This window comes from Arachis stenosperma, chromosome 6 (genome assembly GCF_014773155.1).
Source record: "Arachis stenosperma cultivar V10309 chromosome 6, arast.V10309.gnm1.PFL2, whole genome shotgun sequence".
NCBI classification, from domain to species: domain Eukaryota; kingdom Viridiplantae; phylum Streptophyta; class Magnoliopsida; order Fabales; family Fabaceae; genus Arachis; species Arachis stenosperma.
In genome coordinates, this window is record NC_080382.1 from 135,777,417 (window position 1) to 135,848,171 (window position 70,755).

Consider the following 70,755-nt stretch of genomic DNA (forward strand, 5'->3'; position numbering starts at 1 on the left):
AAGAAGATAAGGATTCAAAAAGAATAAAAGAAGATACATTGAAATTGAAATAGAAACAAAAAGGATAAATTGAACTTGAGTACAGAAAGAATTACTCTACTCTCTACCCAATTTTTTAACGCAACAAGAAAGGGACTCCTCAACCTAACTTGTCAATGTCATAGTTTGAAAACTGAATCGAAGGGACTCCTCAACCTTCTACTCAATTCCCTGATGCAACAAGAGAGGGACTCCTCAACTTCAATTGTCCATATCATGGTTTTATCACGAAACCAAAAAGGAATTTTTAAACCTCTAAATCATTCTCTATTACGACTACCCTAATTTATGAGGTATTTATAACCGCTTATCAGGTTAAAATATAGAAAATTCTAAGCCCACAAACATAAGACAATCTAGTCATTAAATAAATAAAATCAAAATACATCAAATTAAATTAAAACATTCTAAAAATGTAAATTAATATCTTCTAAATAACACTTGAACTCTTTATATCACGAACATTTGAAGCACGTATCACAACTCCTCCAAGTAGTTCCAAAGCCTCCTTCTATTAGCTAGGTGCGGACTTCTATATACAGCTGTAAATCCCCAAGCATTGTTATCTGAATTTATGATCCTCATGTGTATAAGCTGATCTTGAATAGAGATAGGTTCAACATTTCAAAAAGCTTTATTCCAAAGACACCAAATGCTGCCAGCAAAATCGACTGCTTCACTGATACACTAAGAGTCAAAGTCTAGTCTTTTAATAATATTTTCAGCCTTGTTTCCTGATACATGAGTTTCCAAAAGCACAAAAAAATTAGCATTGTATCTATAAGTCATATCTTTAATAATAATGAAAAATCTTCTAGAGGCAGTTTCTCTACTATTTCAAATAATAAAATTCATTAAAACAAACAAAGAGAAAGAGTTCAGAGTTCTCCTGATGATGCAGGTAATCAAGCCTCCATAAGCTTTGGACTTGAAGGAGATTCATCCATATCCTGATACCGATCATTGATGACCATATCTTCTGACCCAGAGCTCTGCTGTTTGTCTCCTGGATCGATTGGGTTATTGGCTGCACTGCTGCCTCCGGGAGTTCGTGTTTTGTATCCTGTCCTCCTATGAATCTCGATATAATTGACATTGTGGCATGGTCCGTGATACCAGAAGAAGAGATGTGTCTTCTATTGTTGTATTTTTTGGCTAATTTCTTTTGGAGTAAACTAAAGCTTCTCCAGTAATTCTGGTGGCTGTTTTTCTGTTTCTCTTTATTATGTGTATGCTCCATGATATCTACTTGGTTTTGATTATTTGGCTTCTCATGGTTTTGAGTGATGCTTGATTTGTTCTGGTGTTGATTTTGGTTGGGATTTTTTTCTTTCCTACGTCCTGGGCTTTTGCCTTCAAGTTTGAGGTGGCTGTCTTATTTTTTGGATGACTCTTTTGGACTTGCAGTTTATGGTTATGCTTGTAAGTATTGTTGCCATGTTTTTCTTGATCTTGCACGTTTGCCTTGATTGGATTCTGATTGTTTTCATTTCTGTCTGCAATATTTTCTTGCATGCTCTCATTATTGTCATTAAGAGTTTCCTCTGATAAGACTTGGAATTTGGAACTATAAAAATTTTTCTTTTTTGCTCTCGCAGATTTCCCCATTTTGATTTTACTCCTTCTAGGATTTCGTTTGACCAGCATCCACGATCCAAAAGGATTCTCATTAATGGTGAGTTTATTATTTTTTTCTTTCCTCATTAATAGTAGGATTATTACTTTATTCTACTGCTGATTCTTGTGCCTCAACCTGTAATCCCTGATTTTGCGCCATAATATCCTCCCTCCCATTAAGGGTTTCCATTTCTGGTGATCCCATCAAATTACCGTTATTTTCGTCTTCTCCCCCGTGTTTTGGCATCTGGCCACCGTTCATGGCTGTCTGAAACCTTTGTTTGAGCATTTTTCCCACAAATTTTGGGCATTTTTCATCCTATGTCCGTATTGCCCACACTTAAAACATATTTGATAGAGCCCTTCGTATTCGAGCTTGAATCCTTTCTCCAGAGCCGTGAAAGAAGGTACAATTTGCTTTCTTAGATCAATTTTCACATATATGCGAGCGAATTTTCCTCTAGAATGTATTGATGTAAGCTCATCAATTTTCAACATTGTACTTAAGGCTTTTTCTACCTTTTAGAGAAAGTATTTATTGTAGAGTTCCGCGGGAAGGTTTGAAATGCTGACCCAGACAGCTACTTTGCGTATATCTATATCTTGTGGCATGAAGAGGGGTCTCCAACACTGTACTAGGAGGTAGTGATCCGGTATTATCTAAGGTCTCTCGAAGAGGACATACGAATATTCTTCTTGGTTAGACAAACGAATCAAGAAGAAGTTCTCTTCAAGATCCATGACTCGAACCACATCTTTCCTAACCCACTTTTTGAGAACCCATCTCTCTATAACTTGGAGATTGAGACTTTTACCAAGGAATTTCACTATCAGTGATAGCTTTCATGGTCTACACCAGTCATCATACTCCTCCAAAGTGACTTCAATCTTTGATTTGGGATTGAAGGAAGTCTCCAAATTTTTCCTGGCTTTCAAAGAGTCTTGATTCGACATGTACTCCTCTGCAGCCATTTTAACTATTTCTTTTGGGTCGAGATTGTCAAAACCATTGCCAATCACCATATCTCGGTAAGATGTCTTTTGGTTTATGTTTCCTCCACCAATATTCTTTTCCTGAGCCTTCGTCAGATTGGGAAGAAGATTGGTTTTTGTCTCCACAACTTTATTAATAGCATCTTCCATTATTTCTTTAATCTGTTCTTGGTTTTTTATCCTGTCCATTTTTACTTTCTTAGTGCTCATAGCTACCAGGTCTTTTTTTTTGGGAGATCTCTTTCAGTATCGTTTAAGACGATTTCAGAACTCATAGAGAGAGAAAATTTTTTTAGCGTACTTAAAAAAAGCGGTACATGTTCGTTAAAAGCCCTGAAGTACTTTTGTTAAAATTACCTATTTAAAAAAACACTTTTAACAGAAAAAATGCTAACTCATAAAGCATTCACTATACAAAAAGCCTTGAACTAGAACATGACTCTTATACCTTTTTTCTTGATTATGTAAAAAGTTCCACCATGTTGAATTGATTATCTTTTTATGGTGATAATTGAAGTACTGGGAAGGAAAACTCATACTTATTCCTTAAATCGGATCGAATCCATTTGTGGAGCTCAAGTTGGACATAATTTGAGTATGTGGATTCGCTGACTTTATTAATGGGCTAGATCGTGATCTATGTCTTGTTACTATGTCTTGTTACGAGAGACTTTTCTTTTATTGTATTTGTTATTATTAGATTTAGTATTTAGAGTCTAGATATAAATATTTTATTTTTATTTTATTAAAATTTATTATTTAAAATTTAAAATTAAAGTTTAACATTTAATTTTTAATATTTGAAATTAGTTAAATATTAGCAGAAATAATAAATTTAATTGATCACTTTAATATTAATAATATGCAAACTAAAAACAATATTTAATAGTGATACTTACAAAATTACGGGCCGTCGGCCGTCCCATGATTCACGTGCCTCTTAAGGTTAATATTCGATCATTAATGATAGTGATACCCATACTTATCTAGTTGTCTATAAAATGATGGTTGATGCTTGATAGTTGTCTTATTAATACATGGGAAAGTTTTTGGTGTAGAAACTTGTATCTGGTCTTTTAAGAACTGCGTAGAAATATTTTAATTGTGTGGTGAAAGTTGGTTTCGTGTATAAAATATTGTTTGTGTTACATGTGATCTATAAATTAATGTAATTGTAAACTGGTATAGAGTCATTCAGTTGAATTAGTAAATTTAATATTGGTTAGATTAGAATATTGATTATTGTTTTTATAACAGGCCCTTTCTAACAGAAAGTATCCAATTATATTTTTATTGGCTTAAACTATTGTAACAAAATTTTATTTGATCTATTTTTTTAATTTTATGTTTTTATTGGATGATTAAATGATAGTTGTTTGAAGTATATATTTATTCATTGACAAAAAAGCATATTTTTATTCAAGTAAAAAAAAAGAAATATATATTCATAATAATTGAGAATAAAGAAAATTTTAGTCCAAAAAAAGTAAAAAAATTCTATGTTCAAAAGAAAGTAGAAAAATATTTTTTTAATTCATTTGTTTTTTTAATAATAACCGTGAAGTTACAAATGTAATATCCTTTTTTCAAATGAAAAAATGAGGTTACTATTTAAGAAAAATTGAACTATTAGAATAGATCAATAAATGGCTAATTTTTTTTATATTGATTAAATATATGTGTAATATATTATTATTGGAAGATGAAGTATTTTTTTTTATATGGTATTTTTTTATTGATATTATTTAAATTGGACGGTCCGATTTATTTGAAGAAAAAAATAAACTACAAATCGAATGGTCCGATTTGTTTAAAAAAAATAAACTATAAATCGGAGAGTTCAATTTGTATTTTTTATTTTTTTTTATTTTTAAAAATAAAAATCAGACGGTTCGATTTTAATATTAAAAATTTTTTTATTTTCAAAAACACAAATCAGAGCATCCACCTTGTAATTATTGGTTTAAAAAATAAAACAAATTAGAGACACCAATTTGTATAAGCCATAGCAACATAAAACTTATCTCTTCTCGCATCATTCTAAGATACACCCTCTCTCTCACACATCAATAAACAGGTAGAGTAAACAAATGTTTTGAAAACAGTAGAACACATATAAAAGAGTAAAACAGATAAATTTTTAATTCTTCCAATGTCTTTTAACTATTCAATATGCTAAAAAGTTTATATATATAATATTCTTAACAAGTGTTCTAGCTAACAAGAGTGATAAAATAAAAATAGTTACAAAGTTAACCTTTCTAGTTTTTAAGAAGGAGGGTCCTAGATAAGATTAATTTATAATAAATTATTATTTTAATCTAAATTTTTTTTGATAAAATTGTTTTTTAATAAAAAATTTAAATGGTTAGTAAACAAAATAATAAAATAATAGAAAAAATTAGCAAAATAAAGATTTATAATCATATTTACTTTAAAATTCATATTTCAAAAAATCCAAAGTACTAATATCTATATTTTTATTTTCTCATTTTAGACTATTATAAACATTAATTATTCTCTACTACGAGAATCCATTAAAAACAATAAACATTAAACATAATTAAAAAATCTTAAAAATATGTAATAATTTTTATCAAATGTATATTAAAATTGGAAATAAACTATTTATAAATAAATAAAAATTATTATTAAAAGTTGCATATATGCAGATAAAAAAAGTAAATTATAACTTTTAAAAACTATTTCTAATATTTGATACACAAATAGTAAAAATCATGTATATATATGGTTATGTCACTAACTACACTAATATGAAGTATATAATAATATAAATATAAAAAATTAAAAATAAAATCTTTAAATTCAATTAATATGAAAATTGGAATGAAATTTTGGGCTTTTTATTTAAATAGTTTTTTATTTATCAATTTAAATTGAGATAAAAAAATTTATTAATTTGTGTATTGAGTCTCATCTTTGTAATAAAAGACTGACAAAAACCACATTTGTATAGTGTTTGGTGACTGTTGTATGATGAAACGAGGTGTGTTTAATGCCTAATTATCTGTGCTTATAAAGTGGTATCTTCTTATCATAGCAATTCACATTTTAAAATATTATTGATTCGTTGTAAAATAAATAAAAAAAATAAGAAATTAATAATTTTCATACTATTGGATATGGATTAGTAACAATTAAATTTGTTTTCACGTGATTAATAAATCAATGAAATTAAGCATATAAAGGATGTGATTTTAATATTGAGAAGACTTAACATGTGACTTGTAAAGATTTATAATAAATTAATATATAAAAAATAAAAATAATAAAATTTATATTAAAAATTTAAATAAATAAAAACAAAATAAAAAATAGAAAAGATAGACTATAATAACATTTAATCATGGTTTATAATTTATCAAAGAATCAAAGAGTAGAAATATTACATCATAGAAAGAAAAAAAAATAAAATGTATTACTATAAAGTTATCTAATAAAAAAATAATTGGTAAAAAAAATGAATTTTTTTCTAATATATATAATCTTTTCCAATAATAAAATAAGAACAGAATTTTAATTTTTATATTAAAAATGAAATTTGATATATATTCTAATCAAATTAAATAATTAATTAATTATAATTAATGTATTTTAATAAATAAAGTAATTTAAATAAAAATATTTTAAAAAAATAATTAAATTTATTAGTTGATACAAATAATTAGTATAGTTAATTTAATGTATTGAATTAAAAGAAATAAATAAAAAATAATTTATTGAATTAATTAGTTTATATAATTAATTCATTTTAATTATTTGAATTTAATAAATTAAAAATAAATAAAAAATACTCTGTAAAATATACTACTTTACCTTTATTATTAAGTGTAAAAATATAATTTTAATATAATATAATATAATAGATAATAGATGATACATAGATAAGTTTGTCCTTGTAAAAAAAAAAATTATTTTTTCAAATTGAAATCATATCTGAAGAGGCAAAAGTCATTTTTTAAAAGGATCATTTTATCAAAATTATTTTTTTTAACAGGCCAAAATAACAATTCAGTAATTAATATATATTGATATTTTCTTTTGAAAATAAGTACTTTTTATTTTCTAAGCTTATCAAGAACTTAATGTATTTAGACAAGTTCTTTAGATGAATCAACATAGCAAAAGATATTAATTTTGGAATCAACCTAAAAAAGAAAAAATATTCATTTTGAGAAAGAAGCAGCAAGAAGAGCAAGTATAAAAAAGTGAGAGGGAAATGGATAAAGGGCAGGTTTCAAGTATTGGTGGTTGTTGGAAGATGAGTAGAAGTAGAAGCAGAAGCAGGTGTTGGTTAGTTGGGATCTTGATTTTGTTAGCGAGAGTGTTAGGAGGAAATGGGTACCCATCTGAGGATCTGGTGGTCAACCTTCCTGGACAACCCAAAGTTGACTTCAACCAATATGCTGGCTATGTTGATATTGATTCCAACCATGGAAGAAGCCTCTTCTACTATTTTGTTGAAGCTGCTTTTCATCCTCACAATAAGCCCCTCACTCTTTGGCTCAATGGAGGTTAGTTGCATTGCTGCTCCTCTCTTTTTCTTTTCTTATTTTTGTCTTATGTTCTTCTGTGTTCTTTGCTTCATTTTCTTTTATTTTATTTGTCTATATGTTTAAGTTAGTTTTGTGGTATCTAACTATCTATCTTGTGAGTTGAATAAAATATCTTGTTTGATTCCATTGTGTGCACCTTTCACGGATCCCGTTGGTTAATCACTTGAGGACAAAAGCTTTCTCCAAACACAGTTTTATTATTTCTTTATTTCTTTATTCAAACATGTCCCAACTTATCCCATCATAAAACTTTTACACAGATATTATTCATATATTTTTTTGTTGAAATGTTTTATGTATTCATTTGTATTATCTTTTTTAATATTAAAATTTGATTTTCTTTTTTGGTATGACTATTAACTAATATATGGTCGATTGGAATATCAAATACTTTACATTAATTCATTTCTTAGATTTCAAGTCCCCACATATAAAAAAACCAAAGATTGTTGCGTAACTGATTTGGTAGCTGATTTTTGTGTACACGTAGCGTAATTGATTGTTGTTATACTTGTAGTATTGTATTTGCAATTATGTATATTATGTCTTAAGGAGTGTTCTTACACTATGCATAATACATGAAACCATTTCAGCTAAGTTTTCATCATCCTTTTTGGTTCAGGTCCAGGGTGTTCTTCCATTGGAGGAGGTGCATTTACTGAATTGGGACCCTTTTTTCCTAAAGGAGATGGACGTGGTCTAAGAAGAAATTCCAAGTCATGGAACAAAGGTATCAACATATAGAACAAAAGTAGTGTCATAGTTTATGATAATGGAGATTTTCTGTCTACATTGATTGGTGATATTAAATTTTTGATAATCATAGCATCCAACCTTCTGTTTGTGGAGTCTCCTGCTGGAGTTGGTTGGTCATACTCAAATACAACTTCGGATTATAATGCTGGGGATGCGTCCACCGGTAAGGAGTTGCCTGTTTCAAATTCTTCGATTTCGTCTAATATTCTTAATACTCTTGTTTGATATAAATTTTTAATTTAAAGATTAGAACTGTGTCATATGTGTTGTGGCGTTTCTAAAGAGGTTCTGAACAAGAGAGACACGTGTGGTGGATGAGTTTCGTCGAGTGTCAGTGTTAGTGTTAGCTTCTCAATGGAGTGTTTGTACTCCTTATGATAACAAGCTAGAAAAAGATAAAAAAATGTATGAGATTAACAATTTGAAAGTCCTTGATCCGAATGGACTTTCTGAAAAGTTTAGTTTTTGATTATACATTTGTACACATGTTTTCTTGATTTTGCAGCCAATGATATGTATTTGTTCATGCTGAAATGGTACGAGAAGTTCCCATCATACAGATCAAGAGAGCTGTTCCTCACAGGAGAAAGCTATGCAGGTTCTGGATATTGTTTTATTCAATTGATAAAAGCACTTAAAATTTTCTTTGCAGTTCTTTAAAAGTTTAAGCTATTAGGTAGAGGGATACAATTCCCTCATGCAATGCAAGAGACTCTCTTTAGGCTTGAAGCATGGATTATACACTAGTCCATTTTTTGTCCTGTGCTGAAATTTTATTTTTATTGAGAAAAATAGAGTAACAAGGATTGAGTTCTAGAATTTTTGGTCGTAAAAGCTCTGATACATATTGTAAAACCATCTCTCCTGAACAAAGGTACACGAATGGTTATATGTCTAACAAATGAGATAATTGTATTTATAAGAATTTAGAGATAAAGGATGGCTATGTGCATTACTTTAATGCCTCCACGTTTTCGTGTTCTTATATTGTTTCTGGTTTCCTGTTGCCTTAGTCTCATGAGAAATCTGATAATCTTCCACAGGACACTACATACCACAGTTAACTAATGCTCTACTGGATCATAATGCTCGTTCGACTGGTTTCAAATTCAACATTAAAGGGGTTGCTGTAAGATTCAATTCATTTGATACATGTTTACTCTTTAGGCATAATTTCAGGACAAGTTTTTGTTCATCTTACTTTTGCATTGGTTTTTGCTTGTTAGATTGGAAACCCACTTCTAAGACTTGATCGCGATATACCAGCAACATACGAATACTTTTGGTCCCATGGAATGATTTCAGATGAAGTTGGACTTGCTATTATGAATGATTGCGACTTCGATGATTATGTGTATGAAAATCCTCACAATGTTTCTCAATCATGCACCAACGCCATACGCGAAGCGAATAGTATAGTGGGAGATTATATAAATAACTATGATGTGATTCTTGATGTTTGTTATCCATCCATTGTGGAACAAGAGTTGAGATTGAAAAAAATGGTATGCTTCTCTTCTGCCTCTATCATAATAGTCTAATTTTGATGAGTTCATAGAATAATTTTCTTGAATGTGCATCTTTTTGGTCTAAAGAGTTTTCTTAGGCATATTATGAACTTTCTCTCTTGAAAGCGCAAACTATTGGATAGAAATATGAATGATTTTATCTCTAATATTAAACTGATCGTGGCTGTGCACAAACGCAGGCTACGAAAATAAGTGTAGGTGTTGATGTCTGTATGAGTTTCGAAAGGCGATTTTACTTCAACCTTCCTGAGGTTCAGAAGGCCCTCCATGCAAATCGCACCAAACTTCCTTATAGCTGGTCCATGTGTAGTCAGTGAGTAACACATACTTCACCATAACTACAACTTTATTTCCTTGTCTCAAATAGAAGAGAAAAGCAACTATCTACGTGTTCTGTATTCACCGAAAATCAGTCACAAAAAATACAAAATATACATTGAAAATAAATTAAACAACATATGTATTTATATACAAATACATGGTAGCTAATTTGGTGGCTGATTTTTTGTGCGTACATAGTATTTTTGAAAGAGAAGTAATATTATTTAGTACTAGCAATAGAATATGCCTATGATTCTTATTTATCAGAGAACAATCTTTATATCTATCTAGTAGTTGTGTATTTGTGCTTCTATCATATGTAGATATAACACTAGTCACTTTTTGATGTGTGTGTATGTGTGCAGAGTTCTAAACTATAGCGAAACTGATGGTAACATCAACATCCTTCCAATTCTCAAAAGGATAGTTCAAAACCATATCCCAATATGGATTTTCAGGTATATTTAATTCAAAATGCTCTTGTTATGCATGCATTTTTTGGTGGTTGATTTTTTGTGTTCATGAAAAGTTTGATTATTCTACTATAAAACTGTTTGATTACTTTCATGTGCAATGTTTGATTGTTTTGGTAGTTGATTTCTCTATTGGAAAAATAAAAACATGCTTATACATATATAAATATGTAATTTTCTGACTGTTATTATAAATTGTAGAGATTATTGTTTTTTAATTGTGGTTTAATTGTTCGCCAATGAGCTATAGCTCAAATGGCATAATCTCTTGATACTCATTTAGAGATTGCAAGTTCGAATCTCCCTATTTTTAGTTAAAAAAAAATTGTGGTCTAATTGTTGATGGTCAAATGATGACAGTGGCGACCAAGATTCGGTTGTGCCGTTGTTGGGATCTCGAACGCTAATTCGTGAGCTAGCTCACGAATTACACATGAAGGTTACAGTTCCTTATGGAGCTTGGTTCCACAAAGGCCAGGTATGTAAGCTGTTTCCTTTTCAGTTTCAGGCATTTCATAAGCCATATGCATATGGCGCCAAAGTTAGTTAGTGGAAGTTAAGTGTTAGCTATGTTATTCTATTAGCATTCAAATCTCTCCTTCTCAAAACAAATATTGTGTTTCATTATATTAGACAGAAATTAAAATAAGAATATTTTAAAAAGGTCAAATGGGAATATTAGAAGAAAAAAAAGTGACATTTTGGGAATGTAATTTCATTAGTAATGCCAATGAACCAACTTTTTTCAGCTAATATCAGTTATATTTTTTAAAATTATTTTGTTTATTTTAAATTCTAAATTTTAAATCTTTAATTCTAGACAATAAATCATAAACCCTAAAGAAAAGTTAGTTAATTTTAACTAACAAAAAGTTGATTCCTTATACTTTCTCTTTAAGTAACAAGTCAATTTCCTCTGTCAATCAAAGTATCAAGCATCATTTATCCCCTGTATCCCCTTCTCTACTGCCTTGGAACATTAACCAAATGCAATCCAAAACTTTGTGCATTTAATTTGCATTTTCATTTTCTGTTATGTTTTTCGTTTTTAGAATTTTGATAAAAAAAAAAAAGAGAAAACATGATTTTTATTTTCTTTTAACTATTTTTCCTTTTTCTTTCACTAAATCCCCAAAACAGAAAATATTAAAAATAAAAATAGAAAATAAAAACGCAAACTAAACACAATTGTTTTTCGCTCATCTATCTTCACAACATATCTACTCTTTCTCATATATTGACTCGACTCAGTCCATTTGCTATGGAAAAAAAGTGAGTAGAAAAAACATTTTGTATTTGGGCATGAAAGAAGATTTGATTGTTGTGATGGTGTTGGGTTGAATATAGGTTGGAGGTTGGGTGACAGAATATGGGAATTTGTTGACTTTTGCAACTGTAAGAGGAGCTGCTCACATGGTTCCTTACTCACAACCTTCAAGAGCATTGCTTTTATTCACTTCATTTCTGCGTGCTACCAGGTTGCCAAATACCACGGGTCCTTCCATTCATCATTAAGGACATCAAATTACTAATTTCTTCTTCTTTGGGGCCTCAAATTTGGCCATAAATTACAAGACAAAATATATTGCTCTTAAGTTGAACCACCCTGATAACTAGTTGGTTCTTATAATTCTTTTTAATTTAAATGCAAATGAAAAAAATATTTTAATCCTTGTTCCATTTTTTTATGTTGGTCATTTACATAGAAATAAAATTACGAAATTTTATTGGTAGAAAGATTTTTTTTTAAAACATGTTTTAATGAAAATTGCATCAAAATTTTATTTAGTCTTTTTCGTATTATATATCCCATATTTGATCATTTTTATAGGACTAATTGTATTTCAAAACTTTCTTGTTATTTTTATCCGCATTTGAAACTTTTTCTGGTGTAAAGTTGTTTATTCCTAAATTTTCATCTCATGTTGAGTTAGATGAGGGGAAAAATATGTTAGAATTGGTGACAATTTATTTTTTAAGATGGTTATTTCTATATAAATAATTTTATGTGAAAATAATACTATAAATTGTTAGATGATTTAGTCAAATATATTCTGTTAAATATGTTAAATTATATAACGATTTATAATATCACATTTACATAAAAGGTATCTTTATAAAAATATCTGTTATTTTTTAAATGGGATAATAATTGGTGTAATGCAGAATATAGATGCACGCATATATACTACTAAATTCTAGAAAATTCTAAAAAAATTTAGAAAACTCTAAAAAATCTTAAAAAATCATAAAAATTCCAACTTAATTTTTGCATATTGAGAGACCAATTAAAAGAAAATTCTTTAAGAGTATTTCAGATTTTGCACAAAACTCATCAATCTTTCTTTTGAACAAGTATGTACTTATTTTGGTTCGAGTCTCGCATGCAGTCTTAACCTAGAAGGACATTTTAACCACATTAGGCCTGAATACCTTTAAATATAATATAATATTTAACTTAACTTTTATATTTTGTTAACAGTAAAAAGAGTTAGAGTTTCTTAGTGCTCTGTTAGGGTTTCTTAACGGAGTTCCTATTGTCGTTAAGGCTACATTGTCAACGTCAATTAAATCTCAATACAAGTTTCCGTAATCTGCATGGCTGAGACAATGAGGGATGAAGATTGGACCGAGAAAGACAACCGGAAAGGAGGTAGGAATGTGATTCTACTGGAAGAGGCAGACATATCAGAAGGTATTAACGCTTGCTCCAATAGTCTCTATGGCAGACTCTTTGCTTCCAAAACCTTCTCAATTGGAACCATAGGGAATGCTTTAAAGGCTATATGGGAAAACCCGGAAGGATTTAGCGTGAGTGATAAAGGGGATAATTCCTTCCAATTCTTTTTTAATAAAGAAGTGGATGTCTTGCGTGTTGAACGTGGTTCTCCATGGCTATTCAAAGATTATGTGCTCCATGTCAAGAGATGGAAGGAAGATCAGAACTATGATGAAGAGATTATTTCCAATTTTTCAGTTTGGGTTCAATTTTGGGGTTTGCCAGAATCGTTTAAAACCCTCGAAGTTGGACGTAAATTGGGAGAAAAATTGGGCACAGTGTTGGAGGTAGGTAAATTTCAGATGCGAGGCAGAGAAACTAGGATTGTGAAGATCAAAATCAATATTGATACTGCTAGGCAAGTGAGAGATCAGTTAATAGTGGCAGGACCTAATAAAAAGGAGGTAGAAGTGGCACTACGCTATGAGAGACTTAGAAAGTTCTGTACCTATTACGCAAAATTGGGGCACGAGGTGAAAAACTGCCATGATCTGCTGAAGGACACAGAGAGTGATATAGTAAAAGAGGATGACATTTGCGAATGGGTTAAAGCCAGCCAAGTGGGAACGCGAATCTACTCTGAAGGAGAAAGAGCATTCAACAACTCAACCCAAAACCAGAATAAGGCCACTCAATGTAAGAAAAAATCGGTCTTAAACTGCTTATTGGAAGAATTTGCAGGGATGTCAATGCAAGAAGGGAAACAAAGTTTGAAACCACAAGACACTGGTAATAGGGCAGCACCTGAGTCACCTCAATCAGCCAACTCTAGAACAGAATGCATGGAGGTTATCATAGCTGGTCAGTCCAATACCAAGGAGGATGAAGAGCAGCTTATGCAATTCGCTATTGGGCAGTGTCTCATCACAGAGAAAGGTAGGAAGTGGAAAAGGTTAGCAAGACAAGGTGCTGCAGAGTCAGATACTAAAAGTGAACCCAAAAAAAGGTTGATGAGCGGTATAACTGAAGGATCTACAAAGAAAGCAAGAATAGAGGATGAAAATGCAGTTGAAGAGATGGTGGAGGGTGCCAGCCTACAAATGGCACCCAAGGCGCCATGAGAACTATAGTTTGGAATTGTCGGGGTTTGGGGAGACCCCTGACAATTCACACCTTAAAAGGGATCTGTAAATCCCACTCTCCCGAGATTGTGTTTATAAGTGAAACAAAGAACCAATCTCGACAGGTGGAAGCAAAACTTCGGGTATGCGGCTACGAAAACTGGCATATTGTTAACCCGGCAGGAGTGGCAGGAGGACTTGTGCTAGCTTGGAAGGACAGCATCAGTGTTTAAATTATTAGCAGTGGAGAATTCTTTGTGGCAGCCGAAATTAAGGAAGTTGGAAGCAGTGAGGTATGGGCGTTCATTGGTGTCCATTTGAGTTGTTCGGAACAAATTCGATCCTTACAGTTTGAGGAGCTTACAACAATGAGCCAACACCTAGAAGGAAAAGTGGTAATAGCAGGCGATTTTAATGCTATAACAAGCCAAGCGGAAAAGGAGGGTGGAGGCCAAAAATCAGCAACCACCATTGCAACATTCACTAATTTTATTGACAGTAACGAATTAGTGGATATTGAAATGGTGGGGCACCCTTTCACGTGGACAAATCGAAGACAAGGAGAGGATTTGGCGAAGGAGAGGCTTGACCGCTATTTAGTTGGGATGAAATGGAAGTTGAAGTTTCCGAATGCAGTGGTGCACAGGCTCACAGAGTCAGGCTCGGATCATGCTCCACTTTTGATGGAAACCGAACCTCAATCTTGGCATAGTAAAAGGCGGTTTAAATACCAGGAACGTTGGTGTGGAGAAGAGGATGTCAAGAGAATTGTCAGTGAAGTGTGGAGAATGGAAGTTGTAGGCTCAGCTATGTTCTCCTTGGCCCAAAAGTTGAAAGTTTGTAGACATAGACTAGTTCAATGGCAGAAAACTCACAAAGCAAACTCTCGAAAAGAAATTGAGGACCTTCAAGCTAAACTAGAGGAGTTGCGGGTGGCTGGAATCAATGGGGGAGAGGAGGTTACCAGTTTGGAGAAGAAGTTGGAGCTGGCATATTTGAAAGAAGAGAGCTATTGGCGAGAAAAATCTAGAGTCAAGTGGCTAAAAGAAGGAGATCAGAACACTAGATTCTTTCACCAGAAATTTCAATCAAGGATGCGAAGGAACAGAATTTGGAGATTAGTGGGGAGGGACAATGAGATTGCATCGAAACCGGAGGATATTGCAAAGATAGCTGAAGACTACTTTTGCGATATTTTTACTTCTTCTTGTTCGGCTGATCCGAATCGATACTTAGAGGATTTGGAGCCAAAGGTTACAACTTCCATGAACCGTAGGCTCCAAAGGCCAGTAACTATGGACGAGGTCAAAAGAGCTACATTTAGTGTTCACGCTCAGAGTGCTCCTGGTGATGACGAGTTTACAGCTAGGTTTTTTCACTTTTTTTGGGATGTAGTTGGAGGTGACGTTTTTAAGGCAGCAAGAAGTTTCTTTCACAGTGGCAGAATTCTAAAAAGCTTCAATCATACTCAAATTTGTTTGATTCCAAAGGTGCCAGATGCCAATGACATGACTCAGGTACGACCGATCAGCTTGTCTTCATTTATGTATAAAATTATTTCTAAAGTTATGGTGCATCAATTACAAGGTATTATGAATAAAATTATAAGCCCAAATTAGAGTGCGTTTCTCAAAGGTAGACTCATTTCAGATAATATCCTAATTGCCCACGAATGTATGCACTATTTGAAAAATAAGAGAAGTGGGGCAGAGCATGAGATGGCTATTAAACTAGACATGAGCAAGGCTTATGATAGGGTCGAATGACATTTTTTATGGTATATTATGGATAAGCTGGGCTTTGATGCTAAATGGATTAACTGGACTAAGGAATTGGTAACGACTGTTTCTTACTCTGTCGTTGTGGAAGGTCAACCTTTTGGCTATTTTAGGCCAAATAAGGGCATCCGACAGGGTGACCCCTATCTCCATATCTCTTTCTTTTTTGTGCAGAAGGGCTTTTCTTCTTGCTACACAAGGCAGAGCAAAACATATTAATTCAAGGAGTTCAAGTTAATCGGAGATGCCAAACAGTTAATCACCTTTTGTTTGCTGATGATTCAATCCTTTTTTGCAAGAGCGCACCTAATACAAGTCAAAGTATTCTAGAATTGCTAGAGATCTATGAGGGTTTCAGTGGGCAAAAAGTCAATCTGAATAAGTCAGCTATCTTTTTTAGTCACAACACACCTCAGAACACAAGACTAGCAATTGCTCAGACACTAAATATTGAACATATCGGAGCACAAGACAAATACCTGGGACTGCCCTCTATAGTTCAAAAATCAAAGAAAGCAACCTTTGGAGCTATCAAGGATAAAGTTCAGAAGAGGATTATGGGTTGGAAAAGAAGTCTATTGTCATCAGGTGGTAGGCACACGCTATTGAGAGCGGTGGGGGAGGCAATTCCTATTTATACACTCTCTTGTTTCAAGCTCCCGGACACGCTGTTGACTGAGATTCATAGCATGCTCTCGCAATTTTGGTGGGGTCAAAAAGGCGCAGAACGAAGAATGGTTTGGATTAAATGGGACACAATGACAAGACCGAAGAAAGATGGCGGGCTGGGGATCAAGGACCTAAGGGCGCAAAAATTGGCTTTATTGGGAAAACAATGTTGGCGTCTAATGAAATACCCTAATTCTACTCTATCAAGAATGCTCAAAGCTAAATATTTTAGATATACAGATTTCCTACATACAGAGATAGGAAGCGTACCGTCGTGGGGCTGGAGAAGTGTTCTTGAAGGGCGCAAGGTGATCGAGAAAGGCTTGTTATGGAAAATAGGCTCTGGCACTAATGCTCACATCTTCCATGACCCCTGGCTCCCACCACCAGTGCCCTTTAATGTTCCTCAAAATGCACTCACAATCCCGCCAGATCTGCAAGTGTATTACGTTAGTACGTTACTAAATCCTGATAGAAGCTGGAATAGAAATCTGATTGAGTCGATTTTTTCAGTTGATATATGCAATAAAATTTTTTCAATCAAACCAACAGAGGAGGAGGATGAAGTTAATTGGTGCTGGACAAAATCTGGTATATATGAAGTTGGGTCAAGATACAAAATTACTTATGGATTCTTTCATTCTCCTACTTCATTGAGGCCCCAGAACATACACAACAGAGTCTGGAATAGCATTTGGGAGTTGAAATTACCACATAAAATTAAGATTTTTTTATGAAAAAGTCTTCATGAAAAGCTTCCAATGTTGCAACAAGTCCACAGCCGGTTCGTATCCACTCCTGCCACTTGTCCAAGATGCATGTTGAAGGCTGAATCAATTTCTCATGCTTTGTTCCAATGCCCCCTATCTTCAATAATATGGAGATTAAGCTTAATAACCCCTGACCTATGGATGAGAGAAGAAAAGACATTTTTCAATTGGTGGCAACGAGTCTTATCCTAGGCAGCGGCTCAATTAGACGGTAGACAAAAGACCCTCCTCATAGCGGCGCTGTGTTGGAGCACTTGGAAAGCGAGGAATTTGTGTGTTTTTGAGAAGGTAATAAGCCCGGCACCAGAGATAGTGAAAGAAGCCAGCAATTTAGTGCGTGAACTCGTGAGCCATACCTGATAGATGCTGCTAATTTTCTTTACTCTTACTTTACCCTTCTTTAAGCTCTTAGTCTTTCAGTCACAGTTAGTGATAAATGAGAATACCCAATTCTTTTGTACTTTCTTATGGAAACACTTTTATTTTATATTAATAAAATAATATTTATCTTTGAAAAAAAAAACAGTAAAAAGAGTTAATATAAGACAATAGATGTATTAGCTATATACTCTAAGGTTTATTTCTTAGTAATTGTTAAGATGTCTTAAACATAGTGTCTAATTTGCCAAGAAAGATAATTAGTTATTATTTAATGAATTTTAAATATTAATTTTTTTTTACTTTAGAAAATAATTTAGATAATTTAGGTATCAAAATAAAAAACACTATAAAATTGATTTTATTTCTTTTTTTTTTGACAATTCTTCTAGCGTTATTTTAGAACCTTCTAAATCTGAATGTAATATTTGTTTCTAAGACTGAAGACTAAAATTTTATTGATTTTTTTTAAAAAATATTTTTATTTATTTATTTTTTTTAAATATACCTCTTAATTTTTATATTTATTTTAAACTAAATATACTATTTAAACATAATTTGATTCAATATATTTTATACTAAACGTAATAAAAATACTTAATTTAGTCTCTGTCTTTTTGTTCGAATTTCTTTTAAAACGTTGGTTAAAAGATAAGAAGGATGGCAAACTATTTCATGCAACTCTCCATAATAGCTCCATCATGACTGTGGCTGACTAGCTGTTGCCAAAATTAACTTTTATTTGCCAAATTTTCAGTAATCATTTTTCAAAATAATGATTTGAGACGCTAATATGCTAAATAATCAAACCTTTTTTTAGGACAGTTATAATATACAGATGTAAATTTATATAAAGTTAAAGAGATTTTTTTTGTTCATGCATTTTTTGACACGTGTCTATCCTTTTGTAAATGAAAGTTGGCTTTTAGCTTTAGCTTTATGTCACGGTAAATTTTTAGAAGGTTAGATTTAACAGTGTTTGTATAGATTTTTGGAGTGTTTGAGAATACTCTAGATGGTTATGGAACGTTCTAGAATGTCCTAGAAGTTCCTGGAATACCCTAGAAGGTTCTAGAAGGCTCTAGAAGATCATAGAATATTCTAGAAGAGTGTGGATTGATATAAAAGTATGAAGAGTTGTATGGAACAATCTAGAAGTATTTAGAAAGTAGTGGTAGTATAGATATTTATAAGGAAGGTTCTAGATGATTAATCTAGACCATTGATTAGATTTAATCCTAACCATCCATTGAGGAGGTGGATGGCTATAAATAGGAGGTAAGAGTTAGGGTGAGGGTGTGTGAATCATTTGTAACCACACTTGAGTACTAAAGTGTTCTTCCACCAAAGCTTCCTTTCTCTTGTGTTCTCTTGTGTTCTTAGCTTTCTTGCTAAGTATTGAGGGTTAGGCTGACTTGGTCTTAGCTCAAGAGGTTGAGTAAGTCCGAGTGCCGGCACGGTAGCGTTGGAGTGTGTCCAAGGCCGTGACAATTTGGTATCAGAGCCTGGTTCGAGAGGGAGCACAAGTGGTTTGTGGGTATGGCTTCAAATATCACCATGGAGCATGTTGAGTCACAAAGGGGAAGGGATACTATTCCTTCTCAATGGGGAGGCAAGAAGGTACGTTCTTCAAGTGAGCCTAGAGGTAAGGACTCTAACTTCTTAGAAGAAAGAGTTTCTATGTTGGAAAATGTTCTATCCTCTATGGATGAGCGGTTCCAAAGGATAGAACATGACAAGGAGACCCTCGAGGCTCACGTGTTAGGAGAACTAGATGCTTTCAAAGAAAGCATGCTCCAAATCGAAGAGAAGCTTGAGAATTCCTTGAAGCTATTTGAGGAAGTTCGAGTTTGGTTCGAGGAGGCAAAATCTCGACCAACCATTATAAGGGAGACGACAAAGATTGATCTCCCCAAGCCAAAGGAATTCAAGGGCGTAAGGGACGCTCGCGAGGTGGAGAACTTCCTATGGCAAATGGAGAGGTACTTCGAAGGCCAAGGGGTGGTCGAAGAAGCAATAAAGGTACGCACTGCAGCTCTCTACCTTTCTGATAATGCCACTTTGTGGTGGAGGAGAAAGTGCGTAGATATGGAGAAGGGTACTTGCAACATAACCACATGGGAAGATTTCAAAAGGGAGTTGAAAAGACAATTCTTCCCTGAAAATGTGGTTTATGAAGCAAGGAAGAAGTTGAGGGAGTTGAAGCACAAGAGTACAATTAGTGACTACGTAAAGGAGTTCACTACTCTTACACTTCAAATCCCCAACTTAGCATCAGAGGATGCATTGTTCTTCTTCATTGATGGACTCCAACCTTGGGCAAAGCAAGAACTACAAAGAAGGAATGTTAAGGATGTCGATGAGGCCATCGTGGTGGCCGAATCACTCACTGAGTATCATAGGGGAGACTCTAAACCCAAGTCTTCCTCCAAGCCTAGTTCTGCTAAAGGTGGGGGAGACAAGGGAAAGAGTTTCTCAATCAAGAAGGAAGGAAAATACTCTTCAAAGAAAGAGTACGAGAAAAAGAAGAAGGCTTTCGTGCCCAAAGGAGGATGCTTCGTGTGCAAGGGGCCACACCAAATGAAGGACTGTCCCAAGTTAGGGACTCTGGCATCTATCGCCAAGGAACGAGAGGCCCAAACTCAAGTAACTGAATGTGTTGGATCCATCCAACACATAAATGCTGTGAAGGGCAAAGAGGCAAGTACTGCAGAAAAGAAAGGCTTGATGTATGTCAAAGCCTTTATCAATGAAAAACCTGTCATGGCTATGATCGACACTAGTGCTACACACAACTTCATCACGCCTGATGAAGCAAAGAGGCTTGGGTTGAAGATCACCGAAAAGAATGGTTGGTTCAAACCCGTGAACACCAAGGGTGAACCCCTTAAGGGAGTAGCAAAAGGGGTTGAGATGACTCTTGGTTCTTGGAAGGGCCTTGTAGATTTCTCAGTAGCACCCATGGATGATTTTAAAATAGTCATCGGACTCGATTTGCAAAGGAAGGCAAATATAATACCTATGCCATACTACGACGTAGTATGCATCATGGAGAAAGGGTCTCCATGCATGGTCCCTACAGTCTCTAAAGTTGGAGGACCACCGATACTCTCCGCTATGCAACTCAAGAAAGGGTTCAAGAAGGGAGAGATTACATATTTGGCTCTACTACAAGAGGAGTTAACACTTGAGAGAGAAGACGTTCCTCTCGAAATCAAGGAAGTCCTTGAAGAAAATAAGGATGTGATGCCTTCCGAGTTGCCAAAACAACTACCACCTAGGAGGAAGGTGGACCACAAGATTGAATTGGAGTTAGGAGCAAAGCCACCCGCCTCAACACCGTATAGAATGGCACCGCCAGAACTCGAGGAGTTGAAGAAGCAACTTAAGGATTTGCTAGATGCTGGGTTCATCCGTCCATCGAAGGCACCTTATGGCGCACCAGTCTTATTCCAAAAGAAGCATGATGGTTCATTGAGGCTATGCATCGACTATCGAGCACTTAACAAGGTAACCATCAAGAACAAATACCCCATTCCTTTGATAGCCGATTTGTTTGATCAACTTGGTAGAGCCAAGTGGTTCTCAAAGCTAGATTTGAGGTCAGGATATCACCAAGTGAGAATTGCCGATGGTGATGAGCCTAAGACCACGTGTGTCACGAGGTATGGATCGTATGAGTGGTTGGTGATGCCTTTTGGCTTGACCAATGCTCCTGCGACCTTCTGTACCTTGATGAATGAGATCTTTCGACCTTACCTTGATCGGTTTGTAGTGGTCTACTTGGATGACATTGTTGTTTATAGCAATACTTTGGAGGAACATGTAGAACACTTACGAACCGTGTTCAAGATCTTGCGAGAGAATAACCTATATGTGAAGAAGGAAAAGTGTTCCTTTGCAAGGGACGAAGTCCACTTCTTGGGACACATCATTAAAGGTAAGACCAAAAGATTTTGGTTAGAAAATGACCTTCTCTACACAAAAGGGAGAAGATTATACGTTCCTAAGTGGGAAAATCTGAGAAGAAAGTTGGTAAGAGAATGCCACGACACCAAGTGGGCTGGTCACCAAGGTCAGCGAAGGACCTTGGCACTCATTGAATCTTCTTATTATTGGCATCAAATGAGAGATGAAGTAGAGAGCTATGTGAAGACTTGTCTTGTTTGCCAACAAGATAAGATTGAAAACAAGACACCAAGCGGGTTGTTGGAACCTTTGCCTCCATCAGAGCGACCGTGGGAAAGTGTCTCTCTAGATTTCATCTCTACCTTACCGAAGTCTGAGGGGTTTGGATCTATTCTCGTGGTAGTGGATCGATTTTCGAAGTATGCTACCTTTATACCCGCCCCTACTGACTGCACTGCAGAGGAGGCAGCACGACTATTCTTCAAGAATGTGGTGAAATATTGGGGATTGCCTAAGAGCATCATTAGTGATCGAGATCCACGCTTCACAGGACGACTATGGACAGAGCTGTTCAAACTCCTTGGGTCGGAGCTTCATTTCTCAACAAGCTTCCATCCTCAAACCGATGGGTAGACTGAGAGAGTGAATGCCTTACTCGAGTGTTACTTGAGGCATTTTGTAAGCGCTAATCAGAAGGACTGGACAAAACTCCTCGACATTGCTCAGTTCTCATACAATTTGCAAAGGAGCGAGTCCACAGGGAAGAGCCCGTTCGAGATTGTGACTGGACAACAGCCGCTTACACCTCACTCTCTTTCTTCTTCCTACTCAGGGAAGAGCCCTGGAGCTTATCATATGATTAAGTCTTGGGAAGAACAAGCAGATATTACTCGTTCTTACCTTGACAAAGCTGCAAAGAGGATGAAGAAATGGGCTGATAAGAAGAGGAGGCATGCAAGCTATCAAGTGGGAGACAAGGTAATGATTAAACTTCTTCCACAACAATTCAAAGCCTTTCGCAAGGTTCATAAGGGCTTAATTCGCAAATACGAAGGGCCATTTGAGATCATTGGACGTGTTGGGGAGGTTGCTTACAAAGTACAACTCCCTCCCTCTATGAAGATCCACCCGGTCTTCCATGTGAGTATGCTTAAACCATATCATGAAGACCAAGATGAACCGAGTAGAGGTGACTCGAGTCGTGCTCCGCCTGTGGTGATTAGATCCTTCGATAAAGAAATCGAAGAGATCTTAGCTAATCGTGTTGTGAGACGAAGAGGGGTACCACCAAGTATTCAATATTTGATCAAGTGGAAAGGGCTTCCGATAACTGAAGCTAGTTGGGAAGCTCGTGAAGATCTGTGGCAATTCCAAGAACACCTAGAGCGCTATCATGAACAAAACGCGACGAGGACGTCTGCGCATTAGGTGGGGGAGAATGTCACGGTAAATTTTTAGAAGGTTAGATTTAACAGTGTTTGTATAGATTTTTGGAGTGTTTGAGAATACTCTAGATGGTTATGGAACGTTCTAGAATGTCCTAGAAGTTCCTGGAATACCCTAGAAGGTTCTAGAAGGCTTTAGAAGATCATAGAATATTCTAGAAGAGTGTGGATTGATATAAAAGTATGAAGAGTTGTATGGAACAATCTAGAAGTATTTAGAAAGTAGTGGTAGTATAGATATTTATAAGGAAGGTTCTAGATGATTAATCTAGACCATTGATTAGATTTAATCTTAACCATCCATTGAGGAGGTGGATGGCTATAAATAGGAGGTAAGAGTTAGGGTGAGGGTGTGTGAATCATTTGTAACCACACTTGAGTACTAAAGTGTTCTTCCACCAAAGCTTCCTTTCTCTTGTGTTCTCTTGTGTTCTTAGCTTTCTTGCTAAGTATTGAGGGTTAGGCTGACTTGGTCTTAGCTCAAGAGGTTGAGTAAGTCCGAGTGCCGGCACGGTAGCGTTGGAGTGTGTCCAAGGCCGTGACATTTAGCTTTGAAGTCTGAAAACGAAGCAAGTCTATTTATTGATAGGTGCATGCTATGGTGCCTATATATATTTGCCTAATTTACTAAAATGAGATAAAATTTAATATTTAAATTAAAAAATATAAAAGTAAACAATTTTTTAATATTTAAAACTTACCATAAAAGATAATTTCGGCAATTTCGACACCAAAATTATAGGCACCATAGAATTGACCTTATTAATATTCGAAACTTGTTCACATTCACATATAATACGAATACATATTAATTGGCTTTTATACATGTCTCTCAAAACAATTGCAGTATTTATTTAATTTTGTTAATTCAAATAATTCAATAAACTTTTGTTTCAATATTTTACAATAATTTTAGTCTCATAGTTAAATTTTATACCTTTTTTTCTATAAGTATATTAATAAATTCAAAATCTATACGGTTAAAATTAAAAAATTATAATATATTTTTTATATCTATAAATCTAGATACATATAAAAAAAGAATAATATTCACGGTACCACTCGTTACAAAAATATTTGTCGAAATATAATTAAAAATAATCAACATAATTTTTTTAGCATGTTCTTTAAAAATAACCAAAATTATTAGATTCTATTGTTATATTTGACTAAAATAATAACGAAGAAAATTCATATATTTTATTTATTATTTGTTATTTATATTATTACATTAGTAGCTTTAATTATATTTGTTCTAATTAATATATATATATATATATATATATATATATATATATATATATATATTAGAATTTTTCTAAAATTTTTTAATCCCAAGATCATTCATATTAAATCATTAAGAATATATATTATAGTGCGAATTTGTACTTTTACTCATAAAAATTAAAAATTAGAAATTAGAAATTAATGTAAGAATTGTCTCAATGTTCTTCAACCAAAATTTTCTGTATTCCTAATAGGACGGCTGAATCGCAACTTCTTTGATAGGGAAAGAGTTGCCGAAACCATAATTTTCAGAGCCGAACTGGTGATCGAACCGATCAAATTATTGGTTCATTAGTTTATTGGTTTAATCGATAAATTACTGATTGAATCGGTAGAACCGGTCCTACATAAATAAAAATTAAAAAATAGTAAAAAGTTAAGTGACCATTAGATCCTTAAAATTTTTAATTTCGGATTAATTAGCCCTTAAAAAAATAAAATACCAATTTAGTCCTTCATGATAGTAAACGGTGGACACATTATGTCCCTCTGTCAATTTATCATATGAAATTTAATGGTGATAATTATATATCCTACTAATTAGTCCTAAGTTAAAATTTTTGAAGACCTACTACTTAATTTAATATTCTAAAAAATTTAAAATAAATATTTTCACTAATATTTTAATAATTGTATAAATTTTAAAGAATTATAAATTAAAAAAATAAGTATAATATTAAAATTAAATTAAATAAATATAAAATAATTTAATTGTGTATATATATAATATATATAATAAATAGCACATTAACTAGCAAACGAACAAAACACCCTGTGGTGGCATGCCTTGATAGAATGTAGCACTACGCCTTCTATAAATTACGAAGAAGCACTTGTCAACTATGAATAAAAGAAGCACTGTACTAGGCCTTTTCTTTTATATTAGTTTTAATTTTTTTTATATTAGTTTTAAATTTTTTTTCGTAACAACTGTATTAATTAAATTAAATTAAATGATTTTATTTGTTGATATAATACATTAAATGACACTCAACATACATTTAAGAGTTTTAATTGACTATTAATATTATTATTTTATGAAATTAGATCAAATCAAAATCTAATTGAGGAGAGAACTTGAGGTATTGAAATCCCTTAATTTGGGGTTGATTTGATCTAATTTCATAAACTAATAATATTAATAGTTAATTAAGACTCATATGTGTATGTTAGAATGTTACTTAATATGTTACATTAGTAAATTTTGATACCATCAATAAACAAAGTGACAAAAGAACTAACATGATTAATTTAAAATCTTTAAAGAATGAATTTGATTAAAAAAAATTTCAAGGACTAATTTAAAAAATAAGTAATCTTTTATAGAGTTTAATTTGACCATTTATTTAATTTTAGTTGTTCTTAAAAAACCTTAAAAAAATCACATTGGTCATCTGCAATAAAAATGTTTGTAATAAATAGTAATATGAGTATCACATTTTTTTTGGAAAATAATTATACGGTGATATTACATAATTACACCAAGTTAGTTTGATACTTAAGTTTAATCAAATTAGTTTAATAATTTTGTGACACAATATTAACCACCTTAAGTTAACAATAAGGAGGAGGCACATAAGAAAAAAAAACCTTTTTGAATTTGACTATAAAAATAATTTATTCATCTAATATTTTTTATTTTTTTTACTATATTCGTTTAGATTTATAAATATAAAATCTATAGTTTAAGTTATTCCAATACTTTGTATAATATAAATTATAATTTAAAATAATTTTTATCAAATCAGTATTTATAATAATAAATATTATGTTATATCATAATTTTATTTATTCTAACATTATAAATTTTGAATTTACTAATATGCTTGTAAAAAAATGTCAAATATATATTTAAATGTGAGATCAAAATTATTATAAAATATTAAGAAAAAAAATTATTGGGTTATTTGGATTAACAAAATAAAATAAACAATGCTATCAATTATTGAGACACTTGTATAAAAATCAATGTATTTGTAGGTGAATCGTACACAAATTTTGAAATAAATAGGCTTGTTTTATTTCCAGGCTTCAAAGCCAAGTTATGAGCCAACTTTTCATTTACAAGACAAAAGATAGACAAAAGATGGGTCAATTTTATGGAAATGGAGCCTATGTGTGCTCTTTTCATGGATATGGAATCAAGGGGGGCTAGACATGCATGTGGGGCAGAGTTTTGGCAGCTTTTGGGAGAAGAACACGGACCATCCGAGTTCTTTGTTACTGAATTTGTTTTCCCGAAATCGGATGGTCCGATTTGGGATGTTGGAGGAAAAAAAATTTTGTGCATATAAATCGGACCCTCCGATATGCTTGAGTTGGACGATGAAGTCGAACGGTCCGAGTTGCATGTTGAGAGCTTGAGTTTAAGAAGACTGAAGTCGGACCGTCCGTTTTGGCTAGGAATGGCGAACCGGAAAATGAAAACGCATGGTCCGAGTTGAGTAGAGAGGGCTATATAAAAGTGTGCAGCGAGTTAGTGCTAGGTTACCCGTCTTCTTCCCCTTCCCGTCTTCTTCTCCTTCTTCAGCGACTGCTTCCTGTGTTTTGTTTCTTTGGGTCACTTTCATACTTATTTTGATTCAGAGAAGTTAATAGTTAAGGTTAAGGGTTTTTTTGTCATTGAGAGAAATGAGTGACAGAGTATTGATTAAAGTGTATTATTTTGGTCAAATCTTGTTACAAACGTCTGAAGGAGTAAAGTTTATTTGCGAAAATCCATTAGATGTTGTTATTCCTTTTATCATCTCATTTGAAGAGCTCAAGGGTGTGATCTGTGAGAAGATTGATTCTGAGAGGGCAAAAAAGATATCATGTATGCTATACAGATATCCCATACCGGTATTTGGTGGGTTCGTTCAATTTCAAACCAGATATGTGACGGACGAAGCGAGCATGCAGGAGATGTTTTCAATGTATATTGAAAACCGGGCTCAGATCTCGTTCATCGAGTTGTATGTAGAGTTTGAACAATCCGAGACCGATCGGAATATTCTACAGGAAGATTATAATAGTGACAGTGAAGAAGACTTCGAAAGCAACTATGAATTTGTTGTTCCCGATGGTGATGAAGATCAAGGTGACAGAAGCATGTGCCCAGATGTGACAGAAGTGGCAAATGCACTTGCAAACGAAGTGCCGTTTGAGGAGCCATCATTCATGCGAGTTTTAGACTTGGAAGCCATGCATGTTCCTGAATTTCCGGAATATATGACTGCAGGTACGTAATCGTGGTATAAGTGTTTTTGTAGTTAGACATTGATTAAGTTCTGAAGATTATACCCTTTTTTTAGCATTATTTAATCGTGCGTTCTGTGTCGTAGTTGTCAGGATCTGAAATTGGTCCTCGACCCGTTAAGAAATTTATTTTTTTCTTTTATATGCTTCATGTGCTTATTAGGAAATAATATTTATGTTGTTAAGATATGGTTGTAGCAAATTGCATGAGTTTGTAACTAGTATGTGCACAGGTTCGATCTATTGTACGGTTCAAATGCCATGAACCGGACCGGACCGGCATGGTTCTTTTGGTTTTCCGGTCGAACCGGCCGATCCGGTCTGGTTTTTTACATTTGCTGCTGATGTGCTTATGTTGTTTAGTGTGACATCATAACATGTTCAAGGTTTTGATTTATAGGGTACTGGATGCAGTGAAATTTGATTTACCTTTAGAGTCGGTTTTGAAATAGCTGCGTATTAATGAAATTTATCTTATGGCATTTGTCCCAGCAGAAATTCCTATGGTCGCAGATGGTGAATTCGCCGTTGGGATGGAGTTATGAGTCTGAGCCGTTGACATTTTATGCCAAGTGTACACAGTATGGGTCAGGGTGTGACTGGCTTATCAGAGTTAGCTTGATCAGCAGGAAGTACTGTTGGGTTATAAGGAGGTATAATGGTAGCCACACCTGTACCACCGCCACCATTTCACAGGATCATTCGAAGCTGGACTCTATCACAATTGCAGAAGCAATAAAGCCACTAGTTGAAGTTGACCCCTCCTTAAAGGTAAAATCGGTTATAGCAGAAGTGCAATCGAAATTCAACTACACCGTCAGTTACCGGAAAACATGGTTGGTTAAGCAGAGGGCAGTAGAAAAAATATTTGGAGGTTGGAAAGCATCGTATGAAGCCTTGCCTATATGGTTTGAGGCCATGTGTCACAAGGAGCCATCAGCTGTTGTCCATTTTGAGACTATGCCTGCATATCAAGGCGATGACTTGGTGGGTGATATTCGGGTATTGCATCGTGTATTTTGGAGTTATTACCCTTGTATTAGGGCATTCAGACATTGTAAGCCAGTTGTCCAGGTGGATGGGACTCACTTGTACGGAAAGTATAAGGGTTGTCTGCTTGTGGCAGTTTCACAGGATGGCAACAACAATATAGTCCCGATTGCCTTTGCTATTGTTGAGGGAGAGACTTCTGATGCATGGCATTTTTTCCTAAGTAACCTCCGTCAACATGTTGTTACTCGGGATGGAGTGGGTCTAATATCTGACAGGCACGAGTCCATCAATGCAGCTGTGGAACGTAGTAACGGAGCTTGGTCACCTCCTAGAGCTTTTCATATGTTTTGCATCAGGCATATAGAGTCGAATTTTCTGAGAAAGTTCAAGGCACCGTACCTCCAAAAATTGGTCGTTAACATCGGTAAACGTTTACTAAATTTAATCAAATTATTAATAGATGTGCCTTAAATAAATCTATTGATCTCAGTTACTTTGCTTTCTACATGCTGTGATCTGCTAGGATATTCCAGGACGGTGCGGGAGTACGAAGTGCGTTACCAGCGGTTAAGGGAGCGCGGCGAGGCGTACACAAACTGGTTAAACCGAATTCCTCGCGAACAGTACGCATTGGCCTTCGATTAGAGCATTTACCAATGCTTTCTGACACTGAACTATCCCAATCTGAGACATATGATAGAACCCAGTAATTCGTAAATGCTCCTCCACCCTATCGTTGTACCGATCCGGAAGAACTGGCTGGTTACATGTCAACATTCTTAATTTCTACAAAAAAACATAACAAATTACTAGTCATATAATTAACAGTTACTAACTTACCATCATCAATCATTTCACCATATCCTTATATAACTAATTTTTTTAACTTCTAAAATTATTTAATTAATCCTTAAAATTATTCGTAATTACAAATAAAATTCATGACCCATACATTTATTTTTAATGAATATTCTCAACAATATTACAATAATTTAAATATTATCTAATACTAATTACTCATTTGTTAAACACATTTTTTTCTCAGTATTAAAAATTATTCACAATCAGTATATGCCATCATGAACAATTCTACAAAATATTAACATTCATATTCTAAAAACTATAAACATTGTCATAAAGGAAAAAGATAGCATGGCTTAATTAAAATAATCCTATTAATCATTGAACATTAACATTTTCTCACTCACAATAACAATAACAATAATAGGTTCACATTTAAATTCTTCTATAACATTTTCTCACTCACAATAACATTTAATTTAATTTGGTTATATTTATTTTAAATATTAATTATAATACAAAATATTAAAAAATCCCAAACAAAAAATTCCATCCTCTATTAAACTAGATACCTAACAGTCATCCGTTTACATTTTAAAATGTAACAACCAACAAAATAATAATAATTATATTACTAACAATAATATTTACCACTAAAAATTAATTATAAAAAATCTTAAAAATTTAAAAATGTCATATAAATACGGGAGAATACTAACAATCAGCATTTTATTTATATATCTAATTTGCACTTCTAATAATAATAACAATAAGAAGTAAATAGTTTACCATATAAAATATTAAAAAATTCCACAAAAAATTAACATCCTCTATTAAACTAAAAACCTAACAATAGCAACACTCATCTGTTTACATTTTAAATTTACCATCTAACAAAATCTTAACAATTCTACCACCGAAAAAAACTTAAAAAATTTAAAAAAATTCTAATAAACCCTACACAATACTAATATTTATTTTACTTATATTTCTAACTTGCACTTCTAATAATAACAACCAAAAGAAGTAAATAGTTTACAATAATAATTTTAAGTATAAAAAATTTAAAAATATTTAAAAAAAAACTTACATAATCAGAATGATTGAGATAATGCATAATATGAAGCTCAGGTCGATCAACATCCTTAATTTTATTTTTCTTTGGCATGCTTTTAATCCTTCTACCATGCAAGCTCAGAGGTGGGAGAGGAAGAAGAAGGGGGCTCCAAGCTGAAAATGAAATGTGGGAGAGTGATGTTCTCGGATGGTGAGAGGAGTGAATGAGTAAGTGTCTTGTTTCAGGGGACCGTTTGGGGGAGCTGTTGCAATGCGACGCGTGTCCTTCCCTTCAGTAATCGGACCGTGCGTGTGCTCTCCACCTAAATCGGACGGTCCGTGTGGTTTGTTGAACTCGGAGGGTCCGAGTTGTGGAAGCCCTGACACCACAGTCTCGTCTAGCCCCTCCCTCCCCCATAATGCTGTCCAACTCCACTCGAGCTCCAATAACGAAAATAAAAAGCGAAAGATAGACACATGTAAAAAAAACCATGGTTAAAATAAAATTTCTGTAAATTTGTACAAATTTTTATCTGTACAGTATAAAGACCCAACTTTTTAAACTAAATCAATTTTTTTAAACAGAATAATCAAACTATCATGAATACTAAATTCAAGTACCATTGTATTTTTATTTTCGATTCATATTTTAATTACAAATATAAATCTAATGTAATTATAAATTATAAATCATGATTAAATGATTTATAAAATAAACTATAATATAGACAATATGTAAATGTAATAATTATACAGATGGTTAATTGATGACTGATTCTTTAAAGTCCATAAACTCTATGTAGCATGCTTGTTTTATGATAGACATTAAAAATCGTTCACATTTTTGTCAATATTCCTCATCCTTCTCAGGATTTCATTATAAACATTTCTATACTGTGTTAAAAAATAATTTTACTGGGATAGCCCTCAATACGGCTGTAGCATTGAAGAGCAGAGGTATCCATGGCAAATTTATGATCCATATATAAAATTTTTGAGTTAATATTCAATTTGACCATAAAATTTGAAGTTGAATTCAATTTAACTCTTAAAATTTTAATAAACTTAAATTAGACCCTGAAATTTATAATTATAACTCATATTAATCTTTGAACTAATCTCCATTAATAACGTTTTAATTTAAATTTCTCACCCAAATTCTATGTGATCAAAATTTATTAATTCCAAAACCTTAGTTGTTACTCTATTAAATTTGTTATTATCGCCTTCACAAGAATGTTGTGGAGTCCATCAAACGTATAGGAAGTCTAATAAATTTTAGTCCCACAGAATCTAAGTAAGAAGTCCAAATTTTAACAAGTTACGTGCAAAATCAACACACCATTTACACCATTTACAGAAATCAGCTTAAGATCTGACGCAAGTTACTATTATAAATTTCGGGAGCTGAATTGAATCAATTATAATTTTAGGGGTCAATTTGAATCCGACTTCAAATTTCAGGAGTCAAATTGAATATTAACTCTAGATTCTTAATTTTTATTGCAGCTAGAAACTACAACCGACCAATCAAAACAATTTTACAAACCATTTTTCACCACCACCTATATACAGAAAAAGAACATTCTCCAAGAATCACCAGCATTTGAACCTGTTAAAGCACAGTATTCAGTCACCCCAACATTCTGTTCTTTAACTAATAAACATAGAACCAGCATATATATAAAAGGAGCATAACCAATGGTGCAAACAGAAAAAAAGGCCCAAACAAAAAGAAAAAAGAAAAACAAACAAGCAAACATAGCTACACTATAACAAATCGGAAGCAACACCATCATCGCCAGTCTGTCTCCTAAGCCTCCGGTATAGGATAGCCCATGAAGCTTCATTCATGGCAGCCAAGTTCTCCATAACTTCCTACTCATCATCTCGTACATCGATCAATCGGTTCAGTGCAGTCTTGCACAGCAAGCCCTTCCGATACATCAGCAAGTGATTTGAGATTGCACTTAATTAAGGCTTCAACAAAGTAGCATGTGTCATCCTTGGTATTTCCCTCAGGTACATCCACCACAAAAGATTCAATAACTAGTGTACCTGGCCTTCCATCAATAACTTCTGGGTGAAGCGACATGATGGATGAGTAGTTCTGGAAGATATAAAGCAGAACATCTTAGAATGATCAATAAGAAACACACGTGACTCTAGTTTGTCAAGAAACCTAATTGGCTAACTTCCTAAGCAACAGAAGTAGAAACATGCATACTATATACATTATTAAATGTAGGATAGAAGCTCGAACCAGCAACCAAGGAATTTATTAAGAACTTCATTGTCCTAACCAAAATTTACAATAAAACTGCGATTTCAAAGAACCACAACAGCCATTCTCTGTTGTTTATTCATGAAAGCATCACTTGAAATATAGATTGATTCAAAAGAAGCCTGGTTATTCCAGCATGTTTTGAGGTGAAAAATCACCATCAAAGAAAACTCCATTGAAGAAAATGGCCATAGGCAATCAAGACAAATTTACAAAGAAACAATATTTTACTCAACCCCCCCCCCCCCTTCCCTTTCCCCTCTTCCTCCCCCCAACGTCATCCCTTCCTATGACAACCTCGCAAATATACACACATTTGCAAATCTACCTAGATATTGAACATAAAATATAAATCGAATTGCAGCGAAAGAAAAAAATTTTAAGGGAGACAAACAGTTTCTCAGTAGAATAAGCTCACATAGTAATACACACAAAAGTGCAAAATCTTAAGGAAAAAGGAAACAAGAAAATGCCAATTTCTTATAATGATATATTCATACCCTAAGTCTATGATCACCACCAAGAATCCTGATGCTGAGGACATGCTCATTGTCATCAAGAAGCTCTAATCTTTCTGTGCTTGTAGTGGCAGGAAGTCCTGACTTAACATTAACTTCCCTCACACTTCCAATCTCAAGGTTTCCTCTTACAACACATCTGCTGATGAATGGCTTGTACTTCTGTGGCTGATCAAACCTCCTCACCAATGACCATACCTAGAGAAAGCAAGTCTATGCATAACAAATAAACAAAATTTCATGACGACAAAATGAGTGCCATCAGGGGCAGAATCATTGGAACAGTCTCAATCACAGTAGCTTTTGCCAAAAATGAAAGTATAGTCAAGATGCACCAATTTGTAAGAATCATTGGAACACGATAAAACTGCATACTAGCAAAGAAGACAAAATAGAGGAGGAGGGAAAAAGGGTTTCAATTTGTAACCTCACAACAAGGTTAGATAATGAAACAACCCCAGCCCTGGACCCGTGTCTCCGCTCCCTACACCCCAACCACCACCCCTCGCCTCTTTGGCTTTATAGAACCTTTTCTAGTCGGTTGCTAACTCTAGTAGGAATTCAAATGAGTTGATAATTTGATTGTTCAATTCTAATCTTATCAAATACAAGAGATAAAAAAAGAGCTAATTCATAGTATAAATCAAGTAACTAACTCCTAGCAACCCCTAATAGCTAACTAATTCCAAATGGGGCTTCAACCTAAGGGGTGTGTCACTGGTTATCCCATAAAAGATAAAAAACAAAAAATCATACATTCCACTCAATACACAAAAGTTTGAATCACAATGTGTTGGAACAACTAGGAATCCGTACTCCTGTTGGTACTTGAAATAAAGAAAGAAGCACATGAATTAATTCAAACCATAGCTACTCTACCACGATGACGAAAAAGATCTCAAATAGCTACTCTGTTTTCTTTCTTTCACTGTTTCTGTGTCAACTAAATGTCGCTTTTACTAAGATGCTACATCGACAAATCATTGTATCCAGACGGAACCATGTCCAGAACTCCAGATACATCTCAATGTAGAAAATTAGTTAAAACAACACTTGAAAAGAATGGCATATTTATCAAACATTTATGTGGCAGATCAAATGTTAATGAGAAGTAAGTCAACCATAAGTCCATAACCGAAAAACACCCCAAAGAAGTTCAATTTCAACTGCTCTTAACCAAACCACCTAAGCATCAAAGAACCATAGTAGCTAGAATCTCAATTTAATACAATATTACGATTTTAAACCGACTGACTTTACGATTTAAATCTTGCTACAATTTCATGTTTTATGTATTTAATCTCGGTTTTCTCTACTTATTTCTCACAACCCCCGGCTGCGCAAATCAACTAATCCCCTCGGCATGGAATGATCTCGATTCACAAGAGTGGGGGATCGAACACCCCACCACTAATCAAGGGACCAAATGAGATAACCACTATACCAAGTCCTCGTGGTTTTAACTAAAAAGTATCTTCTAATTCGACCACAATGATGCATGCAAAAATTTAAGCCATAAACAGTTAAAAGACCATCCAAAATCTAACCTCGTCAAATAAACTCAACCACATACACACAGAATAATAAAAACACAAAAAGAAAAGAAAAGAAAAAAGTAAAGACCTGATGAAGCGGTGCTTTGATATGCTTAACGAGAACGGAGCTGCACTGATTCTCTCCAGGCTCATGGTTATGGTGCCTTCGAATGTATTCCATCTCCAAACTGCTCAATCCTCTATTCCCGTTCATTTTTTTTCACTTCCTAAACCCTTTCTACGAATACGCCGCCAACACCAAAACGCACCGTTTCTTCAGCTTCTAATCTCAACCGCCAACGCCATCAGCCCGCGGTTCCGGTTTGAATCTGCGCCGCCAAGTTGTGGTCGACGTCCGGCGAGGGTGCTTCGAGGAATTTTGTTTTTTCAGGGGGGTTTGATTTTAGCAGAGAAATAAGATGCGTGTGAGAATCAGAGTCACCGCCATGGATGACGAACCCTTTTATATTATCCCAAACTAAAAAAATATGTAATAAAATTCTTTGTTTAATATCATTTCTGATTAGTGCCTGCTGCGTGCCGACTCGCTTTTTCGTATTTTGTAAACATTAAATAGAGTAAAAAAATTTAAATGTTTAATGGTATTAAATGTAGAATTTAATATGATGCATGGTGGTTATAAATAGTTTTACCTAATTACGTAATATTATATTAATTAAAATAATTATTTTTTATATTGATTAAATAATTATCTAAAAAACAATATAATTGTATAAAATATTTTATGCTATATCAAAATTAAATTCTTAAATGTATCAATTTGTTTTTTAAAAAATAAATATTTAGTTTTTAGAACAATTTAATTTCTTAGTGATTTTTTTTTTTACAAAATAAATGGTTGTATCAATAAATGGCCCCCGCTTGGTGCTGTTTATTACAAACTAACCTTCTGTTTGTCCGTTTGCGGAAATGTCTTTCCCATGACAAAAGGTATAGACTTTGTTTGGACGAAAGGGAAAGAATGAAAGATACATAATAAAAGGAAGTAAAAACTAGAAAGTAAAGTAAGAGTTTTTTAATTTTGATATGGGGAAGGTACTGATGTTTCGCAGTGTTATGGGGTTTTTGGGTGTTTGACGGAGATGTGACGGCGTTGTTGAAGAAATCGGTGGCACCGATGGGGGAAAGGAAATCGGTGGGACCGATTTCAGGAAGGGGTAGGGGCGCAAATCGGTGGCACCGATTGGTGACCCCCTTGCCACGCGTCGCGCATGCAACTGGCTCCTGGTGGCCCGTGACTCCTTATGCGTGTTTCACCCACTCAAAATCGGATACCCTTATCTCTTTCACCCTCCAACACTATCTCTTTCACTCTCACAATAACTTTCCCTTTCTGCTTACTCTCAACCCCACCATTTTATTATTGTTGGACCACCCTTATCTCAGTGAAAAAATTGAATAAAAATGCCAAAAAAAAGGAAAACCAAGGAAGTAAATCAACCGGAGCTTCATATTGTTAATTATTTTGGAGATCCAAATTATGTAAGTTTTTATTTTTTAATAATTTTATTTAATGATAATAATAGTGATAATTTTAGATTTTATTAACAATATATATTATAATGGCACTAAGTAGAAATCAGAAATTAAACATGTATGTATGTATAATTTTATTATTAGGTGGTTAGAAATAGAAATAAAAATAGGAATAAACCTTGTATGTATGTATGTATGGAGATGAATGTTTGTACCGGTGAGGATGAACTGGGTTTTTTTTTTATGTATATTATTTAAAAAAAAGAAAAAATAAATGTTTGTAAAAAATAATGAATGAAAGAGAAAATAATAATAATAATAATAATAATAATAATAATAGAGGCTGATTTACTGTGTAAGGTTAATTAATTTCTGTTATAAGATAATGCATATGATTGAAGAATTTTTGTATAACAGATTTAATGTGTATGTTTGAATTGCAATTATGCTGGGAATTAGTTTTAATGGACATGTTAAGCATAATTGTGTTTTTGAATAATATAGTTATATTATACTTGTTCTTATACTAGAAAATGTGGTATTGTAGGCTTCAAGGATGTTCATGTGCGATCATTTACACCCGCCGGATCCATATAACCAAATTGTTGAGGCACAGTTACGCGAGACTGGATTTTATTATGTATCCCAAATTGGAGTTATTAAAGGCCAGTCAGCAATGGTTAATGCTCTGATTGAGAGATGGCGGCCCGAGACTCATACTTTTCATTTTTCGGTTGGTGAGTGTGCCGTGACCTTGGAGGATGTGGCGGTAATTCTCGGTCTGTCAACAAATGGTCTTCCGGTTACAGGTCCGACTATGAGTAGCTTTGAGGCATTAGAAGCCGAGTGCTTGCACCAATTTGAAATTGCACCCAGCAAAAATGACTGTAGAGGGAGCTTTATAAAATTAACGTGGTTTAGGGGTGTGAGAGATCGTATAGTGTTGAATGATGATGTGCACATGCAGGTGTATGTAAAGTGTCACATAATGTTGTTATTTGGGAAAATTATGTTTGCAGATAAGTCGGGTGCAGGGGTGCACTGAAAATTTTTACCTTTGCTCCGCAACTTCGGTGGATCATACAGTTTAGTTGGGGGTTCGGCATGCCTGGCACACTTGTATAGATCATTGTGTAGGGCAACTCGTGTCGACTGCAAGAAGATGGACAGTCCACTGACACTGTTGGTCAGTTGGGCTTGGATCCGGCTACCATTTCTAGCGCCGATTCCTGGCAATCCCCGAGTGTTTCCAATTGCAAACAGGTAATTTTGATTAAAGTATGCATTGAAAGAATTGATAGAAATTGTATTCTGTTTATGGTAAGATAAGTTAACAAATGGATTGTCCGTCTGCAGGTGGCATAACTAGGACCGTCAAAACTATGCCTACCGATATAAAACGCTTGCGCACTACAGGAGGTTGTTGGATGATCTACAAGAAGGACAGGTATTGTGTAAAATACAAGTACCTTATGTAACTTCTTAAGTGAAGTAATTATTGTGTAATCATCTGACTGGTTCGATGTGTCCAGTTTGTTTGGCAGGCTTATGGCATTGGATACATCGACCCAGACGTAATTCCTTTAGCCATCCGTCATAATTCGGTTATGTGGAGTGCCACAGTGCCACTTATATCTTTTGAATGCATCGAGTGGCATGCAACTAATAGCGCATCTGGTACTCCCTGGTCGTCCTCGAGTATCCTATGAAAAACATTCAGTCAACTATGAACACCATTCTATTTGATCGTACTTACAATAAATTCAAAGTTCATTCTATACAAACTTACCAATGTTGACGATAAGCTTCTGCAGGTAAGGTGCTTTGAACTTCCTCAAGAAGTTGGACTCAATATGCCGGATACAAAATATATGGAAAGCTCTTGGAGGAGACCACGCCCCATTACTTTGTTCAATAGCTGACCTAATCGAATCGTGTCGATCAGAGATTAGTCCGACACCATCACGTGTCACCACATGTTGACGCAGGTTGCTCAGAAAAAAGTGCCATGCATCAGAAGTCTCTCCCTCCACTATGGCAAATGCAATAGGCACGATGTTGTTATTACCATCTTGTGAGACTGCAACCAATAAACAACCCTTATATTTTCCATACAAATGAGTCCCGTCCACCTGCACCACTGGCTTGCAGTGTCTGAAGGCCCTTATACAGGGGTAATAACTCCAGAAGACTCTATGTAGAACACGTATATCAAGAACCAAATCATCCCCCTGGTAAGCTGGCATTGTTTCAAAGTGAACCACTGCTGATGGCTCTTTGTGGCACATGGCCTCAAACCATATCGGCAAAGCTTCATACGATGCTTCCCAACTTCCGAAAATTGATTCGACCGCCTGCTGCTTTGCTAACCAAGTCTTGCGATAACTGATGGTGTAGTTAAACTTTGACTGGATATCAGCAATTACTGATTTCACCTTTATAGACGGGTCAACCTCTACCAACGGCTTTATTGCTTCTGCAACTGTCTTGGAATCAAGCTTCGAATGGCCTTGAGAAATAGTAGACCTGGTACAAGTATGACTTCCATTGTACCTCCTTATCTCCCAACAGTACTTCTTCTGCATTTTGGTTACCCTGATCAACCAGTCACAACCATTCCCATATTCTGTACATTTGGCATAGAATGTCGTCGATTCCGACTCATATACTCGATAGTCCACACCTCTCCGGATGGTATAATCTTTCATTGCCTTGATTACTGCCTCCCTTGAACTGAATTCCATCCCCACTGTGAACTCACCATCCGCCACAACAGGAGGGGCTGCATACATCAAAAGTAATAAATGCTTCATTATGTACTCAGTAAGAAGTCTTTCATTACAACTCAATTAATAAACACACTTTATTATGTAAGATCGTTATAGTCTTATTTTTCGCTATTCCATCTATGTAAACAACAACTAAATATCATTCACAACAAAGAACTATTAATTAATAAAAAAATCAAACGCTATGGTCACAAATGCCTGGTCACATATCACATACATTACTCATCTGACTTATCGATCTGCTACTTCATAGATTCACGTAGCTACCTAGGTTTACGCACCTGGATTCATATATTGCGGAAACTCCGGTGCGTGCATAGCCTCCAAATCCAACAACTGCATGAAAGAAGGCTCCTGAAACGGATGCGGGTTTGCTAGTGCATTTGCAACTTCCGCCACATCTGCGTTCATGGCGCCGCCAGCTGCTTCTTCGTCCTCACCTGGACCGACGATCTCATAGTTACTTTCAAATTCATCTTCGCTTTCACTATTATAATCTTCCAATTCAATGTTACGGTCCGCTTCAGATTGCTCAAACTCAATATATAACTCGATGCACGACATTCGGTGACGATTTTCCATGTACATTGAAAACATTTCCTGCATACTCGCTTCGTCCATCACATACTTGGTCTGAAATTGAACAAACCCACCAAACACAGGTAAAGGATACCTGTACAAAATACACGATATCCTCCTACATCTTTGAGAATCTATCTTCTCACAAATCACACCTTTCAACTCCTCAAATGACAATGTGAACGGAATAACATCTAATGGATTTTCACACACAAATTGAACTCCCTCATATGTTTGTAATAAGATCTGTCCGTAATAATAAATCTTCAATACAACTCTATCATCCATAACACTAACTATTCTCAACCTCACAGGAATTTCTTTTACAAAAATGAAGGAGAAGAATCAGAGAAGAGAAGAGAGGAGAAGAGGATGAACATTAGCTGACGAGGAAGAAATGGGGCTTCTGTGATACCACCATCCGCTTTTTGTGTTGACTAAGGGCAAATCGGAGGGACCGACCGCTGCACACCCAAATCGGTGGGTCCGATTGGTGCACCCCGGATTAAAATAAAATTCTCTGCCTCCAGTAATCGGTGGGACCGATTACTGCACTCTTAGCAAACGTCTTCCAGCACCCACAAATCGGTGGCACCGATTTAATACTCATTAGCCTCTCCCTAGCTCAAATCGGTGGTACCGATTTCATACCCATCAACCTCTCACTCACACAAATCGATGGGACCGATTCCTCCCTGCTTCAAATCGGTGCCTCCGATTTCTTCTCCCAAAATTCCAAAAAAGCAACGTCGTCATAACAGTGTAAATCACCCGTAATCATCATATCCCAGCATAACTCACACCCCCAAATCATATCTAAAAAAATCAGCCGTAAAGTAAAACAAGGAAAATCAAATAAGTTGAGGATTTTTATTTTAGGCTGTTGGAGAATAAAATAATATTGTTTTCAATAATGTTAAGTTTTATTATAAAAATGAATGATTTCGACTATATTTTTTATAGTATTTGATTATAAATGTAATTCTAAATTAATTATATTGAACATAAAATTTGAGTATAATTATATAAATATAAAGCTATTTGTATTTTTGTATGGATGATTAATTTTTTACATATATTATCTATTTTTATTATATATAAAATTAAAATTTTATTTACAAGCTTAATTAACATTAACCTAACGTTATTTCCCATTTATTTAGCTTAATTAATTAAGAGTAACTAAATATTGTGACTTCAATTCTAACAACTATTTATTCTCATATATCATTTTCGATTTAGACTTGAGATACATGATTACAATGACAGTGTTATACTAAACTAAAAAATTTTATAATTATAAAATATTATTTTTAATTTACCATGTCAAATTAAACTGTAAAACTATACATTAACACTAGTATATATATTAATTAATACTATTTTGTTCTGTCGTATTATTGGAAGAAAATTACCATAAACTATTTTTGTGTCTCTCTTAAGTATGCCATTATAATCAACAATGGTATAAAAAATTATAAAATTTCTAAATATAATTTGATCAAAATATATACTATACTTTTTCTTTTTGGTTGGCCATGGTATCTCCCAATTTGACAGGCCAACAAATAATCCATCGCAGATCTAAACTGCATCACCACTCGACCAATCCATCACCACTTGACCAATCCGATAAAATTTTCAAGATGGTATATTCCAAAGCCACTTTAGAATTTTTGTGAGTTTGGGTTTTGGAAGAAAATAAAGACGAAAGAAGGTTTAGAATTAAATTTTGAATTTTTGTATCACAAATCATTCTTTATCTCCTCTAAAATCCCAATTGACAAACAATCCCTTAATTATCAATTAGTTTTCCGCTGACGCAGTTAAGGCTAGAAGTGAGCCAAGCTAGACCAAGCTCAAGCTTGGCTCACAAAAATTGAGCTTGGCTCATGGCTCAACTCATTAACAATCGAGCCTATTTCTTAAACTTAAATTTGGCTCACCATAACCTCATGAGCCAACTCAAACTCACGAGTTGGCTTAAATAACAGGAACATAATCTATAATTCTATATCATTAAATTCTAACTTATATATTGTGTCTCTATTAATTATAAATTTTTAATTTATGTCTTATATATATATAATCTAGTCAACTTACGAGTTAATGAGTTGAGCTTATTCAAGCTCAAACTCCACTCATTTAATTTATGAACTCAATTCCAGGCTCGAGCTCAGCTCACGATCTCAGCTTATCAAACTATTAACGAGTCGAACTCGAGCTGGCTCATGAGCTGGCTTAACTCACTTCCAGCTTTGGACGCAGTATTGAGCATGTAGCAAATTGAATTAGAGAACAACAATTGAACATCTGAAACATTTTTAATTCAATTCAGAAAATGCATAGATCACTTGATTTTATTTGTCTATCATATCCATTTAATTGACAAATTAACCTTGCCAAAATTACACTTTGGGTCTCATAATAAACAATTAGATAAGGAAATGACTGTGCAGACTAATTAACACAAATCTTAATATGTTCAATAAACATATTTCTACAAATACATAGTTCTCTCTAAAAAATATTGCTCTCAGCAACAGAAGGAAATTGTCATTGTGAGCAGGACGGACGACTAGTTGCTTCAGAGATAACCAAAGATGTATAAATTACTTCCTATAAGCATCTTATGATAATCATAACATGCACAATGAAGGGGGACACTGCAGAAATTGGATTATAAAAAATACCTGTATGGATTCTAGGTATACTGTACAGAACTTCCCCTATTGTTGTTAGAAGTAACAGACAGGAAGTGGAGAGAAAGATTACACCAGTACAAGGTCCCCTTCTGCTGCTTCTTGTTCCTGTTGTTCTGATAGTCTTCCTTCCTGGTATGGTAGAAGTATTCGCCGGATTTCTTCTGAAGTCAGTGTCTCATACTCGAGTAATGCATTTGCCAGCGCATGCAACGCCTTCTCATGCTGAAGAAATAACAAAGTTATTAGCACCAGCGACCAGCATATACCATATGCTGTATAAGGTTGACCACATATTTTTAATCATCAACATATAGCCATGCTCATACAGCCAGACATTTTATTAGTATATAAACCTAATTCCATGAAGTTTTATTGATGTCTTCCTTTGGCCCTGTGGCCTTGTGTTATACACTTTTACTCTTACATTGAAGAGGATTCTTGATATGCTAAACTTCGTAATTTCTTTCCTTCATCATCTTAACATATAAAAGATACAACAAAATCAACTTGACAAACCTTCCGCAAAAGGGCTTTCACACGATCATATGCTTCTCTAAGAAGTTTTACAACCTGCAGAACAAGTAAATTTAAGCATTGCGGTTTTTTCATTTAAGAAATGAAACAATATTTCAAAGTCAAAATGGTTTAGACGATAGATAGATAGTAGATTCATAACACTTGCCTCTGCATCTATACGCGACTGCATTTCAGAACTTGGCCGCTCTTTTATATGAATTGGTCCAATTGCATCACTCATCCCACAATTTGAAACCTGTTGCAGAGAAGGATGTAAAAATGGATAATAAGCACATTTGATTTGGATTTATTTAAAACAACAAACAAAAGAAACAGAAGCATCCAATCACTCATTTTTAGTGAGAGGAAAGGTCTTTCTTTGTGTTACAAGTAGTTAACCAACTTCCAAAGTAACAATTGACCATCACTGAAAGGAATGTACAAGCAGTTAAAAGGACACAACTCTAAAGTCCCTCTGTAACCAATATATACCAGCCTATGAAACAGAGACATATAGCCAGAGACATCACTTGAATGGGAAGCTGAAAATTACCATATATTGGGCAAGTTCAGTAGCTGTGTGAAGATCACTACTTGCTCCAGTTGTGACATAATCTTGACCAAATATAAGCTCTTCTGCAACTCTTCCTCCCATACATACATCAAGGCGAGCTAGCAACTGTTTCTTGCTAATTGATGTCTCATCACTTGATGGAAGCTGCGTAACCATCCCTAAAGCAGAGCCGCGGGGCATGATTGTTGCCTTGTGGATAGGATGTGCACCATCAGTGTTAAGGGCAACGATTGCATGGCCACTCTCATGATAAGCAGTGAGCTGAAATTCAGGAATAACAGTGCCATACATAAGCAAACAACTATAATATTAATATTTGATTAACTGAATAACTGTAAACTAAAGCTATTATTCTATAAACAATGTTTTTTACATTATTTGAAAATTTTCTATAAGAGGTGAAATATTATTATACACAATATTAGACTCTTATGAAAATTGGAAAGCAACGTGACTTGGTACATCAGGTTCATATATCATGGGAGTGTCTAACGAAACGGCTCAAACACATTATTATTGCCTCATAAATAGTCGCATCTATTTTCCTGTGAATATCAATGGCATTGTGTGCCGTTTGCAGAGTGCTACTTGTCAAAGCAAGTTTAGACCTGTAGCTATGTTTTTATCTCGAATCATTATGCCCACTATCAATTACAGAAATCTTCAGTCGTGATAATTGGCAGACATTCCAACTACTAGAACTAAAAGCAAGTCCCACCAGATCCACACTTCAAACACAGGATCATAATTTCCACATTTACTTGTAACTTGTAACATATCACATCCAAGTTCCTCCATACTATTCTGCAGTACTTTCTTGAACTGCAACACTATGGAAAGCAAGCTAGGATGGCATGGCCGGTAGTCTGTCTGATGGTGGTCCATTAGCTGCTATTCAAATTTCAAAGGGATCAGCATGCATTGTTAGTTTGTTACATGGTGTCTACTGTATGTGAGGATGTATTGTGCTTATTTTCTTCACTCCTAATATACTTTCTCTCTATCCCACAAAAAAATAAAAAAAACCACCTACAAGAAGTACAAGAGAAGTGTTTCCTTCACTTGTGAATCTGAATATCATCCAATGGCAAAAGTTAGATATGAACTGGAACTGTACATCAATACTTAAGGAGATTGGCTTCAAAAGCTGTTGTTCACTATGATCATATAACACAATACATAATTTGATGTGGTAAATCATATTCCAAGCATATACACATACCTTTTTAGACTCATCTGATATAAACATTGTTTTCCTCTCTGTACCCATGATTATTCTGTCTTTTGCAAATTCCAATTGTCCAGCTGTTAGTTTCTCTGCACCTTCAACCGCAGCTTTAATGGCAGCAATGTTTACCAGGTTTGCAAGATCTAATTTAAAGGAATAAATAACAACAGAGATCATCATTGACAGGATCTTGAAGAGGGATAAGATTCAAGATATTTTGAAATAAATATGTCAAACAAAATTCATAACAGTTCACCTGCCCCATTGAATCCTGGGGTACCACGGGCTATCGCTTTAACATCTACATCATCAGCCAGAGGTTTATCTTGTAGGTAGAGCTCCAATATTTCTTGCCGACCACGTACATCTGGATTTGGTACAACAATCTGGATTTGGAAATATATGTTAGTCGTCTTACCTTATGTATTCAGTTAAGTAATGTAAACCTCCAGCACACTAATTCAAAATAGTTCAACAAGTTCCTATAACATGATCAGGCTTAGATAAAAGGATTGAACAGGTTCACATTGCAGAAGGAAACTTATGTTTAGGATCCATCAAATACACAACAATGATAATTGAGCAACTCTAGCAAGTTCGTAGTGGTATATTGTAAGGTTTCTTTGGAAATTTATTTTTTGAAGTTTTAGTTTGGATAAAGAATACTATTAGTGAAGAGAGAAATAAAAGTGGTAAAAAGGTATAACAGTACTTACATGGCGATCAAATCTACCGGGTCTTGTTAAAGCTGGATCAAGAATATCAGGCAAGTTTGTTGCTGCCATTAATATTATTCCCTGGAAGATAAAAATTATTAATAAATTTGCCAAAACCAACGAGGAACATTTACACTTGAAATTGTTCCCGGATACCTCATTCTGCTCAAACCCATCCATCTCAACAAGTAACTGATGCAATGTCTTCTTAGTATGACCCTCCCACTGTTTCCTTGTTGATCCAACAGCATCAATTTCATCAATGAAAATGATACAAGGAGCCTACATAAATATAAGACCAAGTATTCCACATTCAGAACAAAAGGACCTGCTACAAAGTAAACCAAAGCAACATAAAATTCTACGAGAATGTTGATCATAACAAACCTTTTTCTTAGCTGCTTGAAACAAAGATCTTACACGTCGAGCACCAACTCCAACAAACCTGAGAAGTGATACCAAAATTATCATGCCTAGCTATCATTTCACAACATGCCTTAATGTGATAACATATGGCTGTAATGTATCTCCAGACGTACTATTACAAATTGCAATTGTCAAAAGGAATAAAGATTACACTTTGTATTGTTATTAAGATAACACATGAAAAATAGAGGACATTTCTGACATTTAAACTAATTTCATCACAACCAGCAGAAAATCATACATACTAAATGTTTTTCATATAACAATAGATGAATCACCATGCAGTTTTAGCTTTTTACTATTCCTACAGTTACATCTGTCTACTCTCCCAGCCTTTTAATTTATTTGAATAAAAGCAGAATAGACTTACGAGGAAAGAAGAATAATACAAGATGGAGGGCAATAGATCCCCTTGCAAGAGCAAATACCAATCAAAAGTAAAGCTATCTATGTAGCATAGTCTTTCCAATCTCTCAACGGCGATATTGTTTAGGCATCATATACTAAACGAATATATAATGTTAGCTCATTATATTCCAGTATCATGTCTCCAATCTCAAGACAATATATAATGTGTTAAATGCTCAAACTTAAGACATAAATATAGAAACAAAAGAAGACTTACATCTCCTCAAATTCAGACCCTGCCCGATAGAAAAACGGCACACCGGCTTCTCCAGCTATAGCCTTCAAGGTCCCAGATAAAGCAAACACTATCAGAAGTAAGAATTATCAAATTGAGATACAAGAACCAATGTCCAGATATATCCTGCCAAGAACTTCCTAAACACATAACAATAACAACATGGCACATCAAGAATTAAAAATAAATACCAGAAGCACATAGATTAAAAGCTATAATAAAATATGTCAACAGAAAGTAAATAACCTTGGCAAGAAGAGTTTTTCCGGTTCCTGGTGCCCCTGTCAAGAGAATACCCTGAAAAAAAAGGAAAGCTGAGGCTCTGGCACTTGATAAACTAGAGATATGCAAATAACAAATAATGAACTCTAGAAAACATGATTTTACCATCAGACAAGCATATTACTCGGCATAAGATGACATGAAAACAAATAAGAAGAATTCACTAATATTATGATGACCAAACAAATATATGCATGTTATTGTGTCAAACACAAATTGTATAAAAAGAGGGATTAAATACCCTGTTAACCAAAAAGCATGGGTGGAACTGGAAACATAGTTCTGCTGATTAAGAAACAAGAATCATGTGAATTTAAACTACAAGATGAAATACGAAGAAAAGGCCTCAGGTAGAAACCAATATAAAGACACAAAATAATAGAAAGAAATTCTCCAGACCAAGGAAGCTTTCCTTCCAAGGCATCTGAGGAACAGAACAATTTACATAGGGTCCCATCAACTAGAAAACAAGGGTGGAAACGTAGGTGTGCTGACTAAGAAACAACAATCAAATAAGTTTGAACTAGAAACTGAATTGTAATCAAAAGCTATCACGTGAAAAAATTAAAAAGAATCCTCAGACCTTAGGCAGCTTTCCTCCAAGGCGTGTAAACTTGGTGGGATTTTTTAAGTACTCCACAACCTCCTCAAGTTCTTGCTTTGCATCATCACAACCTTTCACATCCTTGAATGTCTTGACATTCTGGAAGATTAATTTTAGGGGGGGATTAAACCAAAAGATCATGAGTACCACCAAATTTCTGATTTAGTGATATTTTCAGCATGCAATAGACATTACCTATGCAACAAATAAGGAAATTCAAAATGAATCATTTGTTAGTATTAAAAAACTGCAACAGTAGACCTCCCTCCTCATTACCAGTGCAAAACACATCATCCTACTTATATATATATTGCATTTACAATGGTCTCATCCAAAATACTCAATAACAGCACAATTGTTTAGCTGTAACTAACTTGCCTAGCTGCAAAGTGAGTGAGAGAGTGAGCATTCTGTTATGAGAGAGAGGTAGGAACTATAAAGGGTTGTGGGAAGCAGTGAGAGGGAATGGAAAAAGAAAGGAATAGATCAGGCTAGGCTTAGGAGAGAGGCTGGCTGTCCAACTCTCAGCCAATCTATCTTACTGTTCTTGTATTTCTGCACTTTTTCTCATTCAATAATACTACTTCAGGGGTGCAATCACCTGGATTCACCCACTGTTTGCTTCAATTCTGTTGTGTGTGTGAATTTGTTCTATCTCAGATGCCAGGCCCTTATATATAGAATTAAGCAAATTAGCTATTTTAAAAAATTCAATAGAAATCTATTTTAGTTAGAAAAGATTAACAAGTTAACCTTTTCAGGCGTAACTTCTTTGTTTAGCTCCTTTGGGGCATAGGAAGAACTTGACCCAACACCTGATGTTCCAATGCCACCCAAGCTTCCTATGTATTTTTGAAGTGCAGCAGCACCCATAAACCTGAAGAGAAATAAAGCCATAATATAAGTAATCTACACGAGAGTTCATGCTATATGCTACACACACACATAGATGGAGAGAAAGAAAGTAAAGGCTCATACCAGACCAATCCCACTGCAACAGTAAACAAAATAGTCGAAATGAGCTCTTGAGCAAAACGTGATTTGTTTGAAGTTTTTGGATCAACCTAAAAAAAAAATAAAACAACTATGAGAGATTCCAAGAATGAACAAAGAATCAAAGTCAGTAAGGAGAGTGATTAACTATGAGTGAATAATGCATTTTTTAAGGATTTTTCCTCAAGAAGATAGATTAGGAACATAATGTACTAAAAGCAGTTTTTGACTATTTTATAGAATCTGAAATTATGACTTATTAGAAAAACATAGAATAAGGCAGCCTTGTGCCCAAGCATCAGTGGCTGATTCCACGACATGAAACCGTGACTTTGAAGTCATACAAAGACAACTCAACCGTTGTTCTAAGGCTAAAATAGAATAATACTAAGAAAATTAAATTTATTAATATGTAAAACAAAGCACACCTATTTCAATAATACTAAGACGTTAATCACTAAATGTGCAAAGCATACAATAACATCTTTTGCAATAAATTTTACCATTATCACATGTAATGGCTGCTTCTCAGATATTCCAGGGCTAAGAAAAGTCTCATCTACATTGCCTGATGCACGCTGCTTTAACTCTTGCAACTGAAAAGAAAAATGTTGACCATTTAGTTGCCCACACTATAATACAAGTAAACTATGAGGCTGTTATTATAATCACCTTAAAGTTCATCTTGGCACAGGGAAATTTCCAAAATTCAAAATATTTTCAAATAACAAGAGCGCCAGGAGCACAAGGGTCACATTAAATAAGAAGAGATTAAAAAGAATAGCACTGTAAGAATTATCTTTTAGGATCCATTATAAAACCCATCATGAATTTAATGAGAAAAAGGAAAAGGACATATTTCAGACCATCAGACCAGAAAAGGCTTGGTAGATATTTTGGAGTTTTTTAACTATTCCTTTCAACTAGTGATTTCATTTGAGGTAGGATTACTATTTTGGCATTCGTTTGGCGCTTAACACATGGTATGTATCACAGAGTTTCTCTAACTTATATTCAAAGGGACTGGCATGCTTTTGTTACACAGGTTATCCCTTTATGGAATTATGGGTTAGCTATATTTTTTGCATATGTGAGGATGCCTCATCCTCTTCTGTATATTATCTTCTTTTCCAATAAAATTTCTTTGTCCTATCATAAATAAAAAATAAAAAAAAATAAAGAAATAAATACAACTTGAAGATTTCATTTTAGAGATTGACAAGACGACCCTGTTCTACTACTTGGTTCCATGGATCAAACGACATGACGATTTCCTAAGGTAAAGCCATTGTAGTTTTTCTTAGCCTCCCTCTCCTTGTAGCTGTTGGAACATCCTCTAGTTGAACTACTCTCATTAAGAGAGTTTTAATATGCCTTGTACCACATGATCAAACAATCTAAGGCAAGTTTTTGCCATCGTTTTTCCACAATAATTTCTATCTCAACTTTCTCCTTGCTGCATTTATTCCTTATTCTATCTTGTCCAGCATATAATTTCATCACTAAGTAATCCAAATTTTCATGTCCATAATGAAAATAATCTCCAATACTAATAACTGGGTCGGGGAAAAAATTGTTCACAATACTTTTACCCAATTATGTTCACTAACATTAAGGGCTAACTTCTCTAATACCAATTAAAGGTGTTAAGACAAACTTTTATCATAGTTACTTTTGTTCAGTTATACCCCTTTTACTAAAATTGAGTCATTGAGAGGTATATACGTGATAAAACAATTACCTCTAAATAAAATAATTAGTATTGTTCTTTAAAATTATGAATTTATAGGCACTTTCACTAGTACTAATAATAGGAGTATCCAAATTTACATAATCAGTAATGTCATCAAGTACATCATATAAGAATAGGATCATACAAGGTAACAAATCAGAAAAATACCAGATTGGTTAATAAAAAAATCAATTTGAACCATATGAATCAATGCAAAAGACAAAAACAAGATAAAAGCAGTCCCTCATGAAACTTGCAACTTAATAAGAAAGAAATTTCCTTCTGATAATACAGTTTGCCAGGACCATGAAACAAACGTCATTTGTGCATTATGATCAAAATAGTCACAGATGAAATTTGAATGACCCGACACAATCTCAATATGTTAAATGGTAATTGCAAGCACGAAAAAGAGAACAATTCCTCTAGACAGACTAATATTAACTAATGGACCCTAAACTAGATGCCATGCACTCTTCCAAACCCACTAACAAAAATTGAGGCATCATGAATTAAACACAGACAGAAAAAGAGAAAGAACAAGAATATAAATTACTGAAAGCAATTACCAGAGTAGGAAGACTAGAAGGCTTTCCAATTTCCTCATCTGGAAGATATTCGGTGATAGCATTAGTCATTACAAGAGCTCGAAGATACTCTGCGACTCCTCTACTGTCTACAGCACAATCCCTTTGTTCGAATCGCTTGATGACAGACTCAGGACTAGGAAAAAAAAACAAAAAACAAAAAGAGATGAAAATCTTATAAATATCTGCATTTGAACTAATAAAAAAAGAAAATAAAGAAACCATATATGAATTTAAACACAAAACTTCCAAGCTATTCCCCAAATATATATATTCTTTTCTTTATCACTTTTTTCCAATATTATCTGTAAAATTATGATATACATCATCATCAATTGAAGAAGCGGGTAAATAAAAGATAAACACCAAGATCCCAGGAATGTCAAAACTGAACAAGCTTGGCTCAAGAAAGTTCACTAATTCAGCATGCAAACCCCAAGCATTCATTCTTTCATTCATTATTCATTAATCAGTAACCAATTCTTTTTTCTTTTTTGGAAACACTTCACTGCCACACACCTGTGCTTGTTGAGCTCAACAAACAGAGCACTCTGCTTCTCGGCATCCTGCGGGTTCGCCTCGGCCTCGGCGATCAACTTCGCCAGCCGCTTCTCCTGACGCCAAAACGGCCACCAATCAAAAAATTCCGAAAATGCCCTTCTCACCGCTTCTCTCACTTTCACCCAAATTCCAAGAAGAAACACCAAAAATGGCAACCTGGAACCAACACCAACACCCTCCTCATCTTTCTTCTTCTTCAGATTCGTACCCTTCCCCTCACTCTCGCTGCCAGTCACTACACTCTCGGAACTAAGTTCCAAACTTGACTCATTCCAATCCGAAACTGCAATCTTTTCCTCCGTTGAATTTGAATTTGGAACCTCGCCGGCGTCAACGGCATCAGGTTCGGCGGAATCTGGTTCGGAGTTAGTTAATTGGGATTGAGGTTGGGGTTCGGAAGAGGAGGTAATGCTGTTGTCGGGGCGGAATGTGCAGGGGAGGCGGGAGCGGAGGCGCGTGAGGTGGGGATGGGATGAGGTGAGGGAGTGGAAAGAGAGAATTGTGTTGCGGCGAAGTGAAGGGTATGAAGATGAGAATGGGAATGGGAGGGAAGGTTTAGAGAGAAGAGAAGCTTGAAGCGTGGCCATTTGGGACCGTGTTAGGGTTTGTGAATTATCAGTGAATGTGTCTCTTCCCCTCTCTTATTATCCGTGCACGTTGTTAGAGAAAGAGAAAGAGAAAGAAGATTGGAGGAAGAAGAAGAAGACGGAAGCAACCTTATCCAGCCATTTCCAGGGAGTGAACTTGGCGCCGGCTTCGGATTTTTAGTGTATGTGTCTCTCGATAGATTTTTTATTTTATTGCTTTTTTGTTAATTTTTAGTGAAAGGCATTATTAGGCAGCAAAAATGCATTGTTGTTCATAAAAATATTTTTTAATTTCATTATTAACAAAAATATTTTTAATTTATTTAAATATGCAATAACAATATACATCTATTAACTGAAATGTTCTACTTTAATACAAAATAATTATATTGCAAAAAATGAAAAATGAGAGTCTAATATTTATAAGTTAATTATGTTTTTTTTTTTGTGTACTCTCAATGTAAAATTATTTTGCATGTCACTAAATTATGTAATATTATATCAATAAAAATAATTTTTTATTAATTAAATAAATAATTATTAGAAAACAAATATAATTATAAAATAGTGTAAAATTACACTATCAAAATATTAAAATTAGAGCTTGTTTGGGTGAATTTTTAAGAAATGATTTTTTTCGAGTTATCTTTTATTAAAATATCTTATGGAGAAGTAAAAGTAATTTTATGTTTGGATATCTTATGTAAAAAGATCTTTTTATCTATCAATTATGTCTGGGTATAACAATATAAAAGTACTTTTTTGTTTATTTATTATATGAAAAATATTTTTTTTAAGGAAAAAAATCTTTAAAAAAAAGATGTAAATTACAGCTTCTCAAAAAGATGTTTTTTTTATTTTTCTAGTGCTTTTACTTTTACTACTAATAATTTTTTAAACACATTAAAAAATAAAAAAAATCTTTTTTCATTAAAAATTTTTTTTTTTAACAAATCCCTTAAACTCTTTGAAAAGTATAGTGCAATATTTTGTGTAAATAAAAAATATCTAATTGCTATGGACGAGAGGGCAGACAGGTAGTCTCCTTCTCATAGAATTGTCTCTGGGCCTGTGGGCCTGTTTCTACCCCAACAAGAAAGCCTTGACCCAAACAAGTTTGCCTCGGATGGGGCCCACAGTGTTTCAACTTCCAACGGTGTAAGAAATTGACTTGTAAATTGCAGCGTTTCTTGGAATGTTCCTGCCCACCGTTTGGCACCATTAACAGCGCCCCAGTTTTCAATTCTGGCCATCACATTCGCACGTCACAACTAACACCTCCGTTTTCTTACCTCTTCGACTCTTCTTCGTCATAATAAATACACACACAACACAAACAGACACTAGTAGTAAAGCAAAAACAAGCTTTGAATTTGGTATCTTAGGGTTCTTACTTTCAACGGATCGATTGCCATTCTTTCTATTGGACCAACTCACATTGTAACAGGTGGAAATTGTTTCTGATTTCCACCAGAAACCCCGCGATTCTCTCACTGGTTGTTTTTCTGGGTGCATTGAGGTAGGTCGAGGGGGGTGATGGTGAAGAAGGAAATTGAGAAGAAGAAGAAGAAGAAGGATAGCGGTTTGCGATGGGTTTGTGTGGCGGTTGCTCTTGTCGGCGTCTTTGTTGCCGTGACCATGTCTTCCAAAACTTCTTCAAGAATTCCTCTCTTCAGTGCATGTCCCTGTTCCCCGGTAATTTCACTTTTCTAAACCCACATTTGAAGTTCCTTTCGAAATTCTTGTTTTGATTTCCATTGTTAGATAGACTCTCAATCCTGCACTAACCCCTAATGGAAGAAATGTTCTTCATACATTGCTTTTCTCTGCTGTGTGACTTGATAACTTTCTTATAGTTGATTTTGTTTCAGTAGTGTCATTGGTTAATTTTTGTTTTTTCTTGATCGCAGGGTGAACCAAAGTATAGTGGCATGGTGGAGGATTGTTGTTGTGACTATGAAACTGTGAATCGTCTTAATGAGGGAGTGTTACACCCATCCCTTCAAGAGCTTGTGAAAACTCCATTTTTTCGATATTTTAAGGTTTGCTTGTTGTTACTTCTTGTATACATTTTTCTTGAATTTCCTATTGACTAAGATCCGAATCCTCGATGTATTGATTCTCTTGGTTACATTAAAATATGATAAAATCCAAAACCTTTAGGTTGGAAGAGGAACTTCTAGTCTTACTATGTATTTTTTGTGTGCAAATTCTTGTAGAAATTAGAGAGAACCACATCTATAAAAACTGCTGTAATTTTATCATGGTCGAAATACTGTAGCCAGGACGTAAGATTAGTGTGATGCAAACAAAACAAATATTTAAAAAAAAAAAGAAACTGAGCTAAGGTTTTAAACTTGCAAGGCACACCCAACACTCACCAAAGATGAGAAACAAGGAATTCCATCAGAAAGCACCCATAGGACAATGCATAAACATTTGTCTAATTGATTTTGAATTTGTCCGACACATAACAAATACATCAAGGGCAATAACCTTACTTGGCCTTTGAACCTGCAAGAAGTCATTGGTATTAATTCTATTGATCTAAGTTTTCCAAATAAATGATTTGACTTTATAGAGTGCTTTAGGCTTACATGTAGGTTTTTCAAGTGGAAAGGTTGTGTTGAGGTATGAGCTAGGAATTAAAAATAAGATATACAGCTGAACAGAGCTGAAGAAACCAGATGACTCAAGAAATGGCATGAAACTCTTGTTAGGGAGACATGAAACTTCTGATTCATATGTGCAGCACATGCAAATCCTTCTACATTATTGTTGGCCTTCAGTTGAAACTATGCTACCTGCATAATGGATTTTAAAATATTGAATTTACTATCCTCAAGTTTGAAAACAATATTCATGTTATTGGGTGATGTTGGTTTGGGAAGATTATTATTGAGAACAAGGAGGTACTCATGATATTATGCAACTATTGTACTCAAATAGTTAAAAGATACCTCTAATGATACAGATAGTGTGGGCATGCTATTGATGCTAACCACTTCGTTGCATGTTATATTGTGTTATCAACCTTTATGTTTTTCCTGTGCTAAAGACTGTTTGATGGTATTTGTTGCAGGTCAAGTTATGGTGTGACTGTCCATTTTGGCCCGATGATGGCATGTGTAGGTTGCGAGATTGTAGTGTTTGTGAATGTCCGGAAAATGAGTTCCCCGAGTCATTCAAGAAGCCTGGTCGCCTTTCACTAAATGACCTTGTTTGTCAAGAAGGAAAACCTGAGGCAGCTGTTGACCGTACATTAGATAGTAAAGCTTTCAGAGGATGGACTGAAATAGACAATCCCTGGACAAATGATGATGAGACTGACAATGGTGAGCCACTGTAGATATTAATTTACATGTAAATTCTTTTCAGACATAGTTTTAGGTGCTCCTATGAAATCAGATATCAATACTGAAACATTGGAGTAGTATTGATAAACAAATTGGGTGAGACCCAATTTGCTGATAGTTTGTGTTTGACCTACCTCATGGCCCAAAATATTGTGGTTTGCGTTTTCTTTTTCTCTTTTCATTTTCAGTGTTTTCTGTTTTCTGCATTTTGTCCTGTTTTCACTTTTTCCTTCACAAAATCCAGAAAACAGAAAACACTGAAAATGAAAACAAAAAATAAAAATGCAAACCAAACGCACCCTTAATGTTTAATTTTCAATTTAATGATCGATCAGAAAGCAAGGTGCCACGTCATTGTAGTAATAATTATTCACTTCAAATTAAGTCTTTTAATATTGTATGATATGTGGCAACATAGAATTCCTGCATACTGCATAGTACTTTCTATGTTGTCAGCATATCAGAGTTCAATAATTTTATTCTGAACTTCTTTCTGGAAAACAAGCATCTCACTGAAATATGTTTATATTTGTAGATGAGATGACATATGTGAATCTCCAATTGAATCCCGAAAGGTACACTGGTTACACTGGTCCATCTGCGAGAAGGATATGGGACGCTGTCTACTCCGAAAACTGCCCCAAATGTAAGTCATCTTCTAAAAGCTTATGTAGTTAAACTCTAGTTTTCTTTTCATCTTTTGTTTTTCAAATACTGTGAGATTGATAGGAACACACATATTATAAACCTGGAAAAATATGACAGTGCATATAACAGAAACAGAGATACAAGTTCTGAGCACTGTAGCAACTCAGTGTCTCCCAATATTAATATTTTCCTCACTAACTTCAAGTCCGTTTCCCATTTTATACCCCACTCCTCTCACAATGATTCTGTTATGATGAAGCACACAACACATATATACCTCACCCCTCCTGCACACTTCCCTTATTCATATTTGCTTTTACCATTTGGGCCCGTAATGCTTGTCCCAATCCCTTAAGCAGTGAATTGTGGTAGTTGGGCTACTGTAGCTCTTACTTTAATGAGGCATAAATTCTCAGAACCAGCGAACTTTTATAATGTAGGGTTAAACCTGTCTAGTAATATAAGAATCCTTTAAGGTTTAGTTAGTTTGATAATACATTTTCTTCCTCTTATCGTATAATGTATCACAGACTAATGACCGTAAAAATTACCACTGTATTTTTTTAATCTCTACTTCTTCTTATGTTGTACTTTTTTATTTTTTATTTTTTTTTCCAGCAATCATCTATCTTGTTTGTAACTTTAAGAGTGGATAATGGGCATTAGACTATCATTAGTCATGCTATATCTTCCATTTCTTTTCACAAAAAGATATCTTTAATCCGATGATGAAAATTGTTGACATGTTTTCTCTACGACCTATGGCACATTGAAGTTTATCTGTTTATATGGAGCTGCTCAGACTTGGCTATCTTAATTTGCATCCCTTGTTATTGAGAAAATTTTCTTCTGCAGATCCATCTGAAGAATTATGCCAGGAAGAAAAGATTTTGTATAAATTGATATCAGGCCTTCACTCCTCCATTTCAGTACACATAGCTGCTGATTATCTACTTGATGAAGCTATGAATTTGGTAAATCTCAGGCTCCTCTTCTCAGCAGTAGTTTAATTTCTGTTGGAATTAAACATTTATAGTTTTGAGGATTTATCATTTATGCACTTCATTGCCTATTTAATATTTCAAATAGGCTGTTATTTGGTTTATGTTATGCTGATGTGAAGTTTCATTAATTTTCTTTTGATAAAAATGGACCTTGTGGCTTGCACACTGAAGTTAGTGATCTTTTAATGCACTAAACTTCGTCTATGTTAAATACAGTACTCTGTAATCTAATACTACTCAATAAGAGTGTCTAACTTACTTCTCTCTCTTTAATTATTCAGTGGGGACAAAATCTTAGCTTGTTGTATGACCGAGTCCATAAATACCCTGATCGGGTCAGAAATCTGTACTTCACATTTCTCTTTGTCCTTCGAGCAGTAACAAAAGTGAGTGGAAATTCTCCAGCTTCAAAATTATAGTAATTCACATGATCAATCATAATATTTCATCATTTACAAATACTGGATTTAACTTTCAACTGAATACCACTTCAGGCTGCAGATTATCTGGAACAGGCCGAGTATGATACTGGTAACCCTATTGAGGATCTTAAGACACAATCCTTGATAAAACAGCTACTTTACAACCCTGAACTTCAAGCTGCATGTCCAGTTCCATTTGATGAGGCTAAGCTGTGGAAAGGCCAACGTGGACCCGAGTTAAAACAGAAAATTCAACATCAATTCAGAAACATCAGGTACTGCATATAACAACTGCTGGACATATTGCTCGCCTTACCATTATCCACTGATAACTTAGTGCTTTGGTGTGATTTACTCCATTCCGAACAGCTTTATGTAGCCAAATTATTTTGAATGAATGGTTAGCAATTTTAGAATTTTCTCTATTTTCAAATATTTTATATTAGGTTTGCAAAAGTTTATGGGGAAAGGATATATAGTTGTATTTTAGTTCAAATTTACCCCATCTCTGTTTTAAGCCAGTAATATGTTTCTACCTTTCAACATATTTTGTGTTTTGGAATCTTGATTTCTCGTTTCTGAAGCATCGCTTTCCAAATTTCCACCTCCTGATGGATGGGAGGGGGTTTGTCTGGACTTCTCAAGTGCTGAATTTAACTTTTCAGGGTCCGAAAGCAGTCAGACTCTTCTTATATTCCTTTTATTATGATTTTACTTATTTAATTTTATTTACTCTTTGCTTCCGTTGATATATCTTGCCATCAATTTAATAATCAATTTGTGGAATGCAGTGCACTGATGGATTGTGTAGGATGCGAGAAGTGTCGATTATGGGGAAAGCTTCAGGTTCTTGGTCTGGGGACTGCATTAAAGATTCTCTTCTCGGATGATGGTCAAGAAAACCTTGGTCGAACGGTAAGTACATTTGCTGGACCTTTTGAGTTCTTGTTCTTGCCCTTTTTGCACGTAGCCTGAAATCAATGCTTCTATGTTGACCTTGTTATAATTCTCATAAGCGCATCATTTGATAGTTGAGGAGCATTCATGGTGTTAACAACACTCAAGTATCACTTGCATATTTTTCATTTAAAGAAATCCAGCATAATATGACTGAGTGACCAATACAATTTAATTTGATGTTCTTCAGCTACAGTTGCAAAGGAATGAAGTAATTGCATTGATGAATCTTCTTAACCGACTTTCAGAATCTGTGAAAATTGCCAATGAAATGGGACCTGCAGCTGAAAGAATCGTGGAAGGATCTCCAACATTGACTGGCCCATTGAAAAAAGTTTGGTCCAAACTGCTTAAATCATAGGTAACGTTCTCTCTTTTCAATATATTTTGCCTGAGGTTTTTGCATTCTCTTTTTCTGGTGTTGTTCTAAGCTAACACAGAAAGCATTGCTTGTGGTATATGCAGGATGTAATTGGTGACAGTTCTGTTGTTAACTTTTCACATGATCAGGCTTTAGTAGTAAGGAAACCATAGTCATGGTTTCAAAATTTTGCGAGGATGTGAAAGCTATGTGAAATATCTCAAACATTGACAATAAATATTTGAATATAGAATGGAAAAAAAAATAGAAATTAATAGAAGATATTATACTTGGGACGTGAGCCCATCTTTCACTTTCATTTTTAGTATTAAAAGACATTTTTTACATTTTCTTCCACCATTCACCTTTATTTTTAAAATGGGAATGTCTCAAATGCAACTCTTACCCCGGGATGCTTTCTTTACCAAACGAAAGAAGGTAGAATTGAATCAGAAGATCCAATCTGTTGCGTGGATTATATAGCAGTCTAGATTTGATTTAGCTTATACGGTGCGTATCGTTTGCAGATTAAATTTTTGTACCTGTGCATAGCATTTTCGAGAATACTATTTTATTTCAACTAGAACACACGTATTCAAGAAACTCGAGTGCATGGATTGTCTCAAGATTTAGAACATGCATGAAAACATAGTCTTCCCTATTATAGCTTGTACGATTTTGTAGTTGTCTTCAAATCCTTCCCCACTTTCTCTATTATAGTCTTCCCAACCGATGTTTGGGTCATGTTTTTTACATCTAAACGGCAACTGTTCGAACTCAATAAAATGATAAATAAGTCGATGATTGACGTTTATGTTTGTGTTTGGTAATAGGTTGAAAACATATCTTGCATAGTGACTTTATCAATGACATATATTGTTTAGAATTGTTTGAACTTGCCAAATATTTATCTAGGATCCTCTTCAAAATATGAACATCTATACTTTTGAGTAGGGGTGTTTTGAGTAGGAGTGTGCAAAAAAACTGGTTTCACTAAACTGAATTGAAACTGAACTGAAATTGTTTTAAATAAATTAGTTTTTTTAAATAAAAAACTGAACTGAAACCATAGTTTTTATGAAAAATCAGTTTATTAAAAACCAATTTTTATGGTTCAGTTTAGTTTTAAACCAAATTAAAATTGGTTTTATTTAAATTTCAAAATTAATTTTATACATTCTTTCTTTCTCTTTCTCCCTTCACTCTCTCTCCCCTTTCTCTCTCTCTCTTTCTCTCTCTCTCCCTTCTCTCTCTCTCTCCTCTCCCTCTCTCTCTCCCTTCCTTCCCCTCTCTCTTCCTCTCTCTCTCTCTCCTCTCCCTCTTTTCTCTCTCTCTCTCTCTCAACCCCTTCCTCTTTCTCCCTCTCCCTCTTTTTCCTCTCTCTCTCTCTCCCCTTCTACCTCTCCTTCTCCTTCCTTCTTCTCTCTTCTCCCCTCTCTCTTCCTCTCTCTCTCCCCTTTTTTTCTCTCCCTCCTCTCCCTCCTCTCTCTCCCTCCCTTCTTTCTTCCTCTCTCTCTTCTTCTCCTCTTTTTCCCCCTCCTCTCTCTCTCTCTCTCTCTCTCTCTCCCTCTTTCTTTCTTCTCTCCCTTCTCTATCTCTCTTTCTTTCTCTCTCTCTCCCCCTCCTATTTGTCTCCCTCTTTTTCTCTCTCTTCCTCTCCTCTCTCTCTCTCTCCCTTCTCTCTTTTTCCTCTCTCTCCCTTCTCTCTCTCTCTCTCTCTCCCCTTTTCCCCCTCTCCCTCTCCCTTCCTTCCCCTCTCTCTTCCTCTCTCTCTCTTCTCTCCCTCCTCTCTCTCCCCTCCCCTCTTTCTTCTCTCTCTCTCTTTCCCCCTCCTCTTTCTCCCTCTCCCTCCATTCCCCCTCTCTCCCCCTCCTATCTCTTTCTCTCTCTCCCCTCTCCTTCCCCCTTCCTTCTTCTCTCTCTTCCTCTCTCTCTCTCTCCCTTTTTTTCTCTCCTTCCTCTCTCTATCTCTCCTCCTCCCCTCTTTCTTCCTCTCTTTCTCTCTCTCCTTCTCCTCTTTCTCCCCCTCATCTCTCTCTCTCTCTTTTTTCTATCGCTCTCTCTCTCTTTCCTTTTCTCCCCTCTCCCTCTCTCTCCCCCTCCCATCCCCCTTCTCTCTCTCTCTCCTCCCTTCCCTTTCTCTCTCTCTCTTCCTCTTTTTCCTCTTTTTTCTTTTGTTTCTCTCCTCTCTGCCCTCTCTCCACCTCCCCTCTCTCATCCTCTTTCTCTCTCTCATTTTTCTCTTTTTTCTTTCTCTTTCCTATTCTTCTCTCTCTCCTTCCCTTATTTCTCTCTCCTTTTCTCTCTCTCTCATTCCCTTCTTTCTCTATCCTTTTCTCTCTCTTTTTTCTCCTTCCTCTCTCCTTATTCTCTTTCTCTCCTTCCTTTCTCTTTTTTCTTTCTCTCTCATCCTTTTCTCACTCTATATCCCTCTTCTCTTTCTCTTCCTCTTTTCTCCAAAATAAGAGAGAGAAGGAGGAGAGAGAGAGAAGAGGAGAGAGAGAGGAGGAGGAGGAGGAGAGAGAGGAAGAGAGAGAAGAGAGGGAGAAAAAGAGCACAAGGAAAGAGAGAAGGAGGAAGAGAGAGGGAGAAAAATTGAGAGAGACAGAGAGAAGGAGAGAGAGAGAAAGAGAGAGAGAGAATGAGAGAGGGATAGGGGAGAGAGAAAAATGAGAGAAAGGGATAGAGAGGGAGAAAAAGAGAGCGAAAGAAAGGGGAGGGAAAGAAAGAGGGGCAGGGGAGAGAGAGAGAGAGGAGTGAGAGAGAGATGGAGATAGGGAGAGAGAGGGGAAGAGAGAGAAAAGGAAAAGGTGGAGAGAGAGAGGAAGACAAAGAGAGGGAGGGGGAGAAAGAAGGGGAGCGAGAGAGAAGAGGAAGAGAGAGGAGGGAGAGAGAGAAGGATAGAGAGAGAGAGGGAGCAAAGAAGAGAAAGAGAGGAAGAGGGGAGAGAGAGAGAGAGAGAGAGAGAGAGAGAGGAGAGGAGGAGAGAGGGAGAGGGAGAGAGACAGAGAGAGGGAGAGAGAGAGAGAGAGGGGGAGAGGAAAGGAGAGAGAGAGAGAGGAAGAGGGATAGGGGAGAGAGAGAGAGAATGAGAGAAAGGGATAGAGAGGGAGAAAATGGAGAGAGAAAGAGAGAGGGAGAGAGAAGAGGGAGAGAGGGAGAGAGAGAGAGGAAGACAAAGATAGGGGAGGGGAGAAAGAGGAGAAGGGGAGAGAGGGAAAAGGAAAATAGAGAGGAGGAAGAGAGAGAAAGGAGGGGGAGAAAGGGAGAGAAAAAGATAGAGAAAGAAAGAGAGAAAGGAGAGAGAGGGAGAGGAGAAGAGAGAAAAAAAGAGAGAAAGGAGAGAGAGGGGAAAAGGAGAGAGTGAAGGAAGAAGAGAGAGAGAGAGAGAGCAGAAGAGGAAAAGGAGAGAGAGAGAGAGAGAGATAGAGAGAGAGAGAGGGAGGGAGAGAAAGAGGGAGGAGGGAGGGAGAGAGAGAGAGAGGGAGGAGGGAGGGAGAGGGAGGAGGGAGGGAGGGAGGGAGAGAGAGAGAGAGAGTGGGGAGAGAGAGGGGAGAGAGAAAGGGAAAGAAAGAGGGAGAGTGTGAAAACTAGTTTTAGCCTATAAACCAGTTTAAATTGATTTTTTTAATTAAAACCAGTTTTATTTTTATGAACTGGTTTAAACTGGTGCACTGTATTATAAACTGGTTTAGAACCAGTTTCATATGTGACAAAGTAGTTTGGTTCAGTTTTTAAACCATTTAAAATGGTTTAGTGCAGTTTCAGTTCAGTTTATAGAAAAACTGAACTATGCACACCCAATGTGCCTTTAAATTTCTCAAATGATATTATAAAAGGAACAACCAAAATACTTGAATTTTCATATACAAATCTCGAACTTTCAAGTGTTTGTGATATAATACGAGGATTATGGTATACTCTTAACACTACCCCTCATGTTTTTGGTCTCACTTACCACTAATTTCTTCTTTAATTCCGCTATGTTTATAGCTTTTATAATAAATACTATTTTGATCCGAACATACATTTTTAGTTTTACTAATCAGAAAACAATTTAAATACAAAAGCAAATTCGTCCCTGGAGAACTCTATTTTTCAGACAATGCCTTAACTCTTTTTTTTTTTTGCTCTAATATTATTGCAAATCACCTATATAGTGCCCATTCTTAGGCATTTCATGCTAAATACCGGCTATATCCAAATTTGTTTAGCCTATAATATTCCTCATTTCAAATTTATGAAACTTTATACAAATTGTTTATGGTCAATTAAACTTTTAATTCAATGTTAGATTTTAAAAAAAAAAAAAAAGAAAAAGAAATTCCAAACCACATAAGAGAGGATCTCCACCCAAAATATAAAAACAAGTATAACATAATCTTCATTATTTAGAAAATTAATACAAGAAAGGAGTTACTGCCCTACAATATTTTTATAGAAAAGTCTAGGAAGCTAGCAGTTTTATTGAATTTTGGCCAGCATGTAACCAGCAGAGGAAGGTGAGCCATTGGATGAAATTTCACACCAATCTCACACCATCAAATCATCATTAATGGCTAGTTGATGGCTAACAATCACAAAAATTGCTGGCCCCTAGCATTGCTCTATTTTTATTTTCGTCTATCTTGAACTTTTGTTTTTCCATTCCTTTTTTCTCTTTCTTATGTATAGTGTCCATATTAAAAATGGGTTCATATAACAAAATTTTCCTTGCCACTTATTAACTTTAAAGCATTTTGTTAAATTTATCATATATATTTATTTATGATAACACACCCACACTATCCTCTTTACACACACATGGGTTCTGTTTTTATTTACTAGCTAATGTGTGAACCGAACCCAGTATAATTCTCTTCGGAGAAGACTCATGTGCCATCAAACCAAGCCTCCAAAATGTTGCAAATTAAAGTCAATAATGTAGTAAAAGAAAAAAAAAAGTGCAATAAAAATTAGAACTATATATAATAAAATTTATGTGATGATGAATACACTCGTTAGCACAACACTAGCTTTGATGATTACACGGGTAACTTAGTTGTCTAAAGAAACAAGAAAATTAACATGAACATAATAATAGTAGTAATAAACCCCGAATCTTAAAATAACTTGATTGTTGAGAACCTTCAAACGTTCAACCTATGGTGTTGTTAACAAAATCATCATAGCTAATTGTCTCATGGATCATGAAGAATTGCAGTTGCTATGGTTTGTCACATTATTAATAATGTTATTACTATTATTTTCCAAATTTCCCTTTCCTACTAAATCCCCATTATAATTATTTGCAGGAGTACCCTTTTCTAAGTCCAACTTTTCTATTGTGTCCCCTTTTTGCTGTTCCACATTGTCTTTCCTTTTCCAGTATCTGCAGTGGAGAACAAGTTGGAGAATGCCTAAGGGTGTTCCAACCACACTTGGTCCCTGTCATCACAAACATAAGTAACTATAACAAGTGTCTATCAAGTATTCTAAGAATATTATTAATTACTAAAACCACTGGAATATTAGCATTTTTGAAATACTTAAAATTTTTTTGTAATTTTCAAAAATATATTAGAGGAATTTAGAAACTATTTTCTAGAAAAATGTTTTTTTTTTGAAAATTTTATTATAGTAGAATTTATTATTTTTTGAATATTTTAAATAGCAATGGAATTTTTGGAGTTTACTGAAAAAATGGTGAATACTATACATGATGATTAATGAATACATACCGCAACGAATATATCCCGAATGAGGATTCCATATGTTAGCCACAGTGAACTCGCCAAGAATGAGCACAAAGATAAAGGTAGTGGCATGAATTCCACACTCTTTGTTTGTATCACTTTCTTCTGAAAAATCAAAATCAAAATTATAATATGTTCAATTTAATTTGGTCACGCGTAACTATTCACATCAAAACAAAACTCTAAGTAGTGGACAAAACATATCAAGAGCACTTTCAAAACTAGTTAATAAATTAAAGGGCGAAGCCAGGTAAAAAGAAAGGGGGTTAATGGTCCTCCCTAATTTTAATTTTTTACATGTAAATTTTAATTTAGTCTTCTTAAAATTTTTATTTTAATCTTATTTTATTGTGTAAATATTTTTTGTCTCTCTCTAATATTTTCTTTAGCTCCGTACTGTCTAGTCTTTTCTTGTTTTGCTCTGTTTCCATTTAAGTTATTATTTTATTATTATTGTTTAGTGGGAAACAATTAACTTACCATTACGACCAAAGGAGATCCATACATTGCTACAGAAACTCCGAGGCCTACGCTGCCCACGAGTAGCTTCCGGTGACCATGGTCACCGGGAAAGGCGAAAGCCGATGCGATTGCGATGGCGCAGAACACTATAAGAACTGGTATTGTTGTCATGGCTACCTTCACCTGAAAATTGTTTTAAGAGTTTTAGAAAACGTGTTCTAATTTTTGTCCATGCTTGCATGCATGCAGGTAAATTTTGTTATTCTTGTTTACAGAATATGTGATGCAGAACGTATAGAGATGGTTAACATGAAAAAAAAAAATGATATACACCTTTGTGTAAACAAGTTTTACATCAACATTTAATAAAAACATTACTTTTATAATTGATTAAAATGATTACTTACATAAAAATATTTTTGTGTGAAGATAATAATTAAAAATGAGTAAATAATTTAATATGTTTTGCTAAATTGTTTGATATAATGTGTTAATATTTTATATATTTTTTTTATATAAAGACATTTTCATATAAATAACCACTTTTGATTAAATATGAGAAATGTTAGAAGATTAGCAGAATTTATTATTTTTTATTAGTACTTAGTCAACAACATTTAAAAGTGTGAACTAAAAAATTGAGTTGATGACTAAAAGTATTGGTTAAAACAATCAATTCTGTCCGCCTTTAAACATTAAATAACTATATAAAACATTTTATGACTAACATATATTAAATCCCACAATTTTTCATTCTTGATTAAACCATCATCTTAAAAAACAAATGAATTAAATCACCATAAAACATTTTTCAACTATAAACATGACTACTGTTGATCAAGAAGAAGCTGTTGATAATACGACTTACCTTTCCTTTGGGGGAAGCAAAGAAGAAATAAATGAGAACATAGGAGAGCTCAAAAGCAATCCCAACTCCATTAACAGTGACGAGAGGAAAGTTTTCCCATTTGTAACTGACGACTGGCAATCCATACCATGTGAATAACAGACAATTCAGCAGTGCCACTATGTACGGTATGCATGAAAACTCCTCTGTGCTTTTCTTCCTTATCACTCTCTTAAATGTCACCCTATTCATCATCAACAACAAACACATAATTAATTAACATCATTTCCTTTTTTCGGGTGGAGAAAAAAAAGAGTGAAAACTCATATGCAATTAACTTCATGTGAAGTTGGTAGGTGAGAGTCGATAAATAATTTGATAAATTTGATTTAATTGTCATCTAATGACTTTCAGCTATTAATTTCACATTAAATTAACTGCATTCAAAAATAAATAAATAAAAGTAGTAAAATTATAGCGGTGAAATGAAATGACATACGTTGGTGCAGCATAAAGGGCCACTGAAGCAACATTCCCTGCAAGAACAAAAATACCAAGAAATGGTTCATTTTTTTTGGGTTTGTTGATGGACATAATAATAAAAATAATTAAAATATATACGAACTTACATGCAGTCGTTTTTATGTGAAAATAGTATTTTAGAATAGAAAAGTCTAGAGAACTAACAATTTGTGTTTTATGGCCAACACTTAACTATCAAAAGAAAAGTGAGTGATCTCCCACTATTAGATTAAATCTCACACCATTAAAAATACTATTAATAACCAATTGATAATTACAAAACACAAAAATTACTGCCCTTAGCACACTTTTTTAAGAATTCTCAAATAATTTAATATGTTTGATTAAACTGTCATGTAATAAGTAATTGGCGAGGATGAATAATGCTAATGATGCAAAGAAATTAAATAATACCAATAACAGCAACAGTCATGCGAAAGCTCTCTGCCATGTTTGGTTCTTTAATTTAATTTCCTCTTCTCTCTCTCTTTCTCTCTATAAAGTTAGATTGAATGAAGATACTTGATTTTGCACTTAGAAGACCCTTGATGATGCTCTATTTATAACTTGTTGAAAATACTGTAGAAGAAGAAAAAAAATAAAAAAGTTAAAGAAGAAAAATAAATTGTGGACACAAAATATTCTGTTCAAATTAAGAAGCTTTTCGCTCAACTTGCTAAATACTAGAGGCTAATATGCAAAAATTCTACTATAATATATGCTAGTTCTGGACACTAATAGTAATAGTTATAGTTATAGCTAGTAGCTTAGAGAAAAGATAATTTTCTATTGAATCTTATGTTAGTGCTAGATGGCACTAGATTTGGACCATCCGTTTTTGACAATTTCCAACGTGTCACATTAACATTTTTTTTATGTAATCTTTAGAATATATTGTTTATACTAATATTTGAGTAAGTGAATAAAAATACACTTAGTACTAGTTTTTTTAAAGAGTGAAATTAGTTTAATTGGCCAAATCTTAGACAAAATAAGAGTTGAAAAAATAATAATTAGTTTTTTTGTTGTATGATTTCTCTTTTTAATTCAAATATAACATCTTGAAATGGGATTTGACAAAAAAAAAATTTGCCCCCAAAAAATTTATTTTAAGGCTCTGTCTCTGCAAAGTGTCAAGTCGTTTGTAAAGTTTTATATTTACGAAATCTTTTTGTGTATTTTTATTTATTAAAAATAACTTTTAAGGTATATTTTGATATTTACAATTTTGATGTGTATTTTTTCTATCTTAAACTCTTTTACATGTACTTTTGTTTATTTATTCTTAATATTTAATCGATTTAGTGATAAGTAAGTGAATTTAATTGTCATGTACTGTTAATATAAAAGAGTTATATATTTAATTGTGTACTATTATATTAATAAAAATAATTAATTTTTAAATTTATTATTTAAAAAGTCATTTAAATGTATGAATTTGATTCAATAACGGTGTAAAATTTTTTATATTAATAGTGCATCAAAATTAAATTTTAAATAAATTTTTTTTAGTGATTTTAATTTTTTTAAAATTAAAAGTAAAACTTACATATAGAAAAACAGTTACAAATTTTCGTACTAATATAAATTCTAAATTCTTATATTCAATATAAATAACTATTAAGTAAAAAGAAAAAGAAAATAGAAAGAAAAAATAGGTTTGACATATGTATGTTGTTTGATACTTTGATTTTAATTTTAAGGGTGTACAATGCAAATTGGGAAGTGACTTGTGCTTTTGGAGTTTTGTAAAAAGCAAATTAGAGAGCAATAATAATGAGTTTAAAAAAAAAAACATTACTAAATGGAGTGCATGCTCTGTTATTGATGATGTGGCTCCCATTCAGATTTTGGGAATATATTTGGGAAGCCACAGAGCAAGTTCATTGTTATTGACTAGTGTTTCTTGCACTCTCATCTTTAGAATGTTTCACATTTTTTTAACTACTTTAATTTCTTCTAATGCACCATGGCAGCTATATAAAATAAAATATAATTCTAATTCTTAGATCATAGCATGACATTTCTTGCATTATGGAGTTGTGTGACATCCCATTATTATTATTATTATTATTATTATTATTATTATTATAGTTTAATTGATGGTAACATTTACGAAAATATTTGGCAAATCTATAGACTTAGTTAGGAGTGTTTATGAGTCGGATAAAATTAGGTTTGATATGATTTAGATCAGATTTAAATTTGACTCTAAACTCAATGAAATCTACACATTTTCAGATTTTGATTATGTCGGATAAAAATCGAGCCGTTAACATTATCTTTTTGTAAGTTAGTATGTGAAAATATCCAAATTTCAAGACTTCAACTATTATTTGATATGGTAAACTTTACTTAAAAAAATATAACAAGAACTAATCATTCCCTAAAATTAAAGCATAACTACAATCAATACTAATATTATCTAATAACACCAAATATTTAAATCAATACAAATAACACAATATTATGTAGTAGTCTAAAGTCTTATGCATTTTAAATATAAAACATTAACTTATAGTTTTATAATGACTAATAACACAAAATATTAAAGTTTACAATACTTAAATTCCACATAAAAATAGTCATCATCTATTATTAATAACACAAAATATTAATTGTATTGTATGATGACCGGGCCACCACCGAGTTTGGGTGACCCGAATTATGACCCAGACCCAATCCGAAATAATGACCGAGTCTATTTTTGAGACTTTTATCCGATCCTCAACCCAGTGAAATTACACCAAATTAGCCCTTAAAAAATTCAAAACCGAATCGGCTCTTTCAGTCGGGCCAAGCCATGAACACTCCTAAATTCATAATAAAAGTAAACATAGACCCTCCGAAAATAAGAAAAAAAATCATATTTACAAATCTGTTTTTAGAAGAGAAATTGAGATCGAGATTGAATGGTAGAAATTAAACAATAAAAATTAAAAAACTGAAATTAAATTAAATTTTTTATTATGTTTTAATATTTTATTTAGTTTAAGATAAATATAAAAATAAAATAAAATTTTTATTAAAATATGTTTATTTATTAAAAAATATTATTAAAATTTTTATTTTTATTTTCAGTAATTTTAATTTTTTAGAAATATTAAAAAAAATAAAATTTTAGTTTTAATTTTTTATTATTAAATATAGTATCAAACATAATATTAAATCTCAATTTTTTAATTTCAGTTATAGTTTGTGGAAACAAATACTCTCCAATAGTGATCTATTGCAACTGTTTGTTGTGTGTAATAATGAGATTAAATATATATATATATATATATGTTAGCCAAAAGTATAATTTTAATATAATGATATAACTAATTAATCTAAAATCATAGTAAATGAATTGTCAATTTAATATTAAAGCAAATTAGATATATCAATAATTTTTTTAAAGTCAACTATAAATATATACGGAAATCTTAAAATAATATATACTAATAAATTATTAAATAATAACTATTTGATAATAGGTAAATAGTCTAAAATAAATAAATCAAATATAATAAAAATAAATAATAGGATTATTAATTAATTTCTAATTTAATGATATAATAAATAAATATAAATCTTAAAATATAAAATAAAATTAAAATTCCTTTAAAAATATTAAATAATTAATATTTTAAAAATTACATTTAAATAAAAAATAAGTTTCTTATTTTATTTCTTTTTATTTAATGCCAATTTTACATTTATAAATAATGATAATAATTAAACACATAATATAATATTGTAGAATTTAAATTTAATATTTTATACAGAGACACAGTAAATACTGTATTTATTAATTACATGCATTAAAAACATAACAAATCTTACACTATCATCCGACAGGTTTTATCTTATCTACCCTTATCCTATCATCATATCATGCATACTAAATTTGTTTACTAGCTAATTAAATCAATTACCAAATTAAATGGAATTGAAAAGATCCAATAATAATCCAATTAAAAGAAACTTCATGACATCAATTACACTTAAGGAGTAACAGGACAAAGTCATCCAGAATATAGAATTTTATTATACATTATATTCTAATTCACGAATCATCGATAATTCTTTTTGAAATCCTCAAAAAAGAACGAACAATTTCAATTTCGTGAATCATATTGCATGTATGTGGATTAAAATTCATCTAAACGAAAGGGTTAAAACTGGTGCATGCAAGCAAGCAAGAAACAAATTAAAAATAACATACATTAGCCGAATACAATTCCAAATATATGCCTTAAGAATAACAAAGTAAAAAAATACCCACCACAAATTAATTAAACAGGTGGAACTTTGTCCTTTCGGTTCAAAGTAAGAAAAAAAAACTAAAATAGTCCATTCTTTGAGATTTGACATCGAGTGTGTCAAATTTATCTTTTAAAATAATATTAAATATTTAAAAATAATTTATTTTTATATTTTTGAAATTAAATAATAATTTTTAATAAATTAGACACTAATTTTAAATATTATATTATTTACTAGAACTGGAAGTGAGTCGAGTTGAGTCGAGCTAAACCAAATTTAAGCTCGATTCACGAAAATTGAGTTTAGCTCATGACTCAACTTATTAACAATCGAGTTTATTTCTTAAACTTTATTTCTTAAACTCAAACT

At 33.9% G+C, this 70,755-nt stretch overlaps 8 protein-coding genes across 9 annotated transcripts; 4 read left to right on the top strand and 4 right to left on the bottom strand.

Moving 5' to 3' along the window:
- Positions 1–6,740: 6,740 nt before the first annotated feature.
- Positions 6,741–11,970, top strand: LOC130933078 (serine carboxypeptidase-like 42). The gene is made up of 10 exons (XM_057862586.1): positions 6,741–7,184; positions 7,849–7,956; positions 8,053–8,145; positions 8,488–8,580; positions 9,026–9,111; positions 9,209–9,487; positions 9,691–9,824; positions 10,198–10,290; positions 10,666–10,783; positions 11,653–11,970. The coding sequence occupies exons 1-10, from the start codon at positions 6,890–6,892 to the stop codon at positions 11,818–11,820; spliced, it is 1,467 nt and encodes a 488-aa protein (XP_057718569.1). The 5' UTR covers positions 6,741–6,889; the 3' UTR covers positions 11,821–11,970.
- Positions 11,971–14,513: 2,543 nt separating this feature from the next.
- LOC130934726 (uncharacterized) lies at positions 14,514–17,722 on the top strand. Its single transcript, XM_057864267.1, has 3 exons — positions 14,514–15,662; positions 16,223–17,041; positions 17,555–17,722. Exons 1-3 carry the CDS (start codon positions 14,514–14,516, stop codon positions 17,720–17,722), a joined length of 2,136 nt encoding a protein of 711 aa, XP_057720250.1.
- A 10,409-nt stretch (positions 17,723–28,131) lies between these two features.
- On the top strand, positions 28,132–28,919 carry LOC130934727 (uncharacterized). Its single transcript, XM_057864268.1, has 2 exons — positions 28,132–28,817; positions 28,907–28,919. Exons 1-2 carry the CDS (start codon positions 28,132–28,134, stop codon positions 28,917–28,919), a joined length of 699 nt encoding a protein of 232 aa, XP_057720251.1.
- A 3,134-nt stretch (positions 28,920–32,053) lies between these two features.
- LOC130935522 (abscisic acid receptor PYL8-like) lies at positions 32,054–35,287 on the bottom strand. Its single transcript, XM_057865307.1, has 3 exons — positions 34,894–35,287; positions 33,253–33,468; positions 32,054–32,578 (listed from the first exon to the last, which is right to left on the bottom strand). Exons 1-3 carry the CDS (start codon positions 35,017–35,019, stop codon positions 32,354–32,356), a joined length of 567 nt encoding a protein of 188 aa, XP_057721290.1. The 5' UTR covers positions 35,020–35,287; the 3' UTR covers positions 32,054–32,353.
- Positions 35,288–38,077: 2,790 nt separating this feature from the next.
- Positions 38,078–39,958, bottom strand: LOC130934728 (uncharacterized). The gene is made up of 2 exons (XM_057864269.1): positions 39,373–39,958; positions 38,078–39,084 (listed from the first exon to the last, which is right to left on the bottom strand). Exons 1-2 carry the CDS (start codon positions 39,956–39,958, stop codon positions 38,078–38,080), a joined length of 1,593 nt encoding a protein of 530 aa, XP_057720252.1.
- Positions 39,959–41,975: 2,017 nt separating this feature from the next.
- LOC130935266 (ATP-dependent zinc metalloprotease FTSH 11, chloroplastic/mitochondrial) lies at positions 41,976–51,996 on the bottom strand. The gene is made up of 17 exons (XM_057864946.1): positions 51,196–51,996; positions 50,659–50,812; positions 48,861–48,953; positions 48,343–48,428; positions 48,118–48,241; positions 47,344–47,463; positions 46,725–46,775; positions 46,461–46,522; positions 45,797–45,854; positions 45,566–45,691; positions 45,410–45,490; positions 44,950–45,079; positions 44,688–44,836; positions 43,445–43,726; positions 43,058–43,147; positions 42,892–42,945; positions 41,976–42,597 (listed from the first exon to the last, which is right to left on the bottom strand). The coding sequence occupies exons 1-17, from the start codon at positions 51,822–51,824 to the stop codon at positions 42,442–42,444; spliced, it is 2,445 nt and encodes an 814-aa protein (XP_057720929.1). The 5' UTR covers positions 51,825–51,996; the 3' UTR covers positions 41,976–42,441.
- A 1,025-nt stretch (positions 51,997–53,021) lies between these two features.
- On the top strand, positions 53,022–58,891 carry LOC130936171 (endoplasmic reticulum oxidoreductin-2-like). Of its 2 annotated transcripts, none has more exons than XR_009068074.1 (10): positions 53,022–53,519; positions 53,735–53,866; positions 54,907–55,159; positions 55,716–55,826; positions 56,684–56,802; positions 57,114–57,218; positions 57,327–57,529; positions 58,046–58,169; positions 58,460–58,572; positions 58,677–58,891. XR_009068074.1 is itself a non-coding variant. In XM_057866194.1 (10 exons), exons 1-9 carry the CDS (start codon positions 53,361–53,363, stop codon positions 58,570–58,572), a joined length of 1,377 nt encoding a protein of 458 aa, XP_057722177.1. In that variant the 5' UTR covers positions 53,023–53,360; the 3' UTR covers positions 58,677–58,891. The 2 variants fall into 2 exon arrangements, 1 of the variants encoding a protein (XP_057722177.1); XM_057866194.1 differs by having other exon boundaries at positions 53,023–53,519; positions 58,402–58,572.
- Positions 58,892–63,516: 4,625 nt separating this feature from the next.
- LOC130935773 (bidirectional sugar transporter SWEET3) lies at positions 63,517–66,681 on the bottom strand. Its single transcript, XM_057865657.1, has 6 exons — positions 66,553–66,681; positions 66,116–66,152; positions 65,638–65,860; positions 64,788–64,952; positions 64,293–64,412; positions 63,517–63,999 (listed from the first exon to the last, which is right to left on the bottom strand). The coding sequence occupies exons 1-6, from the start codon at positions 66,587–66,589 to the stop codon at positions 63,760–63,762; spliced, it is 822 nt and encodes a 273-aa protein (XP_057721640.1). The 5' UTR covers positions 66,590–66,681; the 3' UTR covers positions 63,517–63,759.
- Positions 66,682–70,755: the final 4,074 nt, after the last annotated feature.

Bases quoted from the DNA above. Each gene is read 5' to 3' on its own strand.
- LOC130933078 (XM_057862586.1), top strand. From the start codon at position 6,890: ATGGATAAAGGGCAGGTTTCAAGTATTGGTGGTTGTTGGAAGATGAGT. The intron at 7,185-7,848 runs GTTAGTTGCATT...TTTTTGGTTCAG, and splicing joins CACTCTTTGGCTCAATGGAG to GTCCAGGGTGTTCTTCCATT. The intron at 10,784-11,652 runs GTATGTAAGCTG...GGTTGAATATAG, and splicing joins CTTGGTTCCACAAAGGCCAG to GTTGGAGGTTGGGTGACAGA.
- LOC130934726 (XM_057864267.1), top strand. From the start codon at position 14,514: ATGAGCCAACACCTAGAAGGAAAAGTGGTAATAGCAGGCGATTTTAAT. The intron at 15,663-16,222 runs GTACGACCGATC...CTTTTTTGCAAG, and splicing joins ATGCCAATGACATGACTCAG to AGCGCACCTAATACAAGTCA. The intron at 17,042-17,554 runs GTTAGTACGTTA...GTCTTATCCTAG, and splicing joins CAGATCTGCAAGTGTATTAC to GCAGCGGCTCAATTAGACGG.
- LOC130934727 (XM_057864268.1), top strand. From the start codon at position 28,132: ATGGTGAATTCGCCGTTGGGATGGAGTTATGAGTCTGAGCCGTTGACA.
- LOC130935522 (XM_057865307.1), bottom strand. From the start codon at position 35,019: ATGAACGGGAATAGAGGATTGAGCAGTTTGGAGATGGAATACATTCGA. The intron at 33,469-34,893 runs GTCTTTACTTTT...TGCTTTCTCTAG, and splicing joins TCAAAGCACCGCTTCATCAG to GTATGGTCATTGGTGAGGAG. The intron at 32,579-33,252 runs GTATGAATATAT...TATATCTTCCAG, and splicing joins GTGGTGATCATAGACTTAGG to AACTACTCATCCATCATGTC.
- LOC130934728 (XM_057864269.1), bottom strand. From the start codon at position 39,958: ATGGATGATAGAGTTGTATTGAAGATTTATTATTACGGACAGATCTTA. The intron at 39,085-39,372 runs GTGCGTAAACCT...TGATGTATGCAG, and splicing joins TCCGCAATATATGAATCCAG to CCCCTCCTGTTGTGGCGGAT.
- LOC130935266 (XM_057864946.1), bottom strand. From the start codon at position 51,824: ATGGCCACGCTTCAAGCTTCTCTTCTCTCTAAACCTTCCCTCCCATTC. The intron at 45,080-45,409 runs GTAAGTACTGTT...TTCCAAATCCAG, and splicing joins CCGGTAGATTTGATCGCCAT to ATTGTTGTACCAAATCCAGA. The intron at 42,946-43,057 runs GCAAGTGTTATG...CTTGTTCTGCAG, and splicing joins AGTCGCGTATAGATGCAGAG to GTTGTAAAACTTCTTAGAGA.
- LOC130936171 (XM_057866194.1), top strand. From the start codon at position 53,361: ATGGTGAAGAAGGAAATTGAGAAGAAGAAGAAGAAGAAGGATAGCGGT. The intron at 56,803-57,113 runs GTAAATCTCAGG...TTAATTATTCAG, and splicing joins TTGATGAAGCTATGAATTTG to TGGGGACAAAATCTTAGCTT. The intron at 57,530-58,045 runs GTACTGCATATA...TGTGGAATGCAG, and splicing joins CATCAATTCAGAAACATCAG to TGCACTGATGGATTGTGTAG.
- LOC130935773 (XM_057865657.1), bottom strand. From the start codon at position 66,589: ATGGCAGAGAGCTTTCGCATGACTGTTGCTGTTATTG. The intron at 64,953-65,637 runs GTAAGTCGTATT...AACAATTTTCAG, and splicing joins TTGCTTCCCCCAAAGGAAAG to GTGAAGGTAGCCATGACAAC. The intron at 64,000-64,292 runs GTATGTATTCAT...TTGTGATGACAG, and splicing joins TTCGGGATATATTCGTTGCG to GGACCAAGTGTGGTTGGAAC.